The sequence below is a fragment of the Callospermophilus lateralis genome, chromosome 15 (assembly GCF_048772815.1).
Source record: "Callospermophilus lateralis isolate mCalLat2 chromosome 15, mCalLat2.hap1, whole genome shotgun sequence".
In the NCBI taxonomy this organism is placed as follows: Eukaryota; Metazoa; Chordata; class Mammalia; order Rodentia; family Sciuridae; genus Callospermophilus; species Callospermophilus lateralis.
Window position 1 is genome coordinate 31120749 of NC_135319.1, and position 72089 is coordinate 31192837.

Sequence of the window (72089 nt, forward strand, 5' to 3'; positions counted from 1 at the left end):
GATATTCACCTGACCTTTAAACATAAAAAGTTCATATAATTTTAACTAGGATAAGATAAATTAATGATGAGATACCACTATAGAAGTCCTAAAATTTAAAAGGCTGACATAGTTTGCCATATCTATATATAAGAATATTATTCAGCAATAAAAATTGTAATTACTGTGTTAATTAACATTAAAAATAAAATGGAACAAGAACAAAAGAAAACATATTATATTTCTATTTCTATGAAATCTTAGAGACTGAAAACTAATCTTCATGACAGTAATTCAGTAGGGGGACAGACCTGGGAGTAGATTTATTCCATAAGACAGAGGGAAACTTTTAGGATAATTAAAATATTCTGTATTGCATCTGTAGATAACATTGCAGGATCCATAGAGTTGCAAAGGCTAATAAAAGGGTAGAGTTAAAATGGAAAATCATTTCTCAATAAAGTTGATTAAAAACATAAGACCAGTGAAGTAAAAATATTTTACTTACCAGAGACTGATACAGAAATTTTACTGCTTGAAGAATTGAGATTGATTTGGTTGACAGAGAAGTAAAGAGCAATTGAGAAGATAGAGGTCACCTTTGGTTGCGGGAACTAGGACACCTTCCTTAAGAGAAATGTAGAGGACATTGCCCCAAATTGTAAAGGAGAAAAGGAAAGGAAAGCCAGAATGATTACAGGAGAGAATGCTTGTATGTCATCTGGTCATTAATCATGTCACTTATTTCTAAGCACTCTTTCATTTTCCTTGTTCATTGTATTTATTAACAAGAATTGACTTGTAATTCAAAATATCTAAAAATGTGCTCAATGGCATACATTTTACATTCTCTGAAACTAAATATTTAGTACACTGAAGTCCATCAATAGTTTTTAGTTGACTGTGTATTTTGTAGTACATTTCAAAGAACATGTATTTTATTTTATTTTTTACCTACTTACCAATCTTCATACTAAGCCTTTATCTATCCACTATTTTATATAGGTTTTAGGCAAGACTTGAGTTTTCTGTATCTTCTTTTCCCAATATTTATTTCAGATTCTGTCACTTGATGTTAAAAATAAGATTGAAATGTATTACCAGGTATGATTTTTTTAAGGTCATTGTACTCAAATTTTTAATTTGATGCTATTGCATAACTTTTAAATATTTATTCGATAATAAAACAAATGATATCATCTGTTTACATATGTATCATGGAGCAATAAGTTTGTTCTATTTGCTTTTAGATCTGGATGATCAGAGGAGTGTGCAGTTACCACTAACAACACAGTTGCTATGAATAATGCTAATGCATGCCACTCATTAATAGTCAAGACAATTAGTTTCTATTTTATGGTGGCAACTATATTTAAATCTTTTCCCTTTCTCTATTTTTATTTATTTCTCTCTGCTGATGCTTCCATTTTCCTATTTTGGCACTCATATTTTTTATTAATCCAACAGGAATCAAAAATATAATGATGTGAATTTTTATAAGTTTTGGGCTTCATGGAATTTTAAACCTTTTCTACAAATTCCTTAAAAACTTTCCATTTATTTTCAAATATTAAGAAGGTATCTGTCTAGTTCTTTACAGAATTTAGAAACTAATAATTCATTTGGGTTATTACAAAATTCAAAAATTAATTTAAAAAGATTCATTTATGCCTCTGTTGTTAAAATCACATCCTATTGATAAATATATGGTAAGGAATTTAGACTTTCCCAGAGAGATGTCTAGACTTTGCTTGGCCTCTTGGAGCTAATCTCTAAACCCTTGAAATGTTATGCCTCCTAGGAATGAGTTAAAGAGTGGGTCTTACCATTCTAGGAAGTCACGCAATGTGATTTATTGGGAAGCTTAGGTTACATGATATCAGTTCAACCTAGAGAGAGACGAAGAATGAGAGAGACCACTTAGACAATCAAGCTACCAGTATAGTAGAGCTACCAAATCTCAGGTGAGCTTCCTTTCTTAGAAATATATAGCCATACATTGTTGCCACTAATGACCACTTCCATGACTACACAGGGAGAGAACACCTGGAAGCTCATGTTTGCAACCTTCTTATTTCCTTCCCACCGCCTCTTCCATTGGCTGATTTTAATTCATATCTTTTCCTAGTAATAATCATTGTCTTGAATATAAAATCTGTTAATTATTTTTGTGAGTTCTTCTAGTAAATTATTGAACCTGAAGGTGCTTTAGGGAATCCCAGAATTTGAAAATGGAATCATAAACGTAACTGTTCTTGTGGACGGGGCTTCCTCTTTTACAATACTCCTTGACAAATCTTTCCATGCTTTCATGCCCATGGTTATGTAGCCTCATAGTTTGATTAATACAACAGCTATCCAACTATTTTATACTCTCTGAAATCAGTTTTCCATTTAGCTACTGTTTTAGAATATGAATATTTTCACATATGTTTTGTCAACAATAGGTAACTCTTCAAAATAACATTTAGACCCTTTTTATACCCTTGTTGTGTGCCTGCTTGTACGCCACGTATCTTTCATATCTTTCCCTTCACCAACTTCATGATTTGTTCAGATTCTATAATGATTTTCTATTTAACCCTTGAACTATATTGCCTCTATTTTTTGCTTAATACCTGTTGATTCACTTGTCTACTCAACTTTGAAAACTTGGCTAAACTCTAATTGTGTTGCCTTTGTCATCTAGATTTGTCTTTGTTTTGTGTTCTTTTAAAATTTATGCCTATATTTATTACAGAAGATTCCAAGTTTCTCTCTTACTGCACAATCAACACATGCAATTTAGAAGTTATATTTTGAGGGCACAGGAAAGAAATGACTTAATGACTGAGAGTTCAATGACTTTGTATTAACTTCATCCTGAAAGTTTTACTCTTACTTGAAAATGCTACTGTCACCTATGTGCTTTGAAAACAGAATATTACCTGCAGAGGGAAGGTTCAGGCTTCAGAATCAGAATAGGAAACTCTGGGTGTTTTAGGAAAAAAAAAAAAATGGAGAATTACCCAAAGCTCGGACAGGAACTTAATTATATGATTATAGTGTTTACCCTGGGCCAGGCATTACACTAACCATTTTTTATGTATTACCTTAATCATAAAATTCAGAAAATCAAAACAGTGCTGAAAGAATGAGTAAGGAGTAATCTATTTCAGATTCAAAATTACCAGCTACACATAGCTACTTCATTGGTATTTTTGAGCTACTGGATTATGTCATGCATAAGAACAACACAAAATCAATAGTATCTCCTTCCTTCCTGGAGCACACAACCTAAAAAGAGAGCAACACACACACACACACACACACACACACACACACACACACACACACGATTCTTGTAGTAGGAGTATTATGGCTTAGATATTAGCCATACCCCAAAAGTTCATGTGAGAGGCAATGGAAAAAAGTTCAGGCTGGATGTGGTAGCTACACCTGGTAATCCCAGTGGCTCTGGAGGCTAAAGTAGGAGGATCACAAGTTCAAGGCTAGCCTCAGCAGCTTATTGAGACTCTAAGTAACTCAGTGAGTCCCTGTCTCCAAATAAAACACAAAAAAGGGCAGGGGATATGGCTCAGTGGTTAAGCACTCCTGGATTTAACCCCTGACTAAAAAAAATTCAGAGGTAAAATGAAATTGTTATGAGAATATAATGAATACATTAATCTACTACTTGTATGGATTGACTATGTGATAACTATAGGCTGGTAGAGTGTGGCTGGAGGAGGTAGGTCTCTGGGGGCATGCATTTGGGGTTTATATTTTGTCCTTGGTGAGTCAAGATTAGTTTCTTTCTGCTTCCTAGTGGCCAAGATTAGTTTCTTTTCTGCTTTCCTCCATCCTTTTCACCACAATGTCCTGCCTCAGGCCCAGAGCAATGGAATTTACCATCTATGGACTGAGACCTCTGAAACTGTGAGCACCAAATAAACTTTTTCTCATCAAATCGTTCTTGTCAGGTCTTTTGGTCACAGTGGCAAAAAGCAGACTAAAACTAGGAGAAATATGTAACATGCAGAAATACAGACAGATTATTCCTGACTGAGAAGTTGGAAATGTTTTTAGATAGAGTACAATGTGAACAAAGAGTGCCAGGAACAGTATTATCTCCCTTTAAAACTTGGACACTCTGGTTAGAAGGAACGAAGAGCTCCATGAGATCTATATAGTATTTAGCATGAAAGAATTTTTCACCTTATACTTGTTAAATATATTTAAATTTGTTAGAAACAGTAGTTTTACCAACACTGTAGACTTCATTTAAAAAAAGACAGTACATGTCTCAGATTATGGTTTAATGAATTTTGATGCAATCATGAATCATATATTCAGTTAGTGCCTCAGAAATGACAATCAGATATTAATAAACAGTTTAATATGAATTTAAGTCACTTTGTTATTTTTTAGATTGTTTCCTTTAATATTGGTCATAAATTTATCAGTTACAGGAATAATATGTAATTTTGACTGATTCATTCACTATCTGTCATTTACACATTAGCTATAATTAGCATCTTGGCCAAGAAGGCATGTTTTATTTTTAGGGACCCTTGACTGTGTATTACAGAGAGGTTTTCTCTATATCACTCAAAATTTTAATGAAACAGGCAAAATATAAGCAGTCTCCCCTTACACTTCTTCTGTATTTGTTTGATAGGAATGTGTTCCCCCCAAATCAACGTGTTGAAAACTTAATCTGCTACCTGCAGTGGTTTTAAGAGCTAAGCTCTAAGAGGTGAGTAGGTCATGGAGACTCTGCCCTCACATATGGGTTAATTTCACTTCACGAGAGGCTGTTTATTATTGTGAGGGGGGTTTGTCACAAAAACAAACTCACACTCTTCATCCCCTCTCACTCCTCTCTCAAGAGTCCTCTTGCCCATTTCCATCCCACTGTCTGCCATGAAAGAACCCAGCAAGAAGGCCCTCTGATCTTGGACTCCCAAACCTCAGAAAACATGACCCGAATAAACTACTATTTTTTTAAAATAAATTATCCAGGGTGTGGAATTTTGTTGTATCAGCCCAAAATTGTCTAATAGAGGGCTCTTACCTCTACCTTAACACCCCTTCCATTTTCCTTAGGTTTTTTTCTTTGTTTGACTTTGTTTGTTCTCCCTACCCCACTGATATATTTACTTTCTGAACAGGATTGTTCTTTTCTTTTTTTAAATTCTTTCCCATAATGCCACATACACTTTTTATTTATTGGGGGTACTGGGAATTGAACTCAGGGGCACTCGACCCCTGAGCCAAATCCTGAGCCCTACTTTGTATTTTATTTAGAGACAGGTTCTCACTGAGTTGTTTGGCACCTCACTTTTGCTGAGGCTGGCTTTGAACTCACAATTCTCCTGGGATTACAGTTGTGTGCCACTGAGCCTAGCAAATACACTTTTTATTAGGACCAGGATAAAAACAGGAAAAAAAGAAAGTAGTGGATGTATTTTTTGATGAGATGATTAACTTGTTGTGTTATAAAACAATACAGAGTAAACATTTGATAATCTTCATAAGGAGAATCCCTGGATAGTGCATTGTAGAAAACAGCAGCCCATTCGATGGTTTTATACTTTATTATGCAATGACATCTTCATCATTCTGTGAAGTGCCACTGTACACCCACACACTTTTCCTGACAAATTCATCACAGCATTACTAATCTTTTTTCAAGTCATAGGGTAGATTTGGGGCAGACAAGGTTATTATCTTGTAATTTCAGGAAGATTAGCATAGTTAGAAACAGCTTTATAAAATTCAGCCTGCATAGGTTAACAGCATTTTTCTGTCTAGATTTAAAATGCTTACATTTTATTTATCTTACCATTAATCAATATAAACACAAATGGCAAGTATGCATGGACACCCATTGGTTGATAGCTTTTTATATGAATCTCAAAATACAATTGACATTTTGTGCTATTTTCCTTTCATATTCATACCTCAATAACCTTTTTGCTTTTAAGCATTTTGTTTTATTTTTAAAACTTTGCTTACATTATTGGATAGATTTAGTATGCATCATACATCAGTTCCCAAATGGTCCAGCAGTGATAATAAAGAAAAAAGCAAATCTCTTCTAATAGCATCATATTAGAATGCATTTGGGATAAAATTTTATACCACATTATTTAAGCTTACCCTCCTTTTTCCCTCTTAAAAAATTTTCACATTCAGTTCTTTAGCTAAATGTGATTGATCATATACAATTAATTGATATAGCATAGCACAAGGCAATATCTTTCTGAGGTATAATATGTATTACACCCTTGAATTTAGCTTCTTTATAAAAATTGTGAAAGTTAGATTATATGTGCATACTGAATGATCAAGTTGTACAATCTTTGCAATATATGTTTTGTTTGGGCTATTAAATAGTATGATTTCACTTGATTTTATAATTACTATATTCTAACTTGTAAGTGGAGGAAATATTATAGCCTAAAGAAATTTGAAATTTCTAAATTATTACAGATATTTTACACATATGAAGTAAAATTTAAATTCTCATCTTTGTAATCTTCAGAAATCATTGTAAACAAATATTCTACATGGTGTTTCTTCTATTAATATGCATAATACTTATTTTTTGAAAGATAATTCATTCTAAGTGCCTTCACTAATGTTTGATATTCTAAGTGCTTTTTGGTGATATGTATTCCAATAATATTCTAATAATACTTGCTGTGTTAAATATATCTTATATCACATTTGGTATGTGATATTTACTAATCTGATATCTGGCCAATAAAATTCAATTTATTATCTCAGTGCTGATTTAAATATTCATTTTCAAATTCCCTAAAAGCTAAATATAAATAATATCTTAGATCCCAAGGAATTAAAACCAAAGCACATATCACTGAAACATGCAGAAGGGCTTGGTAGGCTCAAATTTTAAATGCCTACCTGTGTCTTGTAGTCATGATAGTAACTCCTTTGGCCAACAAACAGTACTAAATTGTTCAAACAGTACTAAAAATCAGCAGTTATTACAATAAAAAGGAAATGGCTCTTGCCTAATTTAGAAAGAAAAGTGCAGATGAAAAATTTTCATGCAAATTTCCAGATGTGTGGTCTCAAAAAAAATTTTTGAGACCACACATCTGGAAATCCACTTACATTAATTTACAAATAATTATTAAGAAATGTGAATAGTTGATTTTACAAATTGCCATTAATATTAAAAAAATAGCCTGGTCAAATGGATCTTGTGAGAAGTAATCTCATCTCTATGGTAAGAGAGAAGACTGAAATTTTACAGTTGAGAAAGAATCCTAGGAATATCAAAATAATTTGACAGTGAAAATCAGTAAGCTTTACTTTATGATCTATTACAATTATTACTACAATGGAGTTTTAGAAAATGAATAAATATGCATACTTTTTGTTAAAGGAGTGAGTTTCTTCAATATCAATATGTTGAAATCTCAAACTTGAGCACCTCAGAATGTGACTGTATTTGGCGATGGGGCATATAAATGGATGACTGTGTTCAAATAAGGTTGTTAAGGACCTAATCCAATTTGACTGGTGTCCTGAAAAGAGTAAATTAGGACACACAGAGAAACACCAGGCTACACACCCAGAGAAAAGACCATGCGAGGACACAGCAAGAGGGCAGCCAGCTGTAAGCCAAAGACAAGAGACCTCAGAAGAAGAAGAAACCAAACCTGCTGATAAATTGACGTTGAACTTCCAGCTCCAGTACTGTGTAAGAAAATAAGCTTTTAGCTACCTCAACTAAGAAAAAAAGAATGTTCTAATTTTTACTTCTAATTTTATATAGTATAATCTCTTACATTTTAAAATGCATCAGCCAATACTATTAGTATGACAAAAGGTTATAACTTGTTTTTTCATGTACATTAAAAACTGAGTATAATTCATTCATTGTAACATTTACACTTTAAAGTATATAATTTAGTGCTGTTCAGTTGATCCACAGTTATACAAATATTGACAGAGCTGTGATTATCACTATTTAATTGTAGTACATTTTATCACTGCAAAGAGAAACCCTATACCTGTTAGTAGTTACTCTCTAAATCCTGAAAATGATCAGTCTATTTCTTTCTGTATGAATTGGCTTCTTCTGGACCTTTAATATAAATCGAGTCATACTAAAGGACTTTGTGCCTGACTAATTTGATTTAACATAATGATTTCAAGGTCAAGAATATACTTTTACAAAAAAACAAAGGCAAATAGATAAGAAGAGATGGAAAAGACACTTCTAGATTTTTATGATTCTGATTGTTATAAGCATTCCCTAAAGATAGATACATGCATATTCTTTGATAAGTGAGCATCAGAGATGATGACATATGGCAGGATGGCAAACTATTTTTGTCTCATTGAGACTTTTTGGATTTCTTTCAGAAAAATTAGTAATATTCAAGGTGACCTGTTAGAAAATGGACTTTATTGTGTCTTGGTAGGGAATGAGAGGGACAGAATCATTAAAGCAAATCTGAATTATATGATCCAACAAATAGGAATGAATTTCCTGTACTCTAATGCCTATGAAACCAGGTTCTTTTTTTTCATTTTTTTAATTGTTTGTGTTTTGTCAGGAATGATTGCTTTCTTCAATTCATGAATAAAGAATAAGAAAAAAATTTCCCCTGACAAGTACAACTTGAATGAAAAATGAGAAAACTCTAATGTAAATCGTATGATACTTATCCTTTATATAAATCTATATAAAATTCTCCCTTAAGATGAGGTTATATTTTAATAAAAGTTTACCAAATATTTTTTGTTAAAATCTCTATGAGCAGCACTAGAAATTTTACTTGGGATCTTTGGATTTGATCTATTTTCCCCACCTGTCCAAAGGAAGGATCTGGGATATCTCACTTAGCTGTCAATGTGATGTTTGTTATTGTTTGTCTTTAATTATGATAGGTGAGACTTATAAATGACACTTTATGTGGCATTTGAGATGTTTAAATTGATAATTATTGAAATATAGACCAAAATAGTGGAAAATTCTATGATAGTTTCTAGAGAAGATAGTCATGATATTATTACAGTAAAAGATGAAGTAGTAGGTCTAGAGGGATAAACTGCTGAGTCTTTGACTCACCCCAGGGCACAATAATCTTTGTTTTCTCTCTACTCCTAGGCACATGTGCTATTGAAGAAAATACACCTTGCTCTTCTAAAGGTAGTAGAGTTGAATCTGATATGTACAGATATATTTCATCTCAACTGTAAAGAATATTTTTATCCCAACATTGCCTATATAAACCTAACTAATAGTTAAGTGTATTTCAGTTTTTCAAAAGAAATAAATCCTAACTTATATATTTGAGGGATGTTTTTCATCTCCACCTTGAAATTTCTTTCTTAACACCTTCCCCAGAGTCAAGTTTATTTAGGGAGTATCTGTCTTTCCCATCAAGGTTTAAATTCTCCTCAAAGTTATGGAATTCTAGACAATATGTAAGACATACTTTCTATCATTACAAAATTAACAAAAGGAATAATTAAAAACAAAAATATTCATTTGTAATAAATAAGGAAAATTTATTTTAATTATCTAGATCTTCTTGTGTCTATTACCTAGATGATTGCCAAGACTTTCCCCCCAATTCTCTTGGAGAGCATTGACATACATGGACAATCAATATATAGCCAAGGGTACAGAACGGAAAATTAATGAATATATATCAAAAGTTGAATTAATATAATTGATTATAACCATCTAAGACTATTATACATTCATCATCATTAGATTAGATGATAGATAATATGTTATAGATTATATTATAATAAAGAATATACTTATCAAGGAAGTAACTATGAAAATGATATTAACTGTTTGGGAGGGATCATTCTGTTAGTCTAAACTAGCCAACATTTATTAGAAATCTGTAAATGCAAATACATAAAATAATTAGTCCTTTTTCTCAAGGGCAGAGATGGTGATGGAAAATACAACAGTGGGACTTTTCAATGTGAGCCTCTACTGAAGTTTAATAACTCCCTTCAGGAATTTAGTGTCAGATTTGAGCTGTAGCAAAAACAATTAGTTAAAAAAAAATAAAAGCTAATTCTGCTATATATTACTATATGAAAAATCACCCCAACATTTCATGCCTAAACGTCATTTTAAGATGGGCATAGTGGTGCATGCCTGTAATCCCAGTGGATCAGGAGGCTGAAGCAGGAGAATCACAAGTTCACAGCCAGCCTCAGCAAAAGCAAGGCTCTAAGCAACTTGATGAGACGCTGTCCCTACATAAAATACAAAATAGGGCTGAGGATGTATCTCAGTGGTCAAATAAATGCCCCTGAGTTCAATCCCTGGTACCCATCCCCACCCCCCTAAAAAAAGCCATTTTAATTTTCTCTAAAATCTTTCTCATGTTGTGAGTCAGAGTTCCAAAAGCAACATCCCAAAACTAAAAGTGGAAGCTGCCATGACCTAAGGCTGTGTCCAGAAACTGTACATAGTCACTTCTGCACAGTCTAGTTATCTAATCAGTCATGGTTTCTTCCAAGATAAAAGGGAAGGAAAGGGAGCAAACAATATGTAGCCATAATTAGCTAAATCTTCATTATACACTTGTAAAGAGTAAACTGCTAGCTTGAAAATGCAATTCTAAGCATGATACCAAGATTACATTGACTCTTCAGGAAAGTAACACTAAAAACTTTCTAAGGCTGAGGATGTAGCTCAGTAGAAGAGCACTTACAGCATGCTTAGCATGTGCAGGGCTCTGGGTTTAACCTGTAGCATAATAAACCAAAATAAAACAAAAAAAAAATAATCTCTAAAAACTGAATTGATTTAAGAAGCAATATTCTTCATTTCATCTAAAACTTGAACATTACAAGGAGAAGTTGGATTTTTCCTCTTTCTCCACCACATTAAGCAGAGATCACCAAGCATTTTTCTATAGTGGGTCAATAGCAAATATTTTCAGCTTTGCTAACCACATAGACTGTCACAATTCCTCAGCTCTGTTGTTGTAACATAAAAGTACCTACAGAAAATAAGTAAATCATTGGGCTAGGCTGTGTTCTAAAAAGACTTTATTTTTTTTAAAAAATGCCTAAACGGCTATAGTTGCTGAGTTCAGGCACAGGGTACTTAACTCTATATTGGAAAATAGTTTTCTTTCATATGTTCTCATATGAAGCAGTTTGTGGAAAGAAATGACCAATTTGTTGAAAAATATTTGTGCCTAGGAGTTTTTATGTATAAGTGAATTATTTTAGTTTTAATTAGGTACTCTATATTCATATGTTTAAAAAATAGTTAATTCAAATAAGTTTAAAAAATAGTTAAAAGCTTTACAAATGTGGTCCTTTATGTGTAAGATTATGAAGAATTAATCAGGATTATTAAGAACTAAACATTATAATCTAATTGAATTATAAAACCAAAAGTAACTATAATCATGCCAGTGATTATAACTGTACAAGCTCAAATATGATTATGATGAAATTATTTTTTCCTCAGAATCTCTGATATTTGTCATCAAAAATTTACTTTTTTCTGGGAATTAAATGTCAAATTAATGAAGTATAACTGAATTAGGTCATTGTTTCAAAATTAGAGAAATTTGTACCTCAAAATCTGCATTTTGTCACAAACATAAACACACAATCCAAGAATACTGTCAAGGCAGAACTAGAATCTGAATTGTCCTAATATTCAGATTCTACATTGGCAAAATGAAAATCACTGAGCCAAAATGATTTCCAAACCCCATCCCTATTCTTGGAGGTTGTGATGTTCTAATTCTCATGTTGTATTTATATGGTCTTCCTTATCATCCATCTAATCAACCATTCATTTGATAAAATCATCAGGCCTACAATCACTGTGCTCAAAAGTAGCAATATGATTTTTAGGATTGAATCTGGGAGTGATTAATCTCTGAATCACATCCTCAGCCCTTTTTCATATTTTATTTAGAGCCAAGTCCTCTTTAAGTTGCTGAGGCTGGCTTTGAACTTGCAATCTTCCTGCTTTAGCCTCCAGAGCCACTGGGATTACAAGCATGCACCACCATACATAGTTTAGCAATGATTTTGAACAATACAGAAATGGCTTCTGCCTTCCTGGAAGAGAATTTCACAAGGAAACAAGCAGTGAGAACTACCCATGATTTCTTGCCCAAGAAAGAAATTTAAAGTGAGTCCTTTTCCGGTGGAAGTTTTGCTCCACCATCAAATCTTGTTGCTTACTATTGCTTCCTTGATATTATTAACTTGCCTCCCCTGTTCTCAGACTCTCAGCCTGTGTATGTGAGACAATTCTTCACTCCATTCTTCATAGTGGATTGTCTCAGATGTGCCCTTCTTTCTGTGATTATCTTGTATTCTACCATTTCATGTACTTAGAACGTATATTGAACCTGTGTTGAACCTTAGCTTCTTCTGGATACAAGTGTGCAAGAACCAGGTCTGAAGTCAAATTTAAGATTATAAATATCTTTAATTTTAGCTTTCCCAAGCACTAGACTGTGGGATGAACTGTTGGAAGTTGTGTTCTTCTTGATCAAACTTTCAGTCTTCATCCTTTGCAGCCAAAGTGAAAATCTGAGGTGAAATCAATTGAATACCACTACAAGCTAATAATAATAAAATTAGACTCTCTCAGAACCTCATTGATTGTTTCTTCTGCTAAGAAGAATCTTTTTAGTTTGAATGCATCCCATTTACTAATTCTTGATTTTATTTCTTACACTTTAGGAGTCTGATTAAGGAAGTCAGGTCCTAAGCCAACATGGTGAAAATTTGGGCCTGGCTTTTCTTCTATAAGGTGCAGGGTCTCTGGTTTAATTCCTAGGACCTTGATTCACTTTGAGTTGAGTTTTGTACCTGGTGAGAGATAGGGGTAGAATTTCATTTTCATTCTGATATTTGTCAGCAAAAACTCACTTTTTCATATAGTAATTAAATGTCAAATTAATGAAGTATAATTGAATTAGGTCATTGTTTCAAAATTAGAGAAATTTGTATCTCAAAATCTGCATTATGTCACAAACATAAACACACACTCCAAGAATACTGTCAAGGCAGAACTAGAACCTGAATTGTCCTAATACTGAGATTCTATATTGGCAAAATGAAAATCACTGAGCCAAAATGATTTCCAAACTCAATCCCTATTCTTGGAGGTTGTGATATTCTAATTCCTCATGTTGTATTTTACCACATATGTATTTCCAGTTTTCCTAGCACCACTTGTTGAAGAGGCTATCTTTTCACCAGTGTATATATATATATATATATTCACATTTTCTTTATTCATCATCTGTTGAACAGCACCTAGGTTTATTCCATAGTTTAGTTATTATAAGCTGAGCTGCTATAAATATTGATGTGGCTTAAAACACTGTAATACGCTGATTTTAAGACCTTTGGGTATAAACCAAGGAGTGGGATAGCTGGGTCACATGGTATTTCCATTCCAGGTTTTCTGAGGAATTTCCATACAGCTTTCCATAATGGATGCACCAATTTGCATTTCCACCATTTATTTATGAATGTACCTTATTCTCCACATCCTCACCAACACTTGTTATTGCTCATAGTCTTGATAATTGCCATTCTGACTGGGTTGAGATGAAATCTTAGAGGAGTTTTGATTCGTATTTCTCTCATTACTAGTAATATTGAACACTTTTTCAGATACTTATTGATCAATTGTATTTCTTCTTCTGTGAAGTGTCTGTTCGGTTTCTTAGAACATTTATCTTGATTGGGGTTTTTGGTTTGGTTTGGTTTTGGTGTTAAAATTTTTGAGTTCTTTATATATCCTGGAGATTAGTGTGTTATCTGAAATGCATGTGGAAAATATTTTTTCCCATTCTGTAGGCTCTCCAAGTTATTGTTTCCTTTGCTGAGAAGAAGCTATTTAGTTTGAATCCATCCCATTTATTGATTCTTGATTTTATTTCTTGCATATTAAGACTCTTGTTAAAGAAGTCAGATCCTAGGATGATATGATAAAGATTTGGGCCTATTTCTTTCTTCTATTAGGTGTAGGGTCTCTGTTCTTGTGCCTAAGTCTTTGATCTACTTTGATTTGAGTTTCACCCAAGGTGAGAGATAGGGGTTTAATTTTATTTTGTTCCATATGGCTTTCCAATTTTCCGAGCACCATTTATTGAATAGGCTGTCTTTTCTCCAGTTTTGAGTGCCTTTGTCTAGTATGAGATAACTATATTCATGTGTGAATTGTTTTCTATTCTGTACCATTGATCTACTAGAGAAAGAAGGACAAATCTCAGTCAAACCAGTAGTAGACAAAAAATAATTAAAATCATAGCTGAAAACTAAAAAAATATCAAACAAAAGAAACAATTCAATAAACTTGACACAAGAAAAAGTTGGTTGTTTGAAAAAATAAATATAATTGATAAACATTAGCCACACTAATGAAGAGAAAAAGAACAAAAATTCAAATTACTAAGATGCTGGATTTAAAAGGAAATGTCAAAATGAACCAATGGACACATCTGAAATACAGAAGATAATCAAAAACTACTTTGAATTTAGTTTCCACTAAAATAGAAAATATTGAAGACATCAACAAATTTCTATAGACATGTCCTTCCAAACTGAATAAGAGGACATACACAATTTAAACAGTTCAATTTCAAGCAATGAAATAGAAGACACCATGAAAAGCCTACCAACCAAGAAAAGCCCAGGACCAGATGGATTCTAAGCTGAGTTCTACAAGACCTTTAAAGAAGAATTAACTCCAAAATTCCTCAAAGTATTCCATGAAATATAAAAGGAGAGAACCCTTATAAACTCATTCTATGAGGCCACTATTACCCTGATACCAAAACCACAAAAAGACACATTAAAAAAAGAAAAGTTCAGATCACTGTCCCTGATGAAAATAGATGGAAAAATTCTCAACAAAATTCTGGAAAATTTCATATAAAAACATATTTAAAAGATAGTGTAAAAATACAAAGAGGAAAAAAAAAAGAACTCAAGCTATCACTATTTGCTGATGATATTATTCCATAATTAAAAGATCCAAAAACTCCACCAGTAAACTTCTAAAATTCATAAATAAATTCAGCAAAGTAGCAGGATATAAAATCAACACTCATAAATCAAACACATTCCTGTACACCAGTGATGAATCCACTGAAAGAGAAATTAGACAAACTACCACAGTCACAATAGCCTCAAAATAAATAAATAAATAAATAAATAAATAAATAAATAAATAAGAAAAGAAGCACTTGAGAATCAATCAAACAGAAGATGTGAAAGACCTCTATGATGGAAACTCTAGAACACTAAAGAAAAAAATTGAAGACGACCTTGGAAGATGGAAAGATCTCCCATGCTCCTGGATAGGCAGAACTAATATAGTCAAAATGGCCATACTACCAAAAACATTAGGCACTGGGTTTATCTCCCAACACCCAGAAAATAAAACAAAATGAAAACATGACTCCATTAGAAAACTACAAAATGCAATTGCAGTTTACTTTAGGAAGAAAAATAAAATTCTTCTGGAAGGTAAGACTCCTCTATTCTCCCTTAGGAAAGGGATTGTGCCACTCCTAGTAGCACAATCAGAATATATAGATGAGTCTTAATGGAAGAAGAAAACAGCATTTAAACAACTCTCTATACAGTTTAATGCTAGAGATGACTTAAGAACAACTAAGCTCCTTACATTGCAGTTTACATTTCTATTTCTCTGACTAAATTATTTAGGTAAGTACTGCAGTATTGATTAGAGTTAATAACCTGGGAAAGTATTTGCCTCTGGCTGGAAAATATATGACATGAAATTTAAGCCCTTGTGGAACCTAAAATTATTTTACTTATTAATAATTCTAAAAACCAGAGCAAACCAAAAATGAATTCTAAAAACAGTTATCAGAGTGAACATCTTTAACAATAAAAGAATACACAAAGATGCATTTCATAAATGTTTTACCAGACTAAATGAATTTTGAGTTCAGACTTTCAAACATATTTGTAATTATTTGTTGAATTCTTGTTTATAGAACATATTTCTGCTATGATATCTGTGCTTTAATGAACCCAAAACAACTCTATTGTTTCATAAGATTCTCTAGAAGGAAAATAAACTTTATGCTACAGCAATAATATATTTCAATGTCACTTTTTTCAGGTTTCCAACCCCTAAATTTATACCCAAGTCAGAAATTTCATTTATGTTTGTGTGTATGTATTTTCAGAAGGATAATTATAATTTCCTATTTATAGTTTAATTTTATCCTTCTAAAAATTTATTTACATATCAAGCAAAACACATACCTGAATATTTATATCTTTCAAACACATTTTTTATATTAATAACTACTATTACCATTTTCTGGGCATCATGTACTAGCTTTATGTATGTACCTCAAATAATCTTTACAATCACATTTGTTTATAACAATATATACACTTAGATCAAATATTTATCTTCACCCCTAGCTTGTAAGAGGTAGAGGGATGAGCTCAACTCATTCTTCTCTTGATTTTAAGCACAGTACCCCATCATTTCCCATATTTCCCCTCCATAGAAGACTTCATTACACAGAATTAGATTAATAGATGTTTCTCCTAAAAGAACAAAAATCTAAAAATTAAGGAATGTGTTGTATAAATTTAATACACACACACACCTTACAAAGATAATAGAAAATATCCTATTTTTTAAACTCTCTAAAATATTGATTTTCTTCCTCCTTTCCTTTTAATTTAAATGTACTCAAATTTATTTGCTTGTACTGCAGTATGCCTTATGATTTTTTTTAGTGTTATGTTTTTGCTGCCCTGACACATATTAATTTCACAAGGAAATGGTGCTATCTGACTTGCTTTCATATTCTAGGAAAGGCTATCAGGTGAACAACACCTGTTTGGGCAATTCCTTTTTGCAAAACAGTTAAAGCAAAGAAATTTATCTCACCTTCCAAGATGATTATCTAAAATTTCAGGATGTTGAAAGAGATAATCATAAATGCAATAAATAAATAAATAAATAAATAAATTTATTAGTTAAATAAAAATAAATTTTAAAAAACATTTTTTTTTCAGATGTTTTGCTCATGATTTCTTACCAACCTTTCTGAGTTGACTAGACTGTTTTTGAGATGATATATTTTGTCTTCGTTGTCTGATGTTCTGACTTCTACTTGGTCTACTCTACTGGTGATACTTTCATTTGATTTTTTAATTTGGTTTATACTTTCCTTCATTTCTAGGATTTCTGTGTTTTTTTATAACCTCTATATCCCTGTAGAGTTGTTCATTTGCTTTTTGAATTTGTTTGTGTAATTCATTGTCGAAGTGTTCTTTCATTGCTTGCATTTGCTGTCTAATGATCTCTTTAAGATTCCATTCCATCTGAGTCAGGTATGCATTGAGTTCTTTATTTGACCATTTTTCTGATGCATCTAGCATCTCCTGTAAATTTAAGCTGTCCTGCATTGTTTGTGTTCCTTTTCTTCCTTTTTTCATGGTGCTCATGTTTCTTTCCAGCTCTGTTTGACTGCTGTGTTATTATTTTCTCCTATAAATTTGTTTTGGTTTTGTATAGCTCAGAGATCTCTCCTTTGTGTTGGGAGACAATGTTTAGAGATGTTGGATTTAATTGTGATTTAAAGTAAATTTGCCACAGTCTGGCTGGGCACAAAATCACAAGCCACTCAAGCAGGAACAAACGATATTTTTGAAACTGCTGCAAATGCCCCATAAGCTCCCAGGAAATATGCCCACCGAAACATGCAGCGTTCTCCCGGACACCAACAGGAAATCCCTCCTCTGGAATTGCCTCCTACTGCATTTCCCCAACCAATGGGAACTCTCCAGGAGTCCCTAGCAGGCTGAGGTGGACAGCAGGGGTCTAATATCCATATGAATGCAGATCTTAACATAATCATATCATCTCAATGGCTTGCTGGCATCACCTTTCAACCAAAAATGCCATGCATCATACTACTTGGCTATGGCTCTTTGCATAAATTCATTAGTTTTATTAAAGGCCTATAGATTTTGATGGCATATAGAGAATTATGGTTTGAACTTAGGATTTTATGTTAAGGTCTGGAGAAATGTGTTGGTACGGAGGTTAGTATATCTTAGCTTCTTTAGAGGGTTGCTCAAATGCAGGCATATATTAACAAGAGAATAGACAGGAGTACTTGGGAGTAGCTAAGGGCTTAGGAGTACTATAGACCCTCTAATAGCATTCACCTATTTGCATTTAGTAAATTACACGTAATCGGAGTGGTCATGTTTGGGAGGAAAGATAGGGAAAAGGTAAGGAAGAAATAAAAATAAAAATAAATTTTAAAAAACATTTTTTCTAAAAATATATTTTGTTAGGAAAAGAACCCAGTTTCTATAAATTGATTGTCTGAGCCATATCTTTTGTCCCAGCGTCTCTGAATTAATTCTCAGATTTACAGAGATTATACTTTCACATATAACTTTACTCATTCAGTAAAAATTCCATGAACAATACCCTTGTAAAAATCCATCCATCAGTAAAATAAAGAGATATGATGTTTTCTGTCCTTAATTTTCTTCTAAAAAAAACAATTCTCATTTATTGCAAGAAATACCAGTGTACTAAAAAAAGCACAAAACAGAGAAAGTATTTCAACAGAATGATTTCATGCAAAAATATTTTATTAAAAGTCTAAACAGTAGGAAGTGCATAAAATGTGACGCTACCAATTGTCTTGCATCTGACGGCAAAATTCAGTATGATAACACCAAACAAAGACTTGATTAGTCCTTGCAAACTCCAACTCTCACATATTGCAAGGAGCCTAGAGACCACAACTGGGGGTCCCAGACTCCCCAGTTTTCTTGGTTTTGTTTTGCCTTACCTGCTTCCATTTTACTTCCCAAGAGACTCCTTCATATTCTGAGAAATACTTTACAGCTAAGTTGGTTTATCCCTTAAGAAATACTTAAGTGAAAAAAGGTAAGATTTGACAATCAGTTTGGAGTTCCTGTCTCTAAATACTCAACAGCTTCTATGTGCTTCAGCAGACAGAAATCAGCCAATAAGAAGACATTAAACAGAAGCAATTTTGACCCTAAATAAGTAGGAAGTCTGATTCTAGGATTATTTTCACTAAGGACTTGGCTAGGTGTGTGAACTAACATTCTTTCATGTAATATTCCAACAACTTCATAAGGTACATTTATTATTCATCCTGGCTAAATGAAGAAGTTGTAACTCGGTAAACTTAGGTAGACAGTAGTTTACATATTCAAGATAAAAAGTAAATGTTGAGGCAAAAATGCAAATTTATCTATATCATACAAAACTCCAGAGTTTATTTCCCTATACCCAGCTATTTCCATGTGAAATGCTTCTCATTCTGTGCAATATCAATCAGTTAATGTTGTTTTTATTTCTCTGAAGTCAATAAGAAATATCTAAATCCTTAAGTATTGATTCAATAAGTAATATAATCTTTTCTTTATCTAATTGTTTTAATTTCACTAAAGGACACATATTTTGAAAATAATACTTATGATATAAAGAAAAAAGATATACCTTAAATTTATCCTTTATATGTAGGGACTCTATCTTTGAGAAGGCACAAATTAATTAAGATATGGTTTGAAGTCACTGTTTACCTCTCTAGTAAATTGGGTACCTCAGTCACTTAAAAATACAAATAATTTTACGAAGAGCTCCAGTCGGTAGAACAATTACAAAGTTCCCTCTGCTACAGATAATTGTTGTTAGATTCTAATGTGTGTCCTTCTTTAAATAGACATCATACCAATGCAGTACATTTCCAAGTTTTTTAGTTTACAATAGCTTGAGTTCATTTATTTGTTTAATTCAAGTTAGGGCCTGGCAACCTAATTTGAGGTATGGCTCTGATTGCCTTCAACAGTATATCAAACTTCTCTAGCAACATTCTTCAAGTTGAAACAAAAACAAACAAACCCTTCATGTTCAAACATTATTTCTGTCAGTGTATGCTGATTTTCCCCCAAATACTTATCAAAATAAAAAAAAATCACAATCCGTCAGTTTTTTGATATTTGTATAATTTTATAAATTTGTATAGAAATTAAATGGAAACTAAGAACAATTATTTCAAAATTATCATCATTCTCAAAAAACTTTGATTAAAAATAACAAACTGAGTCTACTTTTCCCCAACACATCACTGCTAAAGAGAGCAAATGAAATTTGTCAATTCTTTATGAAAGGATTGTTTGCTTAGCCTAAACACTTGAGCTTGCTGTGCACCAGCCTCAGTTTTCTAAAATCTACAAACAGTTCAAGGTAAGAGGCTAACAATTCACTTGACATTTGCAGAGTTTTATCCACAAATCCTCTACTATTATACCAATTAAAATACCATTATTGTCACTATCTAAACATATTGGCAAAATCATCTGGAAGTCTACATAGTTGTAATCATAGTCTTGGGGGAAAATATAATCAAACTAGAAATGAAAAGACCTCATGACTGAAAAGACATAATCAGTTTATGTACATATGAATAAATCACTTTAAAATTTAAATTTTGTACAGAATAAAAACTATGTGTCCAATTAGTGGTCTTGTAATAACTAATTCTCATGGAATATGACTATTTTTGTAATACTTAATTCTTATTTGAGCATTTATCCTTTTATAATAAATAATTCTCATTTTAAGTACTTGTCTGTTTTTGTCAAGGTACAAATCAATCTAACAGACCATTTTTAGGTACAAATATTTTGCATATGGCACATTGATTGATGCTGTAAATTTCAGATTCCCTGTGTGGTAGAAAAGATAAGGACACCTCATATTGTACCTGTAAATTTATACATAGAAGTTCTAAATCTAGGAAATTTTATGCTATGTAAACATAACTGGATGTATCTCTTTAAACTTTCAAACATCAAGTATACTAAAGGAAAAAAGGTAAAATATAGACAGTATCAATAGTTTAAAAAGTAGGTTGGTAATTTTATATTCAGTAACCACTAAAAATGTCTTTGTCAACTTATAATATGCCTAGTGAGGGTCAAGAACTTTAGGTCACAGGTAGGTAAATATTCTTAAAAAATTATGAAACTCACTATATCATCTTTTATTTAAGTACAGTGTATGCTGTACCTAAACATGAACTTTTGGTGGGTATTAAGGAAACTCAAGGACAATCAGAACATACATATTGAACCAAAAGTTTCCTTTTAAATATTAAAACTTTAATATTTATTGACTTTGAAGTATGATATTTTGACAGACTTTTTAAATTCTAAGAAGCACAATGTTATAAGTTCAATAGAAGTACAAATCAATAGTAACATCCATGATTGACTTAAAATTCTGAGAAGGAAAATGAGATTGTCTTATATGTTCAACACAATCTATTTTCCATTCTGAGAAATAAGAATGATAAAGAAAGTTTTACAAAGAAATTTAAGACCATCTTGCGAAAAAATAATAATAATAAAGCAGGAAGATATATTCCCAGTTTGAAATCTACGACAAAGCTATAGTAATTAGAACAATGTGGTATCAGCAGAAGAACAGATTGATAAAATGGAAAAGAATGGAAAGTACAGAAATAAATATTTCTATAGTCAGTAGATTTTGATAAGGGTACCAAAACTATTCAATGGAAGGAATTAATTGTTTTTCAATCAATGTTGCAGTGACAAATCAATATCTTCATGCCTCCCCTTAAAAATTGTCACCCTTCCCTCAACATCATATGCAAAATTATCATAAAATAATCAGAAAAATATAAATGTAAGAGTTAAGCTATAAACCTTCTAGAAATATAGTGTAAGTCTTCATGAAGTTAGATTAGGCAACAGTTCCTTAGCTATGACACTAAAGGCACAAGCAATAAGAAAAAAAAACATAAATTAGACTAATTTTAATTCAGAATATGTGTGTGTCAAAAGTTGCTAGTAACAGTGAAAAGGCAATACACTGAATGGGAGAAATATGTATAAATTATATGCTTGACAAGGGACTACCATCACATATATACATAAAACATTTTATAATTTAATAATCAAAAGATATATTAAATTATGTAATTAGAAAATACACAAGGAGTTGGGATAGACATTTCTCTGAAGAATTCAACAAGCATGGGAAAGATGTTTAAACTCATTAATCACTAGAGAAATGCAAATAAAACCATGGTGTGATATCGAATCATATCCACTAGGATGACTATAATTTTTTAAAAACTGGAAAATAAGCACTGGTGAAGACATGGAAGAATTGTAACTTTCCTGCATTGCTAGTAGGACTATAAAATGTTGTATAAGCTGTGGAAATATTTAGCTGTTCCCCCACGAATTAAACACAGGATGCCACAAGACCCAGAACTTTCATTCTTAAGAATATTTAAAACATGTTCACATGAAAACTTGTATACAAAACTTCAAGCAGCATGATTCATAAAGCCAAAATATAAATGACCAAAATACATCAGTTGAGTAATAGATAAAATGTTATATCATACGATGAAATATTACTGAATCTTTAAAAAGGAACAAAGTATTGGATATACCACAATATGGATGAACTTTGAGAACATTATGATAAGTAAAAGAAGTCTGTTACAAAAGAACGCACATTTATATTAAATGTCCAGAATAGGAAAATTCATAGAGACAGAAAGTAGGCCATTAGTTTCCAGTGTATATAGGAGGGGAAATTAGAAGGTGTGAGGAAGCTTTTGAGGATAACATATATTCTGGGATTAGTGTTGATGGTTTTATAAGCATTTTGAAAACAATACACACTTTTTAAATTTTTATTGAGACTATTTATATATCTTTATGGGACATACTATAATTTGATACATATGTAAAATGTATTGTGATTCAGTTAGGATAACACCTCTGTCTACTAAAATATTAATCATTGTTTCGTATTGGGAATGTTTATGCTCTTCTTTTGTAGTTATATTGAGATATATCATGGATTGTTGTAGCAAATACTTACCCGATCATGTAACTGAAAACTGAAATTAATCTACCTCTCTGTGTTTGGGGACCCTTTATCTAACTTTTTCCCATTTTTACTCCCACTCATGACCATTATTCCACTTTATTCTTTTTATGAGATCTACACTTTAGTTTCCACAAATGAATGAAAACATGCAGTTTTTTTTTTTTTTTTTTTGTACTGGGGATTGAACTCAAAGACACTTGACCACTGTGCCACATTCCCAGCCCTATTTTGTAATTTACTTAGAGACATGATCCGAGTTGCTTAGCATCTTGCTTTTGCTGAGGCTGGCTTTGAACTCAGGATCCTCTTCTCTCAGCCTCCAGAGCCACTGGGATTATAGGTATGTGCCACTGCACCCCACTCATGCAGAAAATTCTTTGTGTATCTCAATTATATTTTTAAAATTTTATGATACTGAATTTTATGCTTGGTGAACTTTATCTCAAAAAATTTAAAAATATTTCAAGTACATTTATAGATTGCTGTTTATTGCAAAGGGATACCACTGAACTTCCTCTATCATTCCCTATAGCCTCATGTTTAACAACCTGAAAATATATCCTTGATTTTATTGCAGCTGTTTGATGTTTCTGATGGTCATGATGATGACTCATGGCTTTTTTTTTCCCTAGAATTCACTTTTCTTAGCACACTCCCAAAATCTATTTATTCTTCACATTCCAACCTTATTAGCTAGGATGGTGTCTTTGATCACAGTTTGACTTGTTTGATTCTCCTCCTTACTCCCTTTATGCTGTCAGTTATAGCTCTTATTATATTAACCTGCAAAAATTGATTTGAGTGTTGCTAATAGGATACCCTTAGTTTCTTGTTGGTGCTTAGCACTGAACAAAGTGCTTGACACATAGTGGCCACTTACCAAATATTTGAAATCTCAAGAAAAGAAAGATGAAAAATACCCAGAGCTTAGCTGAACAAGAGAGTGTTGAGATATCAAGTATCAGAATAACAGATTAAGACATCAAGCCAAATGAAAGAAAGAGTCAAGCCTTTGATCATTTCCTAAAATAGTAATGTATACGCAAGGAGCTAAAGTGGAGAAAACTGAGTCCCCTCACTCTCCTGGTTTTTCCCATGGAATGGTGTGTCCATAGAGAATCAAGTAGATCAGCACAAATGTGGGAAGTTGTCTTACTGTGAAGGAACTCTGGGGAAGAAAAAAGACTCCTGCAGTTTTATGGAGCAGGGTTATGAGGCTGGTGGGGGGTCTGGGAGGCTCTAAGAATGGGTAAGTTTCTCCACCTAAGTCAGAGTGGAGAAAAGTGTTCTTTAGGTCCCACACCTCTCCCTGTGGGTAGTCTTAGGACACATCTGCTGAAAGTTACCGATCAACAGGTCAGCAAATGGAAGTTCCTAGGCCAGGAATGTGAAATGTATAAGGACATGTCTGGGTAGGGGGTCTGAATCCTTGACAGTAATTCCTTATAAAGACTCTAATATACTGGCTAGATATCATGCCTTGTAATTGCCTTTGCTGAGGCCTTAAAAATCACTCATAGATTTTTAACCAGAAGTTTGACTCCTCAAAAACAAGGGGAGAGGCAACACACTCATATTTATACTCATTTGGGAAATACAAATCAAACCACAATGAGAAAAACTCCAGTGTATGTGTATGGGGGGCATGAGGATTTTCTTTATCCATTCATCTGTTGAAAGGCATCTGGGTTGGTTCAATAACTTGGCTATTGTGAATTGCACTGCTATAAACATTAGTATGCATGTTTTGACTACAGGATGCTGATTTTAGTTCTTTTGGATAAACACCAAGAAGTGGAATAGCTGACTCATATGGTGGTTCCATTCCTGGTCTTTTGACTAATCTCTATTCTACTTTCCAAAATAGTTCTACTAATTCACAGTCCCACCAACAATGTATAACTTTATCTTTTCTTGTATTTTTGCCAGTAATTGTTATTTGTATTCTTGATGATTGCCATTCTAAATGAAATAAGATGAAATCTCAGTGTACTTTTGATTTTCATTTATCTGATTGCTAAGGAAGTTGAACTTTTTTTTACATATATAGTTATTTGCCATTTGTATTTTTTCTTTTCAGAAAACTTGGTTTGAATTATCTGTCCCTTTATTGATTGGGATATTTGTGATTTTTTTGTTTGTTTGCTTGTTTTCAGTTTTTATGGTGTTAAGCAGAATTCTTTATATATTCTACATGTTAATTCTCTGTATAAAGAGTAACTAAAAACTGGGTGTGGTGGCACACTCCTGTAAGCTTAGCAGCTTGAGAGGCTGAGGCAGGAGGATCACAGGTTTGAAGCCAGCCTCAGCAATTTATTGAGACTGTAAGTAACCTAGTGAGACTCTGTCTCAAAATAAAAAAATAAAAAGAGCTGGGATGTTGCTCAGTGGTTAAGTACCCTTGGGTTCAATCCCTGGTAGCAAAAAAAATTTAAAAAAAAGGGTAACTAAAAAAGATGTACTCCCATTCTGTAGATTCTCGTTTCAACACTCTTAATCATTCCTGTGCTGTGCAGAAGCTTTTTAATTTGATGCCATCCCCCAGACTGATTCTTGCTTATATTTCTTGAGCATTAGGAGTCTTATGAAAAAAACTCGGGATCTGAACATATACGTAGAAATGTTGACCTTATGTTGTATTCTAGCACTTGTATCGTTTCTGGACTTATTCATAATTCTTTCATCTACTTTGACTTGATTTTTGGGTAGGGAGATAGATAAGGATCTAGCTTCATTTTTCTGCATATATTCACTTTTCACAGCACCATTTGTTAAAAAAGGTTATCTTTTCTCCAACATGTATGTAAACACAATGGACTCATAACTCAGTCTTTAAGAAAAATAAAATTACATTATTCACTGTTAAATGAATAGAACTAGAAAACTTCATGCTAAGTGAAATAAACCAGACTAAGAACATCAAAAGCCAAATGTTCTCTCTCATTTTCAGAAGCTAGAGAGAAAAAAATAAATTCAAAAGGGCAGGGGATATCATGAAAACAGAAAGTACAGGAAGAGGATAGAAGACAATGTAATGGATAAGGGGAGCCATTTTGAAATGAAATTGATCAAATTATGCTATACACACATATAAATATATCACAACAAATTCTACTTTTGTGTTCAAGTATCATAGGCCAACTTAAATAAATAAGTAAACAAGCAAGGAAAACAAGTAAAGGAAGGATAACACAGGAAGGGAAAAGGGGAGAGAAAGATGATATACTGGAACTTGAGAATGAGCAAACTACAATACATAGATTTATGATTACGTAAAAATGAACCTCGATATTATGTATAACTATAACGTACTAAAAAAAACATCAAAAACACCACAATGAGCTATCAGGTGGCTATTAAAAACACAAACAAAACTCTTTTAACATTACAAAATCAGTGACCTGAGAGAGAATTCAAGAAGAATATAACTAAGATTTTGAGGAAGGAATTATAGGGATATCAGAAAATCCTTCACAAATGTACTTGTGAAAAATGTACTTAATTACTGCTAGAAGGGAACTGGAAAAGAATAGACAAAGGGTGCCAAAGCAGGGGGATCTACCATGTGTTCATGGATAGAAAGAAAAATTCTAAAGTATCTAGTGTATAAAGAGGGAAGCATCAGGAGATAGTGATGGAAAATATGGAGTTCATGATATAAAATGCCTCTAATATAAAATGGGAAGAGTCTAATTTTGAAAAAATAATGTGCCTTTTAAAAATTATTTGAGACCTGATTAAAGTTTCCTTTAAGAAAATAATTCAAACTTCTCTTTCATCATCAAAAATATTGACAAAATTCAACTTAGATCGATTAAATTAGATTACACCATTCCAAATTATTAAGAAAGCTTAAATGTACAAAAAAATGTGCATTTTTTATCCATTTTAATATATTGCAGACAACCTGGAAATTATCTGAATTTAACTTTGTTGCTCCCAAACTAGCACTTTGGCTTGTACAAAAAAGGGAATCAATACACGTTTCCTGATTAAACACTATTCTAAAGTTGCTACTGAATGCAGTGTTCACATTCAATAAATGCACTTAACTCAGAAATGAAACCAAATGTATTTCACATATTTTTCCTTTCTTATAATCTTCTCAAAGCACCTTAAAAGTTTTCAGGCTTATGGGCAATCAATAAAGAATAATATGCTAGTATATATACAAAATGCTGCTTATATAAAATGTCTCTGTTTTACATTCTGAATAAATGGCATTCAATGAATTTTTATGTCATTATGATGATATCAAATCATTGTGTAACTTTATATTTTGTTTAAAAAACAATTACATTCTGAATCACTGTAGGCAATCATTGTACTTATTTTGCTTAAGTGTAATCGTGAGTACTAACTGTTAGCAGATTTAAAGATGAAAAGTTGCTGCTCAAAACTATGCAAAAATAACTGGTTTTCTGCTTTATATTAGCATAGTCTCTTGTGTTTTCAGACCTCCTGCCTGATTAGCTGCATTGCAAACCATGTGATACTGGGATAGGAGACACCAACAGAGTCAACAAATGAGTCAAATTTGGTTCACATTTACATCTAGATGAAACCTGCACTCAATATTTTAAAATAGTTCTATGCTGTGAGAAATGGCCTTCCTTCTTGGTTTAAGTATCACTTATTTTTCCACTTCACTGACATAATTGCAATTATCAACCAATCAAAGAAAAAAATCAGATGAACAAAACTATTTGAATAGTTTTATGTGCAAAAAATTGTACTTGGCAAAGAGGATATGACAAACTTTCAGAGATGTCGACCTAAAAGATTCGTAGGTTTTACAGTTCTTTTCAAATGAATAGCCATAGCCTTTCCCTGAGATTAGGAAAAGCAAATTTGTATTTCTGCAGTGGGTCCTTGATCATTCCTTCATTCTTGGTTTGGATTGGAACATGGGAATTAAAATAATTAACTTTGGCTTTAGGAGATACAATTTATTTTTATTATATATTTTATTTTATATTTTATTTTTTGCACTGGGAATTGAACCCAGGGGCACCTAACCACTGAGCTATTTCTCCAGCCATTCTTTATATTTTATTTAGAGACAGGTCTTACTGAGTTGCTTGGTGCTTTGCTAAGTTGCTGAGGATGGCTTTAAATTTGTGATCCCTCAGCTTCACACTCCCAAGTCCCTGGAATTACAGGCATGTGCAACCACACCTGGCCTTTTTTATTTTTTTAAAGCAAGGGAGAAAGAAAGAAAAAATAAGAGAGAGACTTTGCAGCTCTGTGTTTATTTAACCTCAGTGTCTATAGCAGAATACCCATGTGGAAGGTATGCATTGGTCATTATTATAATATTAATATTATAATATTAGGGAAATCCTAATTATTTGTGTAGTATTTAGCCTGAAGCATTTAGATACCAAGTTGGAGCCTAATACAGCATGCTACTCCCTGAGGAGGGGATCATAAATATGTGCTCCCCTTGCCTTCAATGTGCAAGGAAAATTTTATTTGAGTTTCTTATCCCATTCTCAAAAAAGTTGATCTTTAGATGCTTTTGTCCAGAACATCGATTAATGGGTGAGAAGGCACAGCTCTTTTGGATGGTGGTGGGGTGTAGAAGAATAGCAAAGGAGTATACTTTCAAAGGCTTGCATGTTGCACGATCAGCCTAAAGTCTAGAATTCATATCTTATACATAGCACATACCACCTCCAGGACCTGACATCACAGGAACATATGACTTTCATGAGTGAAATCTTGAAGCCCCACAATCCACAGATAGCCTAATATGCAGCTTATTTGAAAAGCAAACAAGACATGCACATAGCCCATTACTTAGCTTCCTTAGCAAATTAGAACTGAAATTTGCTAGAAAGAAACAGTTGAAGAAATACACAAGTACACACAGAATGAAGCAAAAAAGAACTGATTCACAGGGGGAATACACACATGGATGTGGCCTTAGTAAAGAAAGGCAGGATTCCTTCCTGGACTAAATTTCAGAATAGAGTTGTTCATCTGGGATGATGACATATCCTTGTGGGAAATCCTAATTATTTCTGTAGTATTTAGTCTGAACTCAATAAAAATTAACAATTTTAAAGTAAATATCCCAAGTTTGGATAGCCTGACCCTGATTTGTGGACTAACAGTGACTTTCTAAATTAATTCATTTCTATCTTCTGCATCCTAGAGTCACTTCTGTCAAAGAAAGTACTACATTTATCCATCGTCAACTGTACACCATATTTCTTATAGCATTTGTAGACATCCATCAAAATATAACATAGAAGAGAAATAATGCTGTTTTTCTATAAAATTGTTTCAGATTTTTTTTAATTTCATTAGAAACAGGCTGAAATATTATATTCAAGTTGAAAGGATTTCTTTCTGTTTCCAAATTTTTGCTGGGGTGGGTACTGGGATTGAACTTGGGGGCACTTAACTACTGAGTCACATCCCCAGCCCTATTTTGTATTTTATTTAGAGACAGGGTCTCACTGAGTTGTCTAGCACCTGATTGTTGCTGAGGCTGGCTTTGAACTGACCATCCTCCTGTCTCAGCCTCCTAAACTGCTGGGATTACAGGTGTGCTTCACATGCCTGGCAGTTTCCAAATTTTGGTTTCAGGTAAATTTAACATTCTGTAATCTTTGTTGAAAATGAAATAGTCAGTGAAATTACTAAAACCAGCTGAAATTTTATGGTTTGAATGTGAATTGCTTCTAACAAAACTCATATTGATATTTACCTGCCAGGCATCTATCATTATAAGTGCATAATATGGAAAGTTCTCTTTGTGTTCTGTCTTAATTACTTGATATCTGTAATCAGGAAGCAGTCTGAATTATTAGGCCAAAACAACATTATGAGGATCCAAAATTATGGAGAACAGGCATGCACAGTTCTCCCTTCTATTTTTTTAATTAATTTTTATTGTTGGTTGTTCAAAACATTACATAGTTCTTGATATATCATATTTCACACTTTGATTCAAGTGGGATATGAACTCCCATTTTTACCCCGTATACAGATTGCAGAATCACATCAGTTGCACAACCATTGATTTACATATTGCCATTCTGGTGTCTGTTGTATTCTGCTGCCTTTCCTATCCTCTACTATTCCCCCTCCCCCCTCCCCTCCCCTCTTCTCTCTCTCCCCCCTCTACTGTAATTCATTTCTCCCCCTTATATTTTTCCCTCTTTCCCCTCACTTCCTCTTGTATGTAATTTTGTATACCCCTGAGGGTCTCCTTCCATTTACATGCAATTTCCCTTCTCTCTCCCTTTCCCTCCCACCTCTCATCCTTGTTTAATGTTAATCTTCTTCTCATGCTCTTCGTCCCTACTCTGTTCTTAGTTACTCTCCTTATATCAAAGAAGACATTTGGCATTTGTTTTTAAGGGATTGGCTAGCTTCACTTAGCATAATCTGCTCTAATGCCATCCATTTCCCTCCAAATTCTATGATTTTGTCATTTTTTAATGCAGAGTAATACTCCATTGTGTATAAATGCCACATTTTTTTTATCCATTTGTCTACTGAAGGGCATCTAGGTTGGTTCCACAGTCTTGCTATTGTGAATTGTGCTGCTATGAACATGGATGTAGCAGTGTCCCTATAGTGTGCTCTTTTTAGGTCTTTAGGGAATAGACCAAGTAGGGGAATAGCTGGATCAAATGGTGGTTCCATTCCGAGCTTTCCAAGAAATCTCCATACTGCTTTCCAAATTGGCCGCACCAATTTGCAGTCCCACCAGCAATGTACAAGAGTACCCTTTTCCCCACATCCTCGCCAGCACTTGTTGTTGTTTGACTTCCTAATGGCTGCCAATCTTACTGGAGTGAGATGGTATCTTAGGGTGGTTTTGATTTGCATTTCTCTGACTGCTAGAGATGGTGAGCATTTTTTCATGTACTTGTTGATTGATTGTATGTCCTCCTCTGAGAAATGTCTGTTCAGGTCCTTGGCCCATTTGTTGATTGGGTTATTTGTTATCTTATTGTTTAATTTTTTAGTTCTTTGTATATTCTGGATATTAGGGCTCTGTCTGAAGTGTGAGGAGTGAAGATTTGTTCCCAGGACGTAGGCTCCCTATTTACCTCTCTTATTGTTTCTTTTGCTGAGAAAAAACTTTTTAGTTTGAGTAAGTCCCATTTGTTGATTCTAGTTATTAACACTTGTGCTATGGGAGTCCTATTGAGGAATTTGGAGCCCGACCCCACAGTATGTAGATCATAGCCAACTTTTTCTTCTATCAGACGCCATGTCTCTGATTTGATATCAAGTTCCTTGATTCACTTTGAGTTAACTTTTGTGCATGGTGAGAGAAAGGGATTCAGTTTCATTTTGTTGCATATGGATTTCCAGTTTTCCCAACACCATTTGTTGAAGATGCTATCCTTCCTCCATTGCATGCTTTTAGCCCCTTTATCAAATATAAGATAGTTGTAATTTTGTGGATTGGTTTCTGTGTCCTCTATTTTGTACCATTGGTCCACCCGCCTGTTTTGGTACCAGTACCATGCTGTTTTTGTTACTATTGCTCTGTAGTATAGTTTGAAGTCTGGTATAGCTATACTGCCTGATTCACACTTCCTGCTTAGCATTGTTTTTGCTATTCTGGGTCTTTTATTTTTCCATATGAATTTCATGATTGCTTTCTCTATTTCTACAAGAAATGCCGTTGGGATTTTGATTGGCATTGCATTAAACCTATAGAGAACTTTTGGTAATATCGCCATTTTCTCCCTTCTATTTTGAGCATGATAATTGAATCATAAATTTTCAATGCAAATAATGCCTGTTAAGTGATGACTAGCAAGTATTAATATAGTTAGTATCAACCATTCCCTTATGCTTAATGTTCCCTAATTGTTACCTTTGAGATCTGCCTTCACTTGGCAGGACCTGGAGCTAAACCTGTACATCACTTTTTTAATGACCAGCAAATATATGGAATAGTATCTTTCCAGGAATGCAGAAATCTCAAAAACTTAAACACTAAAGATTTACATGACACACAACTTTGGTGTACCAGTTTATTCTCATATATATATATTTTCATATGGCCTACTGATCATCTATCTATCTAAGATAGATGATCTATCTATATTAACGAGGACCTGGTTCTTCAGGAAATAAGTAAAGGTCGATGGAACTTGACCTAGATGACCTAGAACTTTGTTCTCTGGAAAAATATGATTCTTTAAGTAGAATAATTAACAAAAAAAATAATAAATATTATGATATTAATAGAATTTTACATGCATTTGCACTAATAGTTTGTGACATGCTTTCGAGAAGGATGTAAGGATGTAAGGATAAATATGGCTACTGATTTCATTATTTGAATACCAATTGAATATGTGCCTCCATTTATGCATTTAGAAATCTGTTTCCCTAAGAGGTACAGAATTTCTACCAGAGAGTTTAAATCCCTTGGTGAGGGTGTTTGAAAAAAACATTTCACATTTAACAGAGCTTAACTCAGCTAAAAATGATTCACCAGACAGCCCTCAGAACTAAAAGAGGCTCAAAAGAGTTCTACTTCACAAGAAAGAGAAAGGAGAAGATAGAAAAGGGAAGTGATATACAGAAACAACTTGAGTTGTTACAGCTCCATGCTTGCCTTGCGTAAATCATCTGATGGAGTGGAAGCTACTGATTGGCTGAAACTCAGCTAATAGTCACCAAAGTGTGCTCTAATAGTCACCAAAGTGTGCTCCTAAGTTCAGCTTTCAGTTTGTTTATATACTTATATAAGGTTGCAGTGCATTATGTAGGGACTCAAGATACAGAAGCAGCCTTAGGCCAAATTCAGTTTGAAGTTATCAAGTTTATGTCATTGTCTATATAATTACATCATGATGATATGTACTATTTTTCTTTTAAGTCAACTATGGTGGTATATTTGGAATCTGGTCCTCATATGCCCCATTATACAATACAGTAGTATAATTACGCTTTCAATTTTGTTGATTATGAATTTGTGCAAAGTACAGAAAGTGTAGTTCATCTGTGCTCCAGAAAGCTTGAGGTATCACCTAAAGTGACTCAAATGGTTGGAGGTGGTAGGGCTGGCTTGACTGGTGATGTGTCTTGAGCCCATAGTTTGTTTGCTGACTAGTTTCTTCAGTAATTCTCCACATATTTACTTTTGTCTGTTTTGGTCTTTAAATATCCATGATGGTTTCTTAACTCACATTGGTGCCTGTCCTGGGATGAGTGGACCAGCTAAGGCTGGTCAGGCAACTTGCTGTCTCCTCTGTCTTCCCACGTAGCTAGCTTGAAATTCCTCACAGGCTACAATCTTAGAATACTCAGAATTTTTATGTACAATCTGGCTTCTCTGAGAATGAGCATCCCAAGTGACCAGATAAAAGCTGGAAGAATTCCAGTGATTTAAGTCTTGATAGTTTACAGAATATAGAGTTTTGCTTCATTCTATTGGTCAAACATGTCACTAAGCACCCCCCACCAAAATTGAAGGGGAGGTAAAATATATTTTATCTTGAAACTTCTGAAATAATATAGATTGTTCTGTTTAACTTTCCATCTGACAAGACAGCTCAGGAATTATGGCAGAGTTGGGTAATTTTACAGCCTGATAAAGTTTTTACTAACATGCTTTTGTTTCTAAAATGAAATTTTTAAATACACAGCTATAGGCACAATACTTGACCTATACAATTTCACTTATCTTTCATTGAGAACAATAGTAGTTTTTCCATAGATTTGAATTTTTTTAAAGGTAATGCCTGACATAAATTGAGCTCTCAAAAAACAGCAGCTACTCTTATTATCATCATTGTACTAAGTATATATATATATATATATATATATATATATATATATATATATATATATATATATATCTCACAAGGATAGATCCTTTCTTCATAAACCAAGTCCATGTTCCTAGAATAATTTTAGTCATTGATCTTTGGCTGATTTAGTCTTCATTTAGAGGATAATTCCATGGATTTATTCTCTTACTTACCCATTGTTGCATTTTCTTTCAAGTTTTTCTTCATAAAAGAAGGGTTTTTGTATGTTTGAGTATACATGAATTATAAAAATATAGCTTACACTATTATAAAAATTTAGATGGAATTGTGTTAATATATTGTCCAATGCCACTGCAAGTGAAATTTTATCTGCCACTACCAAAATGGGATATTCTTTCAAGTTATTATTGAACTATTCTTGGGATCATAATCAATCTATGTTTGAGTTTAAATTCTATGTAGAACATGGAATATTCTAACCATAAACAAGTAACATTTTCACTTTTACCCATAGCCATGTGCCACATAACAATGCTTTTGTCAATTGTGGCCATTAATACAACAATTGTCCCATGAGATTATAATGGAACTGATTATCACTGTAACCTAGTTACATGACAGTCAATGTAACATGACAGAGTAATGTACCAATCTCAGATGTGTTTGTGGTGATGATGGTGTAAACAAGCCTATGTGTCACCAGTCATATAAAAGTATAGCACATATAACTAGGTACATCCAATCAAATTGCTATACTGATATGAAATAATATTAAATTTACTTTAAGCATAAGTTTTATGCTTAAGTAGATAACTGCATCTTTTTTTAAATGACAGTATATGATACTGATGATGATAATACATTACTATTACTGTTTATGTAATTATTATAATATTATTGCTGTTTTAGAGTGCATGGCTTCTATTTATATTTATATTTATAAAAATAAAAGCTTAGGGTAAAACAATATGCCATATTACCCAACTGCATCTCATGTGTACCATGTCTGTGGAGTCATTAAGAAGGTACATCAAGTGATTGACTTACACATTCTAGGTTTAAGTAAGTATACTCTGTGATGTTCACATGATGATAAAAATCACCTAATTATATATGTCTCAGAACATATCCTCATCCCTAAGTGATACATGACTATACTTAAGTTTGCTAATTATCTGCATCCAAGGGAGTTCAATCCCATAGAAGGTTCATCAAGAGAAAGTTCAGGAAAGAAGTAACAACCATCCTCTCATTTTAAACTTTGATTAGGGTTATGGAAAAACATCTGAATTATTTTATAGTTTATTCCAGGAGTGCCAGGATCTTGAGGCAAAGGAGCACATCCTCAATTTCATTTTTATCTTTTTTGGTTTGTATTTTTCCCCTTCTCCTTGATTTAGTTACATTGGAGAATTTGTGATTTAATTATTAAAAACAGCTTTCCCACTTCTCCCTGAGGTCAGATTTTTCTTAACCTATATTTTGGCAGTATAATTGGGTTATAAGCCAGTGGTTGCAAGTAGAAAAGTAATAATCTTACACTAATAAGATTTAATTCTAAAAGTTTTTAAAGTGACCAAGCTAATTTTCCCAGACATAACATCTTTAGATATCCTTTCCAGAACTGCAAAACAATATTCTATATACCAAACTTATGTGAGTTGAAGTACTTAGCAATAATTCATATATATCATTAATTAATCAGACCATGTTAAGGATACAAAATCTCAATAGGTAAAGGGATTTAATTCTGAATTACAAGGCTTCAAACTACTCAGGCACAGAGTTCTTGCAATCAGCGCTGGCTGTGATGAAGCTGGCTTCATGGAAACCCATTTGGAAAGAACCACCTTGAGCAGTGTGGCTGAATTAAACGCCAATCAAATTGCTATACTGATTTGAAATAATATTAAATTTACATTAAGCATAAGTTTTTTCAACCTTTGCCAAATTGGGGCACAATTCTAGTAAGAGAACAAAGTACTCTCTGTTTTCTGAAATGACTAAACCTGGACAGTTTTTCTGATAGTAAGAGTTGGTTAGGAATCCATAACCTTAAATAAACTGTGATCACTGTCTATCTGAAAATGTGTGTTTCCTCTCTTATTTGCATCCAGTTTAATGAAATATGACTGTTTTAAATATAGCATGACATTTACTTCCTTTATATCATTTATTTTATTTTACTATACTCTGATCATCATTTTGACATTGTGTCTGTTTCTATCTAACTAAAGTTAATGATGCTTATTGACCTGTCATGAAGTACAACAGTCCAATGAGTTAGATATTTTTATCCTGACCACTTTACAAATGGAGATGTAGAGATACAGAGACAGTTATGTGCTCAAATCATAAACTTATGTTTCACTGCTCTTTGAATTTGTTTTCTATTACTGCCATAAAAAGATTGCCACAGCTTCAAACACTCACTCTCTCACAGTTTTGTGGGTTAGAAGTCTGACATAGATCTCTTTGGGCTAAAGTCAAGGTGTTGGCAGGTCTGTATTCTTTACTGGAAAATCTGGGAAAGGATCCAGTTTGCACTCAAACTCTTAGCCTAATTCAGTTTGCTGCAGTTATAAGAGTGAGCTCCCCATCTCCTCCTTGGTTACCAGCCAGGAGTCAGTGTTTGCACTTAGTGGCTATTTGTATCCCTTCTCTTGCCTTCCATGAGATCCTAGAGGCTTCTCTCCTGTCCTTACATGTGGCCCCTAATTCTGAGAACCATCTGTGGTGGCTCAAGTTTTTCTCAAACTCATAATCTGTCATGTTTCTCTGACTCCAGACAGAGAAAGTACCTATAGAATTAGATTTGGTCCACCCAGATATCTATGATGATTGCTCTATTTAAGGGGGTAGTAGCCATAATTACACCTGGAAAGTTCCTTTTCCCACTTAAGCAACCTATTTAAGGTTCTAGGGAGTACATGTAAATATTGTTAGAAAGACCATTATTCAGTCTGCCATACTATTGTTCAATCTTTATATTGTTTGAGTTTCACTTATACTGATAAATCATTTATAGGTAATTTACTAGAGTAGAGGTAATTTATTCCAATCAACTGAGGAGTAAGAATCTTTAATCAAATTGTAAACATGATAATCGGGGGACATAAGCAGATCTCCCACCTTTTCTTTAGTGTTCACCTTTTGAATTTTCCCAGGGAAGTTATCATATATGAGACAATTATAGAAAATGAAAGAAGAAAAGAGGTAGTCACCACTAGGTCAAGAGGATGTACCTACCAAAATCTTCTCACTTCTTATTTTGCTGTGTATTAAACAGAAAAGCAGAGGAAACAGCATGAAATTCCTTGGTAACTTTCAAGAAGTTAAATACATTTCTTTGTACATTTGTCCTAAATTTTATAATTATAGGATGCTGTTCCAAATAGTTTTATTCACTCAATTACTCTTTCTCAGTCGCTGCTGGAGAATTATGTGATAATGCACCAATGAGGTATAAAGTCCTTTCTTTATATAACTATTGGTCATGAATAATGATTTACCAACCCACGGGAACTCATTCCAATTAACGATACTATTCATTCTTGGTTTATAAATTATTCACAAAAGGCATGCTAATTAATTCAACCTGAGTGATGATCAGAAATAAAATCTTGAGCTGGCTTAGGGGTTCCTTAATATGTTTTATTCATCCTATTGACAACGGCTTAGAGTCAATGTTAATGAAGCCAAAGGAAAAAAAAATATCTAATAGAAGGGGAATGTCATAAAGAACAGTATACATAATAGAAACAGATAGTCAAGGAATTGCAAAGGAAGTGGTGATCTATTGATATTCTTGGAATTTATGGTCTTTTGAAAAACCAGAGTCAGACAAATAAGCAGAAAATAGTGAAAAGAAGTTAATTTAAGAGCCTATAAGAATGAAATTCTCTCTTTGTAATTCAGGGCTAGAATATCTTAGTTTTCAAGTAATTTCCCCTCTTGAATTAAGTTCTGAGAAGAAATAATTTTTCCCAACAAATGTCGTTTTCAATAGATGTCTCATGTTGTTTTTAGGAAAGAGATGTTGTAACGTACTTCATGCAATTATGGAATCATTAAATCAAAAATTGTAAGAGATTTTGAATTTTTTTCCTTTTATTACTGGGATTTGAATATTTGAGATGATATTTAAGAATATGTCATTGTTACATCTAACGAACTTAGATGGATTACATGGTATGTTCCTATATGATAGAGTTGTTGTATTTTTTTTAAAATGATACATGCTATATTTCAGGACAAGAATTATCCAGGTCACTGGAATAGTCCAGAAAACAAGCCTGTTATTTTAAATAGAGTATGTGGATCATTTTATATTCAGCTGAAGAAACACAAAGAAATAAAAGTCCACAAAATAATGTCATAAATATATAAAAGCTTCCATGACTCATGGTATATTAGTCAGCTTTTCATCACTGTGACCAAAATGTCTGACAAGAGGAAGAGTTTATTTTATTTTAGCTCATGGTTTCAGAGGGTCAGTCTGATTAGCTGGCTCTATGGGGAAACAGGGCAGAAGGCATGGCAGAAGAAATTCACTCACCTTATAGCAGCCAGGAAGCAGAGGGAGAGAGAGGGGGCCTGGGACAGCAATACTCCAAGGTCAGGCACCCTACCCCCGAACACAGTGACACACTTCCTCCAGTTTACCTGCCAATATTTACCAGCCAACAGTCCCTTCAGCTCTTGTGAATTAATCCAGCAAATGTATGAATCTACTGATAAGGTCAGAGCCATAGTCATTGCTCAGAACCTCCAGCTTTGAACCTTGATGCAATGGAGATCATACAATCAAAATATGAACTTTTGGGAGGATGTTCCAGAGCCAAACTAGGAGATGGCAAGTGATAGCTGTAAGCCAAAGATTGATAGTACTTGACACGAAGGCATCTGGAAGTAAATGGGACACAATTCAATCAGAGTAGCATTATAAGTGTCTGATAGAAAGTAGAAGAGTTTTAGACAAGACTAGTCAAAAAAGTTGAGCTACTATAGCGATACAGCCGCATCAACATTTATAGCCGTGCAATTCACAATAGCCAAGTTAGAAAACCAGCCCAGGTGTTATCAACAGATGAATGAATTAAGAAAACAATTGGTACATTCAAAAGGGGTTTAACTCAGCCATGAAGAAGAATAAAATTATGGCATTTTCTGGTAAATGAGTTGAACTGCAGAACATATGGATGTTATGTGAAATAAGCCAGACCCAAAAAGTCAAGGGTCAAATATCTTCTCTCATATGCAGAAATTTTACTAAAATAAGAAAAAAATTTAAAAGCTGAGGCAGAAGATCCCATGAAAATGGAAGGTAGAGTAAACTAAAGGAAGGGAATTGAGGGGGTGGGGTAGGAGGGACAGCAAAAGGGAGGAAAGGTGGAATGAAATTGAGTAAACTATGCTATATGAATATACCACAGTGAATTTCACCTTTATGTATATGTACAAAGCAGCAAGTAAAAATAAATAAATAAATAAATAAAACTATAAACAAATAGAAGGAAGACCAGAAAAGTAGAGGAAAGGAAACCTCGAGAAGGCAGAGAGTAAGGAAAGGGGAAAAGGGGAATTACTGGGGACTGAAGGGGAGTAAATTATGTTTCATGCTTGTATGTTCATGTCAAAAGGGACATCAATATTTTATATGTATGTTTTTATATATATATATATATATATATATATATATATATGTAAAATGTTTGTATATAAAAAATCATTAATAAAAAAACATTTAAAAGTTGAGCTTTAAAAACATTGCGGGGAGTTCCAATTCCCTCTGCTTACAGGGCATAAAAGAAGAAGAAGAACTACATAACCTAAATTAAGTGTTGACTTGGTGCTAATTACTTTCAAGCTACAGACCTTTATTGTTTGTGTCTCAGGTAGAAATTGAATTTAGAGAGTAGAGGGAAGCTGATTATTGAAAGTAAGAACAAGAGCATCAAAAAAAAAAAAAAACAGGCAAGAGGCCAATTGTGTTACTATAAAAATGTAAAAATTCTCAAATTATGAATGCCACAATTCCTTGAACAACATAGTAAAAATGGAGATTATGGTCCATCACCCAGATTGATGCCCTGGATTTGTTTTATAAAGCATGAGAAATCATCTGAGGACCATACCTTGAAAAATGGTTGGTGGTTAGGAAATAGTGTTTGGAAATAGACCCTCAATTGTATACCAGTACCTCCATATCTTGACTGTGAAACTTTGAGCAAGTTACTTAAATTCCACTATCACAGCTTTGCAGAATAAAATCATAATCAATTATAACTCACAATATTGTCATAAGGACTAAATAAAAAATAGTGCATGATATATTTAATATTTGCTTACAGAAATTAAACAATATTATTAGAGCTGAGGAGCAGGCAAAGCCTATTGATGAGTTGGGGAAATTATTGTGCTTCTTTTCCTCATTCTGATTGGCAAAATTTAAGAATTTCACTTCTCTCTGATTTATTAACAAACTTTTCACAACATGTTATAAACATTAAATGAAGGAAATTTAGTCTCTGAGAGTGGTTTAATAAAGCAAAAACAGAGTCATATACCTTGTTTCCTATATTTTTGAAAGTAACAAAGGAAGGATAGTGAATACATAACTAAAGGTATAAGAAGGACTCAATTATCTGATGACATAATGATCTCATTAGATCTGGTGGAAAAAAGATTTGAGGTGCAGAAGAAGGGACTGTTAAGTTTTAACAGGTGAGTTCCAAAATTGATATTTTCCAATAGAGTATTTCATATTTAATATGCATGTATACTAAAAAAGAGAAAAAAGCAAATTTAAAAGAGTTTAAAATTTAAGTTTGAGATATTGTCTTAACAAACAATAAATTTGTACTTTAACTCATAAAAGGAAAAAAAAAAGAAAGATCAAGCTTAAGCTACAATATTTGCTTCTGCCAGTTAGAATAGCCAAAAGAGAAATAAATAGAAATAATTATAGTATAACATAGAGGCATTTTAAAAGTTGACAATAAAAGCAGTAAAAATTTAATAAACTCAGTAAAAATATTAGTCCTTCAATTACTTTTAGTACTTCTATACCAAATCCATGTTACTGTATTCTGAGCATTTTCAGTTTCTCTAATTATGCAATTTGGTTAATATTGTAATAAACCTCACATATATTTTTTTCAAATGGAATGTTTAAAGTAATTTCTTATAAACAAAGTAAAGGGATGTTCATTATTTTAAGGTCCAATGGGATTCTAATCTCTAATTACCATTAATGACAAAGATCTCTTCTCCCTCTCTACACTGTAACATATTTCAAGTGTAACAATTACCTTTTAAATATGTGAATTAAATCTTACCTCAAAATATTGCTATGAGGTTTAAATATATGGTACTAAGGATTGTCTAGGACATGAAGTAGTTCCTCAATATTAACTCATAATTACTCTTCAAGTTCCTAAAGTTAGCAAGCACTCGATAAAATATGCAACAGAAACAAACTTACAAAAATATTAAACATTACTGCCTAAATTACTTAAGCCTCTAGTGGAAAAATACCCAAAAGTTTAATCAAATGTATGACTCATAGTTTTTGAAAAGGAAAAATAAAAGAATGTACATGTAAAATAGAATTCAGGCACACTATATTATTTCAAATAAACTCAGGCACATTATAATACTATTTCAAATGTAAAAGAAAATCACATTTCTTAATTTATTAATAACCAAGGCAAATATTGAAACTAAACTGAGGAAAACTAGAAGCAAAAATTAGTGAATTCCATGATTTATAAACTTTATTAGAGGATTAGAAATTGAGTTCCCATAATCCCCTAATGCATGGGGACTCCAGAATATTAAGTCCATTTTCAAGTTGCTTTAATGTGATTCCCATGGTGGGGGGCAATGCTAAGTAAAGGTAAAAAGAGAGAGAGATGGGGATTTGGGGGAGAAGAGAAGAACAGAAATTGTGGGTTTCAAAGTTCTTCCAAAGGAGAATTTTAGTAGAATACATTTTATTTGAAGAATTGCTATGGTTGTCTAATAAGAAATTATTATATTGCATGTGTGTTGCTTAAAATAGCCAGATCTCCATCTTTCTTTCTTTTTATAGCTACTTTTCAGATTTCTTCTTTGTTCCAAATCTCCCGGCTTTGGTTTTCGTGTCCTCACACTGCACCACCACCCAATATCCACTTGCAGTCTTTTAAGATCACCAAGTCATTGTCCCATCTGCTTTCCTTTCTTTGACTAGTTTAAGTTACATGAACATAAATACATTCAAAGAATATGAAAGTGGAATTTTCTATAGGGTAAGGAAAGAGAAGAAAGAGGAAATTTTAGTGAGTACTAGTCTCTACTACACATTCAAACTTATTTTTCTGATCAGAAACTCCATCTTCAACTTCATTTTCATGTATTCCACCCTCTGATACAATGTTGTTGTTGTTATTGTTGTTTTTAATTCTCAGCTTATTCTCTTTAGTACCCCAACTAAATTCTTCAACCCCATGAGGACCTAACATCTACTGCTCCACCATTACTGCTTCGTTATCACTTATACTGCCTCATCTTTTAACACTTCTTAACCAGCTAGAGTCAATGGTCCAGTATTATAATAAATACCAGGTATATGTACTTAGTCCCCATTCTCTATCCTACTTTCTTTGTTGTATTTTAGTAGGGAAAAAAAAGCCCAATCTTATTAAATTCAGCTGTCAGTCCCCTCTGCACCTGTAAACAGAGCTGACAGGTTTATTGCTAAATGTACTAACACTAATCTCATCAGGCTTAGGGCTGCCCATCATTCTTACTACTTTTCCATTGTTTATTCATTATTCTGTGTTTCAACTACCACTCCAAAATTTATCCATCCTCAAACCTACACCAAGTTTTAATCTTCTTTTTCAGCAGATAAGCGTCCCATAATTTAGCTTATTTTAATTATTTTTGTAAAGTATATATTATACACATAAAGCAGATAAGATGTTCATTGAAGAAATATGAATGGTCTGAAAAGAATTTATATTACCTTCCACAGACACTTCCCTCCCTACCTCATCACTAGGCAGCTTCCTGTGCCCCTTTCTAAGGGCATATTTTTTCAACTACTGTGCCATTTGTTGCTCTTGTTAGTGCTTTATTATTGTTCCTTTCTAAATTAAACTCTGAATGATATCCTAGTTTTACTCCTTCCTTTTACCCTTGAGCATATTGCTATTAGTCTTGAATCCTAACATTCACCAAAACTGCTCCTGATGATTTCCATGCTGCAAAATACAGATTTATTTCTCAACTCATTTATATGGTTCTTCTCTAGCATCTGACAGTTGATCATTTCCTTCATCTGAAACACTTCAGATGACTTTCAAGATATCATGCTACCACTTGCTTCTCTAGTCCTCCTTCATTTTTCTACTTCTCTGCTTCTTCCACCCTCACCAACTTGCAAGTGATAGAGTATCTTAGGTGCCCTGTCCTTGTTTATTTTTGTACTTATATTCTCTCTCTTGGTAATCCCATTTCTGTGAGTTTAAATACTATCTATACACTGATGGTCCAAGTTATATTCCCTACTTAAACCTCTTCTGTAAACTCTAGGCATATTAGTTAAAAAAAAAAAAAAGTGCTACTCTGACAACCTGGACAAGTTTCCAAACTGAACATTTAATCTCTACTGTAGATATGTTCATCTGGCACTCTTCTTTATCTTATCACAGAAGAACGCCACCTTATCAGTCTAATAGGTTTAAAAAAAAATAGTCATTCTTGATTACTCTGTCTTTATCCAACAAATCAAAATGTCCAATTTGGTACAAACTATATTAGAAGCCTTACTATTTCTTACCACTTCAAGGACTATTAACCTGGCCCAACAGCTCTTATCTATATCCCTGCAATAGCCTTCTAACTCATCTCACTCTTTCTCCTTTGTTAACTTACAGCTTACTGTCAACACATAAGCCAGAGTGATCCAGTCAATGTAACTCCTCTGCTCCAAATGTCTCTCATCTCTTCAGTGGCTTTCCATCTCACTTAAACTAAGAGTCAAGGTTTTCACAATGACTTGCCAGCTCCTATACTTTTATCTAATTCATCTCCCACTTTGCCCCACTCTTCACGCTGCTTGAGTGGCACTAACTTCCTTGATCTTCCCCTAATACACTAGGCCTTCTCCCTTCTAGGTGCCTGTATCCTTCTTCTCATGTACATTCCCACGCCTGTCACCTTTATCTTCTTCAAGGTTTTACTCAAAAGTCTCATTCCCAGAGTCACCCCTCCCACCCAGGTTGTTTCAAATGAAATATTGCATTCCAGCTAACAACTTCTTCGCTCTAGATGCTACAACCACTCCCTTTCCTTGCTATGTGTTTTTTCATAGCAGTTACTACTTCTTGAGTGCTGAATATCTCTGTTCTAATTTCTCCATTCTCCAATTCTCCATTATGGTAAAGTTTTTACAATTTTGTTCTCTGATACATCTTCAATATGTAGAAAAGAACCTGTCATATAACTGATACTTTATAAATACTGATTGAATAAATCTAAAGAAGAAAATGAAAATAAATCTATAGGGCAGGATATACTTCTAAGTCTCCATAAAACTTCAATTTGCTAAATTAAAATATGTAAAACAGGAAGCACAGATTTTGATCAACAAATACTAATTTCCTCCCAATGCCTTTTGCATATCTTATATTAGTGATGGTGAATTAGAGCCTCAATAAATTAATGACACTTATTTCTGGGAAACACATTAAAAGGCTGGTGTGGAGACAAGGACATATCCCCTTGAGTTCTTGCATCAGGAATAATGGCTCTACCAACTCTCTTGGGCATTGGAAATTAAGAATCAATATTAATAGCAGTCATCTGTGAGAAGTTCTAGGACTGAGAAGAGTGAATTATATTAAAAGTGTGGAGAGCATTACTGTTCTGCCACTTCCAATGTTAAAGTATTTGAAAATGAAATAGGGACATATCCTCAGTTTAATTCAGACCAATTAATTAATAGGTATAAAATTGCTCCTATTTTCTGACACTGAAGATTTTAAAACAATAGTAATAATCCAAACCCTTATTTTAAGACCACTTCACTGTCAGAAGTGACCAATTATAACATATGAAGAAAATATTTTCATTTACTTGCTCCAACTTGAGAAATGGAGGTTGCTCTGCTCATCCCTGGGCATAATAAGCTATACAAAAATAACTGTTTCTACTGATGTTATAGAAGGAAAACAGTTGCAATGTCTCTTTATTCCTAGCTCTGACTGAAGAATCTTTACAAATTCAGACACAGCTCTGCCACTACCCAATTGTGTATTGATAGGCAATTACCTTTGCTTTGGCTGCCTTGGGTAAGATAAGAGACCTCTTGCCTTTGGCTGACTATTAGTTAAAACAGCCTTTAAGACAACTTTCCGCTCATAAATTTGGGATTCTGTGAGCTTGCAAACTGGAGCACCTAACAGCCCTTGAAGTATGTGATATGTCAGTGAGAGCAGCAATGGCCTCCATGCTAATGAGGCCAGATGTTGGAGCTGACCCCCACCTGAAGTTCTGAAGCTCAGCAGGCCCTCTCTCCAACACAAGCTATCTGAATGACTGTGGGTTTGCATTTCTTAGAATCCACCCTGTGCAATCCTGGAGCATTAAAGTCAGGAAAAGATGCAGAATCATGGGGAAACTAGAGCGTCTCCAGCATTTTGAAATAAGGGGCAGCCTTGACAGCCAAGGCCTGATGTTGCCTTAAGCTGCATCAGCTTTATTCTCCTTCTTTGTGACAAGGTACTCCATGAAAAATGCCTCTATTTTGTTTTCTTCTTGCCAGCTCTTTTAGCTCATCATATTTATTACTTTGGATGTGCCACCTGGTGTCAGGAGAGGTATTGGAAGGAAATCAAGGTCCTGGTTAAGTAAATTCTGTCAAATTAGACAGGGTTACAGCAGACCTCCAGTTCACTAGAGAACGTTAATATGGCTATGAGGATGCCAGAGATCTGGGAGAAGCACATCCTGTCAGCTCTGCTCTCACAAAATACCCAGAGCCTGACCATTACTCTCTACCTGACAGAGAGCCTTTGTGCTCTCTCCCCTAGAATGCCGCAGTGCTCCTCAGACACTAGCTCAACATCTCACATGGCTTTCTGACACTTTCAGAATAAAATCATGAATTATGGAGCCCATGTGACCTGGGCCTTGTCTTTCTTTCTGACATCCTTCTCTCTCTCTTTTTTCCCTACTGTAACCATCCAGGACTTATCACTGTGCTATGGACATACACAGGGCTCTCTCCACTCTCGGCACGTTATCTCAAGAGTATTTGCTTTCCAGGAGAGAGTTCTTCCAGTTATTTACTTGGCATTCTCTCTCCATTTAGGTCTAAGCTGAAATATCAGCTTATCAGTCATGTTTTTTTGTATCAATTTTCTACAAGAAGTAGTTTTTACTCTACCAACTTTCCTGATTTCATCTTTTGATCTTCATAGCAATATCTGACATAACATTATTCATTTTTGCTTATTTTCATATGTCCATCAATCACATTCTACCATATTTGATAACAGCCTAGTGAAAGAGACATCTTTGACTCAATGCTCTATCACCAGTGCCCAGAATGGGGTCTGACACATATTAAGCACCAACTCAATATATATTTAAAGAAAGAAAAATCAACAATGAATCCTTTGATTTTTTAATATTATTTAAGAAAATCAGAATGATCAGGCATTTAGTGATAAAGTTCATTAACCTGAATCAAGAGCCTGCAAATTGTGGTCCAATGGCTATATTTTACCTCTCTCCCATTTTGTTAAAAAAAAAAAAAGTTTTATTACTATACATGCTCATACTTACTCATTTATTATTATCTATGGCTGCTTTTAAGAAATGTTGAGAAAAATTATGGCTTGAAAGTAACTTCCAGGACCCAAACCGGCCTCCGCATTTTCACAATGACTGCCTATCTTTAATTCTTGTTTCATAATCAGGGTTTTTCTTGAGGTGATGGTGATATACAGAGACAATGTCTGAGGATACTTTGTTTCCAAGTTCAACAACAACTTAGAGAAATGTTATTTGAATAAGGGGATTTTATTTAATTTTTAAATTTCCTTCAGAGTTTCCTGCCCAAACCATTTCTTTTCATATTTTACTTAGACATTTCATGAAGACTCTTCCCCTTGGAAACATCTCCCCTTGGAAACATGTGACCTTTCCTGGGTAGATGAAGAGGATTGTTGCTTGGTGGATGAGCAGGATCTTTTCGGCCCAAATTCATTTTTATTGCTTCATCAATATTTTATTGCTTCATCAATAAAAATGGGGCTAATTTTCTGATACAAATATTTCACATCAGGAAATCTAGGCCAAATACATATCTCTTATCCTCAAGTATTTGTTGTTGATATTATTTGTTTGTTTGTTTGTTTGTTTTTGTCTTGTTTTATGATCCTTAGAATTTTTAAAGAACAAACTTATTCTCCGTCCAGCTTGTGTGATATGATATACTGGAAATAATCACATGACCCTGAAATAAATAGCTCAGCCTTTAAAGTCACACAAACTTGTATTAAAAGTAATGGTTAGCTGGTTACTGGTCTGAGATCCTGAATATAATGCCTCTCTTTTCTTTTATTTAATTGATTTTATTTTGTTAAATACACGACAGCAGAATGCATTACAATTCTTATTACACATATATACCACAATTTTTCATATCTCTATTTGTATATAAAGTAGGCTGACACCCAATCCATGTCTTCATACATGTACTTTGGATAATGATGCCCATCACATTCCGTCATTCTTGCTAATACCCTGTCCCCTCCCTTTCCCTCCCTCCCCTCTTCCCTATCTAGAATTCATCTATTCCTCCCATGCTCCCCCTCCCTATCCCACTATGAGTCAGCCTCCTTATATCAGAGAAAACATTTGGCATTTGTTTTTTGGGGATTGGCTAACTTCACTTGGCATTATCTCCTCCAACACCATCCATTTACCTGCAAATGCCATGATTCTATTCTCTTTTATTACTGAGTAATATTCTATTGTGTATATATGCCACATTTTTTAAATCCATTCACCCACTGAAGGGCATCCACAGTTTAGCTATTGTGAATTGTGCTGCTATAAACATTGATGTGGCTGTGCCCCTGTAGTATGCTGTTTTTAAGTCCTTCCTTTTGGATGGTGGATAACAGCCCACACACAGGTAAAGATTAAGATCATTTGACATATTTTTGATATGCAATAAATGAGAAATTCCTCCTCTGTTGCATATAAAGCAAACATTTTAAGTTCCAACATACAAGTTTTCATGAATTCTTAAAGGAAAATAAATTAGCAGATACTTTTGATGCCCTATCAACAGAACGTTGTCACTCACCACTCCAAGGCATACCAACTACTAACTTCTTGCTACAAGTAGTTGCCAATATCAAAACAATTCCTTCCTCTGGCTAAGGGAGATGCTCAGTTCTTGTGAAGGTTGAAACAAAAGTACTGGGAAATTGGGATCTCCAGAGGCAGTTGTATATTGGAGCTGTGTGTACCAGTACACAAGTACTGATGATTACGTTTTCAGGATTATTGACAGCCAGTTCTTATACATGGCCACTACTAAATTTTATATGAACTTAACCAGAACAATGAGAATTTATATTCCATATATGTATAATATGCCAAAATACAATCTAATATCATGTATAACTAATTAGAACAAATTTTAAAAATTTAAAATTTGTATAAATTTATAAATAAATAAAACATATTAAAAATAAGGGTGAATTATGTTTAAAACTCATAACTGCCTGAAAAGTTCTCATTTCACTCATCTCTTCCTTGGAATGTTTTGAGTTCTCCTTGTATCTCCTTGTATCTGGGTGAAAATTCTATGTGATTGTGAGTTATTGTACATCTCTTCCGAAATCAGCATTATGCAATGACATCTTACAGCTTGATACTGGCTCTGGTGAGAGTACTTCTGCTATGGGTATTGGCAAAAGCTATAATCAGGGTAATCATTCAGAGAGCTAATTTTTAATCATGTAAGTAGTGCACTATGCCCAACACTCAAACCAAAACAGATGGGGGTGAGTAGATGAGCCTCCGCATCCTTTTGGCTGGGGGCAAATTGAAGCTGTCATCTATACTCTGCCCTCCAGGCTTTCCTGGAAGATTAAGTTCCATACCCTCACAGTGGTAAGAAATACAGGACAAAGGAGGGGACTGGCACTGGTAAGACCACAGTAGTGGTTCCCACTGATAATTGAGGCTTAATAGTACCAGAAATTGCCATTGAACTGGAATCTCTAGTGTTGTTTGCACAGATGGGTCTCCAGAATAACAGGCGCAAAGTGGCAGTAATTAACCATCAGAGGAAAGGAGGGAATAATGAATATAATATGCCAAGGTCAAAATAGCAATCAGGGAATCTGAAGTCTAGTTCATGAATTGTCCTTTTCCAACACAATAAATTTATTTTTTTCTCATTTGCTCTGATATTCTTTCTGGCATATATATTTGAGCTGATTTTCCAGAGTCAAAAGAGTGATGGTAATATTTCAAATGCAGATGCTCTGAGAACAACTTTAAAAAAAATCAACATTTGTCTAAAAGAGTTCATGATAGTAGACTGCACTTTTTTTAAAATTTGTATTTAAGAAATATGTTTCTAAACTTGGAATGGAACCACCATTTGACCCAATTATCTCACTACTCGGTTTATACTCCCAAAATTTAAAATTAGTATATTTACAGTGATGCAGCTACATCAATGTTTATAAGAGCTCAATTCACAATAGCTAAATGAAGGAACCAACTAGGTGCCCTTCAGCAGATGAATGAGTGGAAAAAAATGTGGTATATATACACAATGGGATATTACTCAGCTTTAAGAAGAAAAAAATTATGGCACTTGCCAGTAAATGGATTGAACTGCAGAATATCATGCTAAGTGAAAAAAGCCAATCCCAAAAAACCAAAGGTTGAATCTTCTGATATGTATATGCTAACTCACAGTAAGGGGGAGGGATGAGGTAGGGAAGAACAGAAGTACTTTGGATCAGACAAAGGGAAACGGAAAAAAAAGGGACAGGGAATGGCAATAGGACAGATATTTAATGAACAGGACATTACTTTCCTATGTGCATACATGATTACATGACCAATGTAATTCTATATCATGTCCAACCAGAAGAATCAGACTCCTTATATGTATGTCAAAATACATTCTGTCTTCATGTAGAACTAGGAAGAACATATAATTTTTTAAAAGAAATGGGTTTCTAGTTTTTACTTTATCCTTTGTGTTTAATATCAACACTAAAAAATAAAAGTTGGTGCAATAGGTTTATATAAGCATAAGAAAAGCCCAGGGTGAAAGCACTTGGTTTAAATAGAAGGAACAATAATCTGACTTTTAGGAGGCCCATGATCACTAGCTCAAACCCAGATATAACCAGCACTGTGATCCTGAGAAAGTCGCTTAATCTTTCTGGGCCTCAGGTCTTTATTTTTTCATGCAAGTTTTTGAATATTATCCAAGAAATTCCTCTCACATTTCCACATTACTGATCACTTAATCTCATCAGTTGTACCAGCTAAGCATCTCTGGAAGCCTACCTCTTCTCTAACTCTTTTGCTTCTTGCCTTCATTTAGTTATCTATTATCTCATATCTAAAATCTCAAGTTAGTTTTTATTCATTGAATAAGTAGTTTCTTGATGCTTACTCTCTATTAAGAAATGTTTGAGGGGTTATGGGGTTATGAATACATCCTTAGCAAGATAAATACGATTTCTTGTTCCTCCAGGATTCCCTTCTCAAAAAGAAAAAAAAACAAAATAGTAAATTAAAAATGACATATTTGGGAGTTATTAAGACAATGTAAAAAACAATATATAGAAGATTAGCATAAGTTACCCTGCATGGATAAGGGCTTAATTTACCCTGGGTGTACACCCAAGTGTCATAAGGAGATATTATTTAGGATGAAACCATCAAAAAGGTGTAGCTGTGTAAAATCAGAAGCCAGGCACAGCAGATAAGGAAGCAGTGAGCTTAAGGCCACAGAGAGTGTGTGGCAGGGGAGAAAATATGAATTGTAGATCCACCAAAATAACAAAAAAAATATAAAATTTTGATATTATTTTCAATTGTCTTGAAAACCAAGGAAGGTTTTAAATTTAATACATATTAAAGCCACAATGAAAACATTTCACCTGCTAGTTTGGAACATAATTAGTTCTGAAAATACCTAGATTTGGTGAGATTATAGCAGAAAAACAAAAACACTAACACTTTTCTGGTAGAAGGGGAAATTGAAACGATGATTTTGGATACCATTTGGACACATATTTTCTGACTCTACAAAAGGGGTTATATAGGCTTCTCCCAGGAAGGAGAAGGGAGCCACATCTGGTGTCCTGGTGTCCCCAGAAGTGAGAGCATTCTGCCTTTTTATATGTCTTAGGCTTCCTTTGTTCTCCTGCCCCTTTCCCCTTTATCTCTTTCCTTCCTGAGTAGGCCCAGGAAATGCTCAGTGGGGTGACCAAAAAGTGGGAAACAGATGGGTTGGAGTGGCCAGGGAGGAGTGATCTGTGAAGGGGGCCCAGGGTGAATTAATTAGCAACTTTGACAACTCCCTGTAGGAAGGGGCAATTCCTAGGACAGGTTACCTTAGCAACAGGTTGGAGCAGGGAGTTCTTGATAAGGGTGGAGTTAGGGCTCTGAAGGAATTAACATCTCAATCCCTGTATTCTCTAGGACCCACCCTTGCCTATCTGCCTAATTCTGGCTTCATTAGGCATATCCCTTGAAAGAAAGTATTGAAATTACATTTACTAGGTGGCATGAATGGAAAAACTCATAGCAGCACACTTTATTATGGGGGAAAAAGACTAACAACGAATTGTGGTGTATCTATGAGTAAAGCAGATATAGCCTCACTTCCACAAAGATGCATATATCTCAAAACACAACATCAATAAGAGAAATAAATATCACAAGAAGGTACATCATATTTTTTTCTATTTTAAAAAAGATCAAAACTAGGTAAAACTAAGAGATTTTTAGGATTGTTCACATAAATTGCAAAACTATAGAGAAAAGTAAAGAAATATATAGGAAAGTAGTTACTTCTGACAGGGAGGAGAAGGGGAAATAACTAGTGCTAGGCACACAAGGAACTGGCAAGAAACCAGTACTCTGTCTTTGCTGAGGGAGTGAAGAGATGGGTGCATACTTTATGATTATTTTTTAAACTGCACTTATTCATTTTACACAATTTTATGTATGAGGTATACAACAATCAATAATTAGCAGAATGATTAATAGAAAAATAAAGTAAAATGAAATGTTCATGCAAAATTGTGGAGTATGCCTTGATTTGGCAGCCACCACATCCAATTACTCCATTTTAAAGTCATCTTGAAGACTTATAGTCATGGCCCTGTGTACTTGAAAGTACTTGACCCATTGCAAATTACATTTACTGCAAAATTATTCAATTATTTTCTGTGTCTCCCACTGTTTGCAAGCTTTAAGGTGGTAGGACTTAGTTATGTTTTTGTTCGTTATTGCATGACTCATGATTAGTCCCAAAATAAATGTTCAGTAAACACACATGCTATTAGGATGACCATGCCAGGTCCTACAGGGCAGATTATACAGTCAGATTTTATATTAATAAATTAAAAATGGGAAACTACTGAATAGCCTTTATATACGAGTGGAAAATAATATTTAATTATTAAAACGATCATCCTGCATGTCTGGTAAATGAAAGATTGAAAGAAATCAGGAGTGGACAAAATAAGACCATTTAAGACATTGCTTCTGAGGTCCCAATAACGAGTGGGGGGAACTTCTGTCTCCTATGACCTTGATGGAGATATGGCAAGGGAAATGAAAATAACTGAAATGATTAAATTGATAAAAATCAGCACAACCCAAAGTCAGGCTGTTAATGTTGAAGAGGGTTTGGGTAAAAATTTTACCCATAATATTTCCAAGGTTTATGGTGCTGTAATGAATGGGCAAGACTAGTTACAATTTTCCCAGATCATTATTGTTATAAGATAACCAAGTTTAAGATTGCCAAGGGAAAAAATGGTACATTTCTTTTATTATTTATACTATGATTCAGATTCTTGTCATTATTTGAATACTGATTTTGTGGTATAATCTAAGTGTAGGTAATAAAATGGCAAGTGGGTATTTGTATTGAAAGTTTGGAAAGACACAAATTCCATAGTTACTGAGTAGAGGAATTTAAAGCCTTGTACACGTATGATTTAGTAGTAAGCAAAAAGAAAGACCAACACATGAAAAACTCCATCGTTTTAATAGAAGTGGGGAAAGTATATTCCTATAAAAGGTCAGAAGTATCTATACCAGAAATATACAGGAAAGGATGTGCTGGAGGGTGTTGCAACAGACCTTTAAAAGAAAGGAAGGGGACAGATAGATCAAGTGGTCAATGAATATTACAACTGAAAAATATTAATTGGATTTAGCCAGAGATGAGAACTCTTTTTCTATATTATTAAGGTGGATTTTATATTGGGGTGGGTTGAAAAGTAAAAAGTAGAGAAATTGAGGTAAGAGAGAATCAAAATATAGACATTTTCACAGAAATTTGGCAAAATGAATTAGCATAATTTCACTGATTCCTATATGAACAATCTTTCCCCTAATCCAAAAGCTTCATAAGAATATAGTCATGACCATTTTCATAACCTATGCTATTATATTTTTCCTATACATACATCCTGAATAGTGAGGAATCTGTATCATATATCATCATCTTACCTAAAGATTAGTTACTTCTGGGGCTGGGGATGTGGCTCAAGCAATAATGCACTCACCTGGCATGCATGGGGCGCTGGGTTTGATCCTCAGCACCACATAAAAATAAAATAAAGATGTTGTGTCCACCGAAAACTAAATAATAAAAATTTAAAAAATGCTCTCTCTCTCTCTCTCTCTCTCTCTCTCTCTCTCTCTCTCTTTAAAAAAAAAAAGATTAGTTACATCTAGTTGATACATTTTAAAAACATTCTGATTGGTTATCTGTGTTTTCATTTTAAAATTTTTAACATCTTGGACATATGAAAAGATGTAAAATATATTGCCATCTCTAATATAAAATTTGGTATAGTTTGTGAATTTTCTGTCACTGTATAACAAAGTTTCACAAATTTAGCTTAAAAACATAAAACGTAGAAAAACTGGATCACTCATACCTTGCTGGTGGCAATGTAAAATTGTGTGGCCATTCTGAAATATAGTTTGACAGTTTATCACAAAACTAAATATGCAATTACCATAAGACCTATATATTGCATTCTTGAGCCCTGATCTCAGAGAAAATTAAAACTTACGGTAGCAGACTAAAAATGACCTTCTGCCAACCATAAAGGTATCCATATTCTAATTTATGGAAGCTATAAATGTTGCCAGACTCAAGAAAATTCTTTGCAGGTGTTAAGGATTTTAAGAAGTTGAAGAGGCTGTCTGATCATAGAAGCAGAGAATGGAATGTGAGCAGTCTCTGGAGGCTGAATTGAATTCCCTACAGTTGTAAGACTCCCCATTTTCTTCCTCACTGTTGGCATGTAATGCTCTTAGCTTCTACAGACTGTCCGCCATGAATCCCTCTACCTTAGAGCCAACAACAACACAGTGAATCTCTCTAGTGCAGGAATCTCCCTGCCTTCTGCTGCTTCTATCAGATGAAGAAAGCACACTGGTTCTAATGAGCCTGATGGTTAAATGAGACCTGCTAGGTAATCTTACAATAACCTGATCATCAGTGACTTCAATTATATTTTTGAAGTTCCTTTTGTCACGTAGTGTAACATAACCACAGCCTGATAGCTCATCATAGTCATAGTTCTGAGACTAAGGACAAGAATCTTGGTTGGGGTAAAATACCTGCCTCTTAAAATTCAGCTTACTACAGATATAAATCCTGGTTTTACCTAGCTCTTTAATTCATTTATTGATAATTTCATATTAGCCCATTTAATAATATAAGTTCCTCTGAACTATTTATTACAATTCTTGTGAAAATATTATATCATATATAATTTTTCAGAAAAAAATAAGTATATCACAGCCGTCATCTAAATTTAAATTGGGAATAGTACAAAGAAGAAATAGGAACTAGGCAATAGGAAATCAAAATAGTAGGCCTCCTGTTGATAAGGTTAGAAGGACTTTGGAGGTCACAATGTTTGAATATGTCATCTGTATGTAAACTGGTAGTTGGAACTGACGTGGAGACAAAGATTATTCTTGCTTATTTTTTTAACAAAAATTATTGTTCAAACACACACACATTTAAAAAATGTGGTTCTAAATTTACTTCCAAATACCCTTTTACATACTTTAGTTATTTTATGAACAAAATGTTAAAATTTAAATATTAATAGGCCTAACTTAATGATCTCAAATGTTAAAGCAAACCAAATTTATTTAAAAAGTTTAGTTTTTAAATTTGTTTTCATTTCTTAAGTTTAATTTTACCTTTAATTGACAAGCTATAACTGTATATATTTATGGGATACAGTCTGATATTTTGATGCATGTATGTATTGTGGAATGAGCAAATCAGGCTAATTACCAACTTCATCATCTCAAATATATATCATTTCTTTGTGGGAAGGACATTTAAAATACTCTTTCAGCTATTTGAAACTATATATTATTAGACTGTAGTCCTTGTGCCGTACAATAGAAACCCAGAATGTATTATTCCTAATTATAACTGTAGCCATTTACCAACTTCTTTATTACCTCATCTTTCCCACCCTCTCCTGATGTCTAGTCACCACCATTCTGTTCTCCACTTCCATAAATTTGACTGTTTTAGATTCCATTGTATAAGTTACATCTTTCATGTTTGTCTCTCTGTGTCTGACTTATGTCACATGACCAAATAATCAAATATCCAAATATTTCAAATAATCAAATATCTGAGTTTATCTGTGTTGTGAATGCCAGAATTTCCTGGTTTCTTTTTACTAAGGATAAAAAAAAATCCCATTTTGTGTTATGTTTTGATCATTTAGGTTGTTTCCATGTCTTGGCTATTGAGAATAATGTTGAAAGGGACATGGGAGTGCATACATCTCTTTAGCATACTTAACACAACATGACATCCACGCACTTAACAAATTTTAAGTATATGATTCAGTAGCACTAACTGTAATAACAATGTCAATTGTGGATCTCTAGAACTTATTCATTTTGGATCTTCATGAGTGCTAATCTAGTCCCCCCTGTCCACATTCTACTCTCTGGTTCTCAGGTTGACTATTTTGAATATTTCAAGACGGGGTTAAGTATATGTTTTTTTTTTTTTTAAAGACTTCTATTTATAGCTCATGAAGTTCTAATAGCCCTATATATCAAATGCAAAAACAAAACTTCTATGCTGCTCAACAGATTTTTCTCTGATGCAGAAAATAGCATAGCCAGTGGAGAAGAAAAAAGAATTCATCTAAGCATATAATTGATATGGACATTACATTTTCATTATTAAGATGGAAACATCTCAGAACCATTGAGTAAATCTACAATGTAAATAAAAATCATCTATTTATGGAAATACTAAAGTTTATCATTCATTTTGAAATAATTATTGTAGTATTGGGAAAAGCCTCTGAAAATGTTACTTAGCACTCCAACACAAAATCAACTTTTACTAGGAAGACATGGAGTGTGCAGGGGGCAGATTTACTGCCGTTTCATAGGGCATTAAAAAAACATAGTATTCAGATAAGAAATGCATTTGTAATAAAATAAGAAAATATGCCTTTGTTATGTAGAAAACTACATCTCTTGTGTTTGGAGCTTGTTGGTAGTTGAATGGACTGTTCTAGAATTGGAAACTAATAGAGTTGTATTTATAGATCTCTGCCATATGCCAAGACCACCTAATAAATAGTGGAAAATCAGATTAATAGAATCATGTACATTAATTCACATATTTATAACGAAGTTTTTATAAGCTATTAATACATAGGAATGCTTTAAAATTCTTTGCACACTACTACAAGAAAACAGGATCAACACTCCATCATATTGGTGAAGACAACAGCTTACTTAACAAGACCCCTAAGATTCAAGAAAAGAAAACAAGAATCAGTAAATGCTATGTCATGAAATTAAAAAGCTTCTGCACAGCAAAGGAAATGACTTAGTACATGAAGAGAGAGCCTACACAATGGGAAAAAATCTTGGCCAATTACTCCTCTGACAGGGGTTAATATCCAGAATACATAAAGAACCCCCCAAAACTTAACAGAAAAACAACAATAACCTAATCAATAAATGAGCAAAAGAATTAGACACTTCTCAAATAAAGAAACAAATAGCCAACCAACATATGAAAAAAAAATCTCTAGCAATTAGGAAAATGCAAATCAAAACCACACTAACATTTCATCTCACTTTAGTTAGAATGGCAGCAATCAAGAATACAAATAATAACAAATGCTGGTGAGGATGTGGAGAAAAGGTACATTCATACATTGTTGGTGGACTGAAAATTAGTACAATCAATATGTAAAGCAGTGTGAGTCTTGTGGAAATGGAACCACCACATGATTCCTATCCCACACCTTGGTATTTATCCAAAATAATTAATCAGCAATCTACAGTTAGTGATATAGCCATATTAATGTTTATAGCAGCTCAATTAACAATAGTCAACTTATGAAACCAGCCCACATGCCCATCATGGTAACTGGAGCCATTTACCAACCTCTTCTTTACTACCTCATCTTTCCCACCCTCTCCTAGTGTCTGGTAAGAATGATTAAAGAAAATGTGGTATTTTACATATATATGTAAAATATATATATATTCTTTAGGGAAAGATCAATGGAGTAGAAGATGATCAAAAGGGAAGTAAGGGAAATGGGAAAGAGGTAAAAATGATATATTATATATATAATTTTGATATATATGTATTATATATATGGTATCATATATATGGTATCATATATTATATGTAATTTATTTATATATATGGTATTATATATATTTCTTAAGTAAAAATATTTCTATATAGCAGAAGTATATATATATATATATATATAATGGAGTATTACTCAGCCAAAAAGAAGAATGAAATTATGGTATTTGCTGGTAAATTGATGGAACTGAATAACAACATGCTAAGTAAAATAAGCCAGACTCAGAAAATCAAGGGTCAAATGTTTTCATATTAAAGTCAAAGAGCAGAACAAAAGGAGCAAAAAGTGGCAGGATTGAATCAGACATCATAAAGACATAGGGAAGATCAATGGAGTAGAAGATGATCAAGAGGGAGGGAAGAGGAATGGGAAAGAGGTGGAAATGCAGAATGAATTTAACAAAATCAAGCTGTGTTCATGTATAAATATACCACAGTGAATTACTTTACATATATCTATAAAGTGCCAAACATAAACAAATTAACAAGTGAAAGAAAGACCAGTATAGTAGAGGAAGAAGATAGGGAGATGGGAAGGGGTGGTACCAGGAACTGAAAGGAGTAAATCAAATTCCATGCATGTTATGATTTTGTCAAAATTATCTCTACTGCTTTATGTAATTATAATGCACTAATAAAAGAAAAAAAATTCTTTACACTTTTTCAGATTTTACAGCTTAGCACCAGTCACAAGAATCTGTGATTTTGGCCATCCCCCTTATATTTCCTTTCAACTTTCTAAAATGCTGTTGCCCAAATGTTAACAGTTTTACCATATTGAAGGCAAGACTTGAATTTAGCTGTTCCTACCATCAGAGCTCACAGCTTTACTACTGATGTGCTTCCCCTCTTTCAATAACCTCTTTCAATAACCCTATACCTCCCTTGGACAAGTCCTCACCATTCCCCACACCACATCTGTACCTCGTCTCTATTTCACACACCAAAATGGACTATGTATATCATTCCCTGTGGATACTGCTATAGGATTGTTTTTTCTAACACAATCCATCAATTTTTTTTAAGTGAAAACATTTCTACAGAGCAGAACAAGTCATTGAGGAGGTTCTTTTGGATCTGTGAAAAAAAGAAAAAAAATTAAATGAGTGTTTAAATTTTAATTAAAAAAAAAGTTGTAGGGGCATGCTCCACCCAAAGCTATTTGGAAATGGATGGGTCAGTGGATTTAATTCTTGAATTCCCTACCAAAAATTAACATGAAGTTAGCACCAAATTTCATTGACTGGTGATAATTTGGATTCCATCTGTTGAATTATTTAAACTTTTACTTATTTGATTTACAAAGTCAGGTGAAGAAAAGAAGTACCACATATCTGTCACAGAAATCTCAGTAAACAGTGTTCTGTTTAGACTCTTCATTTCACACAACCTTATCTTTACTTAAATTAAAATACTATTTTTCCTATGGTAGGTTTTTAATATGCATAATTCTATTCCAACCCCCAATTCTGTGACCCAATTTTAAATTTATCTCAAAAAAACACAAATATTTTAGGCACCTTTTTTATTCCCCTTTTCATAATTGAGTTCCCCCCCTTTTTTTTTTAAATCTGTGTAGGCTTCTTATTTCCTAGGACCACTGACTGAAAAACTGTCCTGTTGGGCTATGTGTACTGGAAACCTCACAACTACATTTACATACTTCCCATACTGGTTCTGTGGTGTCTGCACTACGTATCAGAAGTAGCATTTATTACATAATACCACTTACATTTATGAACTGGTTGTCACCAACTTGAGGCAGAAGCCATGGATCATGTGCATTTTTAATTGCCTGAGACTGACACAATCATCCGTGCATAATAGATACTCAAAAGAATATTTGAAGAATTGAAAGGACATATGCTGTCACTTAAAAACTGTAATAGAAACTGACATGAATAAACTTTCAGTCATTTATATTGGCTGCAATTTATATGGTTCTATTGAGGACAAAATCCATTTCTTTATGGTTCTCATAAGCGTCACCCAGGTTCACATGGCTTTATTAATATTATTGTATAACAAAACTAATCAAAATAATCACTACCATCACAAACTCCAAAAATTTTCATTCTTTGTTAAGAACAGGGAACTTTATATTAAGCCCTAGTGCATTATATTTTCTTTTTTTTAATTGCTTTTATTTTTTAAATACATGACAGTGGAATGCATCCCAATTCTTATTACACATATAGAGCTCAATTTTTCATATCTCTGGCTGTATATAAAGTATGTTCACACCAATTCCTGTCTTCATACATGTACTTTAGATAATGATGTCCATCACATTCCACCATCCTTGCTAACCCCCTGCCCCCTCCCTTCCCCTCCCACCCCTCTGCCCTACCTAGAGTTTATCTATTCCTCCCATGCTTCCTCTCCCTACCCCACTATGAGTCAGTCACCTTATATCAGAGAAAACATTCGCCATTTGCTTTTTGGGGATTGGCTAACTTCACTTAGCATTATCTTCTCCAACTGTATCCATTTATCTGCAAATACCATGATTTTATTCGCATTTATTGCTGAGTGATATTCTACTGTGTATATATGCCACATTTTTAATCCACTCATCTACTGAAGAGCATCTAGGTTGGTTCCACAGTTTAGCTATTGTGAATTGTGCTGCTATAAACATTGATGTGACTATGTCCCTGTAGTACGCTGTTTTTAAGTCCTTTTGGTATAGACCAAGGAGAGGGATAGCTGGGTCAAATGATGGCTCCATTCCCAGTCTTCCAAGGAATCTCCATACTGCTTTCCATATTGACTGCACCATTTTGCAGTCCCACCAGCAATGTATGAGAGTACCTTTTTTTCCACATCCTCGCCAACACTTATCTTTGTTTGTCTTCACAATAGCTGCCATTCTGACTGGAGTGAGATGGTATCTTAGAGTAGTTTTGATCCATGATATTTTTTTACCCCAATCATTGCTTTGATTTTCAGGACAGAAATGTATAAGAAAGAAATGATAATATAAGGTGATATGTACCAAGTGACATATATGTGTGAGAAAGATAAAAGTGCTATAATAAACATTGCATTATTTCATTTCTGTGAGATTTCCAGTCTTTTGGTTATAATCATCATTCACATAAATAAGCAATTTCAAATATCCTTCCCATGAGTGAAACTTGCTAAATAATTTTAGCCTTTTAAATACAATTTTTATCAGGCAAAATCTTTTCCATGATGTAACAGAGAAATTGAAACTGGCCACTTGGTACAATATTAAAATGACATTTAACATTTAACCTTAATGATGTAATTACCTAACCAAAGAGATAATGAAATTTGCTACATAATAAAAGTACTGATTATAAATATTGTACATTGTAATACCTTAATTTTTCTTAATTTTACTTATGCTACACAATTAAATTAAATTACAATTGTGAAGTACAATGCATCTGACCATTACTTCCTTTATAATCAATTAAATTATGATTTAATATCTCATTTTCAGCAGTAATCATTTTATGTTGAATATTAAATCTTTTGGCTTTGAATATTTTTCTAAGCTTTTCAAACAAAATTGCATTAATCACCTGATGGTCAAATATTGATGAATTTTAAAATTATAACAATTAGTAGTCTATTATAGTATTTACATTGCATTGCAAATTGGAGGCTAATTTATGTGTGGATATATTTGTCTATTTAGGCTGCCAACTTATTAATAAGACTCATAACAATAATTTCAAAATATAATAGCAATGATTAACAGCAATAAAAAGGCATAGAACAATTACAGTTGTCAATATGGATATGGAAATTGGCATAAATATAGTGGTTAGTGAGAGAAACAGAAATAAAATAGATTTGAATCATCTGAAAGAACATTTTACTCCAAGACATTACAAAAATAATACACAAAAAATTCCTAAGAAGTGCAGGATGTTGAGCCTGTAAGGCTCAATTGAACCTTGAACAATTTTTATTGGGAATCATTTATGGAGATAGGTTCAAGCACATGTTTTCCCTCCTGTTCATCTTATTCTGGAATATTTCACAAGGAGCTGGCAGACCCAGAATTAGCCAATAGACTCTAGTGGGTACAAACACAACAGAGGGTATTATCAAGGACCACATTAAACCTGACACATTCACAATTTCTGCACTAAAAAAAAAATGGCTTTTGTTTTTGTTTTTGTTTAGAGTGAATTGAATATAGGATGAGAATTTTTTTCATCCCATAGTTTCAGAGCAAAGCGAGACATAAATAATGACTCTCAATTATTTTAACTAGTTGGAATCTCAGGGAAGGAAGTGCTGAGAGAAAATAGAAATGCAAATGATTTATTGGGAAGTAACACCTGTGAAGCTAAAGAGGAAGGAAGCAGGATGGGGCTGGTACTGTCCCCTCACTGTGATTTAGACTGATGAAATTTTTTGCTAGCCCAACAAGGAGCTTCATAGCAATGATTGCCTCCTGGTAGACTCTCCCCTTTGTTAGTGGCTATGGGTCATCCTTAGGAATTACAGAGTAACACAATACCAAAAGGTGAGACAAACACTCAAAGACCTCACAGAGTATATAAAATATGTTTAGCATATGTTCAATGAATGTTTAAGTGTAGATGTATGTGTACACATGCATGTATATTTATAAAGTAAAACTGAATTTTTAGGGCTCAAGTAGATTCCTATCAATATTAAAAACATTTTAAAATCAAATTTCTTCTCCCACTTTTATGTCTTGACAAATACTTATGTAGTCAGCTTATAACAGAAGCATTTTTCTTAAAGGAAGTTATATGAGGAAAAAAGAAAATATAACTCTTGCTTTATATCATCTTGATTGATCTGACAACATACAGTATTGGTAGTGTTTTTCTAATGGAAGTTATCATTGTACAGTTTCTTTAATAAGATGAAAATTTTCAGTTAAAGAGGTAAATAACCAGACCCTAGAAAACAGCTCTGTACAATACTGCCTTAATCACCAGAGATCACATTATTAGAAAGTGCTGAGCAATTTAAGAACTTAGATACTTACAAAATGTGTGTGTGTGTGTGTGTGTGTGTGTGTGTCCTCTAAAACATAATGTACAGATACACATTTTTGCTTCCTAAACTGGGAACTGTGACTATAACAGGAACCATGTTACAAAAAAAAAAATCAGAGAACATCAGCTAACTAATAGTCCCTGAAGGTAGGCCGTAAGTTACTTTCCTAGAGGAAGATCTGAACATACAGTTCCATGTCAGCTGCGCTCAATAGAATTTTGACAGTACATATCAAAAATAGGATCCCAGATAAGGATCCAAAGCCCAGGGTTCAGTTTCATGATGGAGCAGAGATATAGACTCACTTCCTTCAGTTTCCTCAAAACAGACTTCACGAAGCCTTCCCACACATCCACCCCATATGCTGTGTCTACCATCTGTTCTTACTTGGCCCCAGGTTGGCAAGTGATACAATTCATTGGTTTAGTGGTGTGCTTTTTATGCTTACAAGGCAAAAAATAAAAGAACACTTATTTTTTATTGAAAAAAATTAAAATAAATTGTGTGCCTTCTGTGTCACACAACAGGCAGATCTGCCCTGTCCTTAGTAGTAGAAGCTCTGAATTCCAATCATTTTACAGCCAATTTCAGGCTATCTTTAGTAATACAGACATTCAAGGCCTTGCCTATGAACCTCACAGATGTCTGAGGCCCCTGTATTAAAGCCTCAGGATGTTATTGGTGTCAATCAGGGATCTTGGTTGGGAGCAAAGAGAGGTCAGTATTTGAAGTGATCTCATAGGCAGTGAAGACTGTTTGGGGCATGCAAATTTGCCATCAAGAACAGAAAGCACAAGGCATGAAGTAGATAGGCAAGAAATGAACCTATAAGAAATGACTGAATAAAAGTAAAAGCAGCAACAATTTTAGAGGGAACTTAGATGAACAAATGCATACTCTGGTAACCAAACCTCAGCTTGCTTGCTTTCTCAGAGAATTCCTAGGAGTCTCTGTTAATAGTAGAAGTAAACTACAATTAAACTTGCTCCTACAGAAATCAGCTTTGAATTTCTGAGGATACTGGCTTGATCTCTACTTTACTGGACCAGTGCAGACCACTAGCTTCTCACAGAGCCCAGGGCAAAGGTGGCCAGTGCCATGGTACTCAGGGTTTCAGCTTGAATATTTTCCTTCTTGAACAACACAGCACCTCACCTTGTAATAAAATGTTTTGTCTATTATTAAAATGGTAAATCTATGCACAAGCATACTAATTTCAAAGCGACTATTACTTGTAATAAAGTTCTAAGCTAAGACGTTTTACTTGAATTAGAACTACTCATTGACTGACTAATCATGGCGGGTCACGCCATTGTGTTATTTTCCATCACATGGCTTGTTTATCTGTTTGAATACTGGTTTTAAAAGGAAACAAAAATAAACTGAGCACTCATTTCTAAAATATAATCCCTTTCCTATGTTCACATTCGCACTTTTCAATTAATAATTATAAGATAATTTTATTAAAGCAAATGAACACATTACAAAGTCCAAAGGTATTCTAATAATAGTATACATTCTTTTTAACCACAATGTGGTGTTTAAAAGTCTGGTTAATGTGAATTTTCAGAAAAGACTTGATATTTCTACCACATGAGACATAAAGTCATAGCCAGTGTCTATACTCAGGAATTGATCTCTTCAGATCAATTTCTAACAAGTAAAAGCAGTGATGTGCCAGATATTATTTCACTATGAATATCTTTATTTAATCAAAGATTTTGACACAATAACAACATCTCATTTTTTAAAAAAGAACAGATCAGATAATTATTTTCAATAGTTACATAGATACAGGAAAAATATTTAACAGGGAGGGATATGCTCAGACTAACAGCTAGATAATTTTTTAAAATATGTATGTTTTTTGTCACTAAGAAACTGCAAAAATCAGCCCACTCTGTGAGAATCCCTAAGGTGTAAGCACCCCCCGTGTTCTAAAATTAATAGTGAATTCAAAATGTAGATTAATATTTTCAATTTGACCAATTGGATCAATCCCTCCCTCAGCAAGTCATCCATAGAATGTTTAGCCCAGAGGAAAGATGAATATTTATTGAGTTCCAGGGGTAATAATAGGTGTTTTATACTTATTCTATATTTTATTGCTTCAGTAATTCCAGGAGATAACTTTGATTATCTCCAAATTATATAGGGAAATCAGTGACTCCCAAGGGCTAAGTACATCATTATTAGGTGGCCAGGCTAGATAAGAACCAGGACTGAGTCATCCACAAGGTTGCTCTGTTACCCCTGCTGAGCAAAGTTAGTCCTGAGAGATTTTCAGAACTCAAATGTTGTTTTTCTGAAGCTCTCCCCCTCCCTCAGGTTACTATTAAATCATTGCATTTGACTCTCAATGAAGCTTGGTAAATTTATTGGAAATTTGTTTCTTTTTGTTAATTTGTTTTCCTCTACCTAAGCAAAGTAATGATACCTTTTCCTAATAAGACATTTAGCTTTGATTTATAGCTCTTTGAAACATTAAGTTTATTCATTGACAAGTTCAGATGATAGCACTTCGAAGAGGAAGTATCCTGGTAGACAAAAATGTATAGATTACCTTAAAACTAGTTTATTGTAATGGGTGCCTATTCAGTGTGGAGATAGGGAAAGAAGGACTGTGAAATAATTAAGATCAGCTATTATACATGCTATCATTTTTGTGAATTAACTGAATAAAAGAACCTCTTCTAAATACTTTAGAACATACACAATGTGACTATATCAAATACAAAAAAAAAATCAGAAATTTAATTTACTCTAGTTTAGAGATGCAAGTTCCAATTCTCCCCTCTGTTAGCACCTATTTTGTAATCTTGTTTAATATAACTATAATCTGAAAAGTTAGAGAAATCCTTGCAGAAGGCCTATCCTGCAAAACATACCCAAATTGACTCAAAACATACAACAAAGAATGGCTCGTGTTTCCAGGAACATGGAACTTTGGAGTTTTGTTTAAACTTTTACAGTCTTTGCCTTTCATTATTTTCATGCTTGGAGAATTTAACTTGATGCTAGCTAGAGTCCTACTTCATTGAAATATTCAAGTCAAGATATACTTTTTAGAAAGAATCCATGTGTTTAATTAATAGATGGGCTAAACTCGGAAGAGAGGAAAGGGAAAAACGTCAGAGTGATGAAAAAGTTTCTGTATCTTTGTCAGAACCCATTGACTTGTACAACAAAACTGGGAAAATTTTATTTCTTGTGTATTAGACCATAATTTTGGTAATGTGTGTGCTTTAAAACACACACACATTAACAACATAAAAAAATTGAAGAAAGTTACGGTTAATGAAGTGATTTTTTTGGTATACTTTGTTCCTATTAGCATACTATTTTTGAAGGGATTGAGATAGTGTTATTTTTATTGGTATAAGTTATTACTTTAATATTTTTAAATATCTAATTCATTTCTGCTTTGGAATATACAAAAAGAGTTATTACCAGAAAGAGTTATTGTCTATATTAAAGGTTGTAATGGCACAAAATTTAAAATTTACTACTCTTTAAAACTTTGACAAGTTTTTGTATTGCCATTTAATTCTTAATATGGTCTACTAGTGTGACTGACATCTTAGGTATAATTTTTGCACCTAAATAAAATTTCCTAAAGATTTAAGATTCTTTATCAAATATAAAATCAAAATACACCTACAAATAGCTTCAAGGCCATGAAATCCACCTAAAGATTATTAGTTTAAAACGAAAAAAGATTTATTTGTCAAAATCACCACTATTATATATCACAAGAGAAACATGTGGCCTCAGGCTAGATTCGTAGTTAATTTCTTTCTACACATATTCTTCAATAATTCTAATATAAAGAATTGTATGGCTAAGCAATGTTAGGCAAAAGGTAAAAAAAATCTCAAGGGTTAGTTTACTGGTTTCCTCTGGTCAGAAATCACATTAATGAAAGCCATCTTCAATAGAAATTTTAATGGTGTTTCATTTAATAATCCTGTAAATGTTTTGTTCACTTGCAGATTTATTCCTTATTGTACCATTATTGAATTCTGTCTTCAACTGATACTTAAACCAGTAATTACTGGAATCAAAAGCAAAAGAGTCTTCACTATTTTATTGGTATCTTTACAACTAGTAAACTGTAAGAGTCCAAGGCATGCTTGCATAGTAAATGAAGAACCAAAAGCTTCTAGCACAGGTTCTTATTTGCCTTGGGATGTCACACTTTTCCCATAGCTTCTCTCTATTTAAATTACTAAAAACAGTACTCAATAATATCCTTTCACCTTCTCTTGGAACAAATACTATCATAAAAACAAATGCAAGCATGAGAGTTGAATTACATGGTCAATCATAATAACTGGAACATGATTTTTTAAAACTACATTATAAATATTTGAATTTTTATATTTATTCATGCTGCTGTCTAGTTTAATAGTTCTCACCCTGCCCTGTCATTTAAAAATAGCTTTACTGAGGTATAACTAACAGAAAGAAGATGTGCTGATTAAAGTACACCTTTGGGTCAGTTTTTCCACAAGTACAGCTAGCCTTGAAATGATCCACACTGTGAAATTAATGAACGTATTTATCACTCTCAAAAGTTTTTCTCATGTACCTCTATATAAAATGCAATCTATTAATAACCAGAACTTGCTATAGATGTTGCTATAGCTTTCATGTTTATCACAGAAGAATAATGAACTTACAATTATAAAGAAGGTCTTTTTCTCCATTCATTGATTGTAAAATTTTTATCTTGTTAAAATAAATGTAACAATATTCCCATCTTCCACTGACACTAACATATTTTGTGATATTGTTGTTTGTTTCAGAATTTGAGCAAAACTGGCAAAGTTATACTCTGAATATGTACTTCTTAAGTTTTAGAGTACCTGAGAATAACATGAAAAATTTGTTAAGACCCAAGTTCCCGGCATCCACCTTCAGAGTTGCTGACCCACCTCTGAGTGGTGGTCAGGAATTTTCAATAAGTAGCCATATAATGCACTTGATGCTGATCTGGAGATCACTCCTCAAGAACTCACATCTAAAGACTGCTATAAATTATCCTACTTTCTTACTCATCCCTAAGGAAGCTTTACAATAATGTCCTGTTCAAAATTAGGACAATAAAACAAAACTTAAGGCCAGTATGTATGCTGTCCTAAAGTTGCCACACTAAAGAAGTAAAATATGATTTTTCAATTAAAGTAATTAATTGGAATACACACACATAACACATACACACACACACACACCAGGATTTATTGTTAAAATAAATAAATACATATTTATTTATATTTATATTTATTTATTTTAACAATAAATAAATAACAATAAAATCCTGGTGTGTGTGTGTGTGTGTGTGTGTGTGTGTATGTGTGTGTGTATAAAATACAAATATGTGTGTGTGCGTGTGTGTGTGTGTTGTGTGCTTACTAGGATTTAATTTAAAAATATAGTTCTGTTAACAAAATTGTAATGAATCTAAGAGTCAAAATGTGGAGTTTTAAGGAGGTCATAAATAACTCATGAAGTTTTAAAAATTGCCTTTTGATATATTTATTACATATTCTTTTAAAAATGTTATATTTATATTGCATATTTATTGCATACTATTTTATGTGCTAAGAGTAAGCTCCAATTATTATATTACTTCAAAATTCATTATTGTACAAATATAAATAAACAACATACAAAATTTCATAACCATGAGGTAAAACTAGTGAAAGTTAAAGTGCAGTTTTTTCCAGCCACATATATTCAATATGTGTGTGACCAAGACTAAAAGTAATGGAGATTTAAAAGAATTAGTGCATAGATGGATATACAAATATCTGTTGTGAAATGCATTCAGAGCAAGAGTAAAAAATTATTCTTCAAATTCTACAGATTTGCAGAGATTACTATGCCAGAGAATTAATGATTAATGCCAGAGAATTAATGATTCCCATGCACCGCACGTGATGCCATTTGATAAAACTGTGTGCATTTAAGAATTAAGTCAAAATTGTGTGATTTCATATATCTAGATAACATACTTTTATTACATTTTACATTTATTACATATTACATTTTACATGGCCAATTGTTCCATAAGATATTCCTTCATATTCTTCCAAAATCAATATTTTTAAAGAATGAAGACTATTCTTTCATATGTAATGTGATGAACTTAGTATTTATAATCTTCAATTTTAGATGACTAAGAAGTTTCTGGTTTTTCTTTTTGCTTATTTTGCTATTGCAAAATATAAATTATAAAGAAGGTCCTTTTCTCCATTCATTGATTGTAAAATTTTTATCTTGTTAAAATAAATGTAACAATTTGCAATTTGCTATTGCAAAATAACACTGAAGAATGTCCTTAAACACAAATAATCGTTTATTTTTCTTTTAATGACATGTTATTTTAATAATTTTTATTTTGTAATGTATTTTAATATTTAGTGAGGATGAAACATTCCACTTCACAAATTTTTTATTACTTAGAGGAATATTTTTGTCTATAATATTTTTTTCCAAAAAATCATGTTAGTATAAATCTGGTAGGCCTCCAAAATTTCAAATGGGTTTTAATTTAAACTACATTAAATAAATCATTGAACAAAGAATCTATCATTATTTTAGCAATAATCTTTCCCTTTAAAATATATATTATAGAATTCCATTAAAATTTTACTTGGCCAAAGTTTGTATATTTTACTGTGGAAATTTTGTATTTATTTTGTCTGGGTTATTTCAAGTATTATGTGCTTTCAGTTATGGTAAATAGGATTTTTATTGTACTTCTCATATACTCTTTTGGCATTGTTATTGCATACTTTACCTATTACATATTTTATCAAACACTGAACTAAGAGTTGTGTTTTATTATTACTGAAGTTCTGTTGTTTTTATTGATGAGGTGTTTGGGATTTTACCAACTGCATTTCTGTATTTGAGAGGAAGTCATGTGACATCTAGAAGCTTGAAGTCACTTGTCTCAGAGTCTGGTGATTATTTGGATTCTGTCTCATGAATTCTTTGATCTTTCATTTATTTGTTCTGAACTCAGCTAAGGAACACAGGGGTATTTTTTGGGCCTTCTCAGAAATTTCAACCAACACCGTGCACTATTTTTGCTTCTTCAATTTTATAATCTTTCATATTTGCTGAAGTTAAGATAGGCTTACTGTTCTCTTATACTAGGTTTTCAATGTATACATCTCTAATTTAGGCCCCATGATCAAGATATAAAATATACCTCAATACAAATAAACATATCAGGTAACTTATAGTTTCTCATTTTATAATTAATCTCTCCTAATAACAATACTTTTTAAAATCAATCTGGACTAATTCCTTTATAGAACTAATAAAAACCTGTGATATTGGGTTGATTTTACTATTACTTTAAGAATTGCATTTGTATGTCTACTATGTTGGCACTCTCATTTCTATGCTCATATATTTCTCTCTCTTTGTTAATTCCTTATTTAATGGCACATATCCTTGAAAAAGCTGCTTCAGTAAGGTAAATTAGGCCTCAAGAAACTCAAGAGCCTGTTTAACATATAATTTTTGTACATATTTATGAACTACAATGTGATGTTTTGATTTGTATATATATGTGTGTGTACACACACACACACACACATATATAAGGTAATGATGAACTCAATCACAAATAAAATATTTATAAGCATGCAAACTGCTTTAAGCAGAACTTTAGACCTATTAAAAACCTTGGAGATCTTTTGATGTAAAATTTTCATTTTGCAGTGAGAAAAAGCATAGCAAAGGGATATTAAAGACTTGATCGAGGTCATATAGCTATTAAATGAAAGTCTAAACTGTAACTCCTGGCACTCAAGTAGCCTAACACCCAGTTCAAGAGTATTACCCATACCACCAAGCAATAAATGTGAACATCCCATTTGGCAGAAGAAGTGGAGTGTTAGCAATCAATCAGTGAACTTAAATATGCTTCAGAGAAATCCTCTTTACTGTTAAAATGAGAGAATGCATGTAAAGCTCTTAGTGTGATGTCAGGCACATAACAAATGCTTGTTAAATAAAAAAATTATGAAAGAAATTTGATTTTAAATGTTTGGGAAATATATCGTATTCTAAGAAAAATTTTCTTGAGATAGTAAAGATAATACTCTTTGGGTCCCCAAAAATCTAACAGAACAAAGCCTCTAGCCAACCTAACATGCTTACCCAGGATTATTTCTTGAGACAGAGAAACAAGTTCCTTTCTGATTTATTTATTTATTTATTCATTGGGACTGGGGATTGAACCCAGGGACAATCTATGACTGAGTTACCTTCCCAGCACTTCTTAATTTTATTTTGAAATAAAGTCTTGCTAAGTTACTTAGGGCCTTCTTGAGTTGCTGAGGTTGGCCTTGAACTTGCAATCCTCCTGCCTCAAACTCCCAAATTTCTGGGATCACAGCCATGCACCACTGCATGCGGATCTCTCTGCTTTAATACAACTTCTTTGTTTTAGCAGCCTAGACTTATCCTAACTAATAGATTGCCCTTTCAAGTTGCTATTCTAGTTTTCTAGATACAGGTATATAGATATATTTTAATTCTCTCATTCATATTCATTCTCATTCTCTCTCTCTCTCTCTCTCTCTCTCTCTCTCTCTCTCTCTCCCTCTCTCTCTCCCCTCTCTCCTCTCTGCCTCTCTCTAAGATAATTTTGCATCTTTCAGCACTTAACATTAGAAAATTTTAATTTCTGCCATCAAATTTAACTGCCAAGAATACTTCCTTGTATTTTCATATGCAATTTCATACCTCCTCTTGTTATTTCATGAGAGCATCTCTACTTATTTTGCTGAGCATTTTAATTCACTTTGAAAGGTTTTCTTCTTCCAGAATCTTCCAGGATTTCTCTGAGCCTGTATTACTTTGTGTAGCATCCAGCTTAAGTAGTAAGCCACAATAATAATCATACTTTACCAATTATGGCAGGGCCTCTTAGAAATTTACTTGAATTTCTAAAGAACATTGCAGGGCTAGTGCTATTGCTCAAGGGTGCCATAAGATCCAGATTTCTTACCTTGCTGCTTCACATCCTTAAGGCATGACTTTGTTTCTCCAGGTATCAAGAGGGCTGCTATCTCTAAGGGGTTGTATCTGCAATATACCTTAGAATAAGAAATAAGAATTGGTGTTGAGGATAAAGATATAACTAGCTGACTCATTATATTAAAAAAATTCAAGAAAGCTTGACTAGAAAATCCATATCACATCTCATTTTCTGGAATCAGGTCTCATGACCTAAGGAGCAAGAAATTGGGAAAGATCAGCATCTTGTCCTTCCATGTAGGATTTATGCCTTGTTAGTCTACAGTAGTAGGAAAGGTACTGATCCCAAATATCTGGTGATTTCTGCATAACCATTCATATCAAA